We start from the raw sequence: 58,924 nt of genomic DNA, 5'->3' as shown, positions 1-58,924 counted from the left end.
TTTAAAGTCCAGTTAGCGTCTCAGGTGAAAGAGAAGGTATACTTTTTGAGGGCTTTTATTTATTTATTTATTTATTTATTTATTTATTTATTTATTGCCAGTCCTGGGCTTGAGCTCAGGGCCAAAGCACTGTCCTTGTACTTTCTTTAGGCTAGAGCTCTACCCCTTGAGCCTCACCACCACTTCTGGCTTTTTTTTTCTATCTCTGATACTGAGGAATCTAACCTGGGTCTTCATGCATGCTAGGCAAGCACTCGACCACTAGGCCAAACTCCTGGCCCCTTGAGAGCTTTTTTTGAGAATGACACTCTGTATCTCTATATCCTCAGCAGTTAGTAATAATATTTGATTGTTTTTTTTAAAGAAAGTGAGAAGGAGATAAAGAGAAAATGTTCACCCATAAAAGAAGATGAGAAAAAAATTCACCCATATATTTAGGTCTTAATTTTCTCTTTTTAATGTTGATTCTGATTTTTCATCCATTGTCCTTTTTGGGCAAAAATACTTCAACTTAACATTTTTTGTAGGTCTATTGGTTAGAGATGCTTTCTTCCTATTTTCTCAGAATCTATTAATTTATATATAATTTAAAAAGTTATTTTAGTTGTAATACAATTCCAACACCGTTAATATTTTACTTCAATGTCTCCACTTTGCATTTTTAGAATGATTATTTTTGTTTGTTTTACTCCAGAGTCTTTTCAACTTTGTTTTATTTTCCGGAGACTACCATTATATCATTTTCTCCCTAAGTGAAATTGCTTACACTGTATGGGTGACTCCCTGAAAAAACAAAAAACAAACAGCAACTTTCTCTTATTATATAGTGCCAGTCCTAATCCTTGAAATTGGGGCTGGGGCATTGTCCCTTATCTATTTTGAACAAAACTGTCCATCTACCATTTGAGCCACAGCTACCCTTTTGCTTTTTTCTTGTTAATTGGAGATAAGAGTCTTACCTGCCAGGGCTGGGTTTGAACTCTGATCCTCAGATCTCAGGCTTCTGAAGACCTGTGAAAACAGATGTAAGCCACTGGTGCCCCAATTTAAAAAATAAAGCATTAATATTTTACTGAAAACAACTGTCTTCATGATCTTCCCTTATATTCATTGACAAAAAAATAAACCATTTTTTCCAGGTAGACTAGTAATGACGGTCCTGCTAGTCAAGTTAAGGACCAAAAGTTCTAGACAGTATTCATTCACAGTCAATCCCCACTGCACTACTCTATGTTAAAAATTCAGGTGGGATCTCAGGCAGTTAAATTTCTATCTATTGAAGTCTTCCTGGCTGTGTCCCTTATGTATTTGATACTCACCACGAATTTGGCCATCTCATATTTCTAAAGGTTAAGAGCATAGGATTTCCCTGAAGAAGCATATCATTCTCATTTCTTATCTTGTAGGAGCACCATGCCTCTCTTGAGGGAAGTGAGCAGACCCAGTTGCTTCAGCTGTGAGGCCTGAAAATAGGAAATTCACCACAGGAGCCTTGATTCAAGCTTAAGGTGAAAGTTTGTTACAATTTTGAGTGGAAAAAATCTATTTTTTCAGCCACTTTTAATTGGTTTTCATTTTGTGAACACCTCATTTACCTCCTTTACGCAGTTTGTGAAAAGGAGAATAACTTCACCCTTCAACTTCTTGTCACTGCACTTATCAGACAGTGTCTAGCCCAAGGCCATCTTCTTCAGCTTATTTTGGTCAATGAAGATCTAGCTGTGATTGAAGCATTTTGGGTATCTCTAAACTTGCTGTTAATCATGTGGTCCACAGAGAAAATCAGGTGTTTAGTTATGTCCACACATTTCCAAAGCTCTTTATCAGAATCTCTTTCAGTTCTAATCTGACTGTTTTATAACTTTCTTGTCTCACTTAGATTTTCAGCTATAATTCTTTAGTGTTATTTCCACCTGTATAAGCATCATAATTTTGAGTGGATGTCTTTAAAATACTTTGCTTTACTTCATAGTTCTCAGCAATGTGATTATGTGCCTAGGTGTAATTTGTCATTCCCAAGTAATCTTTTGCTCAACAATGTATACTTACTTTTATCCAGGTAAAGTATACAGTACTCAGGCACATACTTGAGGAGACTCCAAAAATCACAGTTCAAATTCTCCTTTCTTCTCTGGACATTTTTCTCCTTGTACCATAATTTCCACCAGCATGAGTTAGATTCATCTTTTAATTCTTCATACTGTTTTTGAGATTCTACTTCTCTTGTCACAGTCCAAACATTTTGTCTAGGTTCATGGTAGTGTGGGTCATATCTGAGCAACTTCATTTTTTTGTTTTTTCAGGTATCACAATAAAAGTATGTCTGTTTTCCAAGACCTGAGTTCATTTCATATTTTCTAGATAGCGCAATTTTATAGCAAAATTAGGTTATTATCAGTAGTATAAGTAGTCACCAGAACTTTTGTAAATAATGAAGTTAATTTTTCAACAGCTAGTAGTATTTTCTCATGTATCTTGTCATTATTTCAAAAACACTTATTTTTCACAGAAATGTTCTATATTTATATCTTCATAAGTTTTCAGTTTTGAAATTAGACATATAAGATATTGGAAAACATACAGAGGGTTGAAATTCTGTTCTTACAACTTCTTTTTATGACAAAACCTTGAAAACAGTAATATTTTATAAGTTTCCAGGAACAACATTGACATGATGCATCTAACCCAGGTATAGACCTTACTTACATTTCACTAGTATTACATTCACATTTATGTGTTCATAAACTTCTATAATATTTTGTTCAATATTATATGTCCAATACCACAGTCAAATCACACAACTATGCCCCCACACTGAAGGAACTGCCTTCCCCTGGTAGAAGTAACCTTCATTAACCCCTTGAATTCATTAATGTGTTTTCTGTGTCTATAACTTTTGCATTTTGAACAGTACAATCATAATGGAATAGGAAATCAGTAAAAGCTGTGAACTCACTACCAGAAATTGCTTCCTCTCTAGAAATATCAACTAAACCAACTATCCATGCATAAAACTCCATTGACAGGAACTAAGGAAACAAGGTAAGACATTAATTACAGCACTTGACTGTAGCACAGAAATAAGAAAGGATGCAGTTTAGATGGTAGAGGGACTCTTTTTCATTACTTACATGATTCATTTCTCAAACCCATGAAGCATAGCAGGGAGACAAACCTTTTAATATGGAGAAAGAAGATAGAATTAAAAATTGTCAAACACTTTTGCCAATTTCACCCCCAGTAAAATTCAATGCCACAGTGGTCCCCTATGACCCCAGATGCCATCCAGTTCCTTCAGACTGAGCCTCCAATGATTCTATAGCACTGTATTTTAAGTTCCCTAAAGGACAAGGTTCACTGTAGACTTTGACTTCATCTCTCACAGAGTTGCACCTATTGATAAAGCTTCTTAGTAAACAGGATACAAAGTTCACACCCACTTGCCCACTTAACACTAAGTCAGCATCTGATTCCTCTGGCTAAACTGTTGCCACATAACCAAATTAGGACTTATATAGTCATTAGACCCAGTACTACTTATGGTTAGGCCATTGCCCATGGCTCCCCCTTGCTGGTCAGCACTGGTAGTTCTCATTCCAATAGAATTCAGGGCTGTCACAATAGATTTCACTAACCTGGCCCTTACAGACTTAGGCTTTGGAAACATCATTTTATACACAGGTCCCACAATGTCTGTTTGAAATTCACCTTCACCTTCAGTGTGTTTATAGTCCAATTTGCCACGTTCATAATCCTACAGATTACATGTTAAGCTGCTTTGAACGTTCATGTTCAGTTTCTTTTTCTTTTTTGCCAGTCCTGGGCCTTGAACTCAGAGCCTGAACACTGTCCTTGGGCTTTTTCAAGGCTAGAAGAGCTCTATCACTTGAGCAACAGCGCCATTTCTGGCTTTTTTATGTATATGTGGTACCAAGGATTCAAACCCAGGTCTTTGTACATGCTAGGCAAGCACTCTGCCACTAGGCCAAACTCCTGGTCCCTCAGTTTCTTTTTTAATGAACCTAAATTTTCATCTCTCTAGAACAGATAAATGTTCGCAAACATAATAACTGCATCATAGAAAAAAATTAGTTCAATGTTAACAGTTTTATTATTGATTTTCCCCAGAAATATGTCCATTTATGTTTTGGCACATATTTTCCCATAAATAAGCCAATATGTAAATATGGCTGAAATTATACTTGCATATATATATTCTTATAAAATATTATATTGAATTTGCTTTTTCAATGGGATGCTATTTCTGAGATATACTAGTAACAAAGAATGCAGAACTGATCATTAATTTTCATACAAAGAGAGGTCTTCTGCTAAGACAACAAATAAAAGGTCTGCCCTTACTGGCAATATTTAATCTATGTGTTTTAGATGATCAAGGCAAGATTTAATTATTCATTAATTTTGAAACGACCATAAATAAAAAAAATCATGCTTCTGTATTAAAAGATGATATTTAATATTTTGGAAAAAATGTTACATGAGAAAATCATACAATATAGTGATAATATTTCTGTAATTACAGGTTGGAGAACACATTCATCAATATCTTAAGGAACAGCTGTGTCAAAAAGTTTGGAGATGAGATTATGAAAGGAATCAATATCATGCTTAGTATTGATCTATATAGAAAATCAAATTATGCATCTTGAGGTGTATCAGTGTAATTAAAATAGAGTGAAGTCTGCAGAAAAATTATTGATGTCTGCATTATAGATTACAAACTAGAAATCTGTCTTCCATTTTAGTCATGCTGGAACCACAGAACTAAATACACTTTCAAGGACAAAAAGGAAATGAGAGCTAATGTAATGGTAAAATGTTTCACTTATTTTATCTTTTTTATAGTTGGATATGTGGCTTGGACTCTGGGCCTGGGTGCTGTCCATGAGCTCTTCAGCTCAAGTTTATCTTCCTACCCCTTGAGCCACAGTGCCAATTCCACTTTTTTAGTGGATAATTGCAGATAAGAGTCTCTCACAATCTTTAGTGCCTGGACAGGCTTTGAACCACGATGATCCTTAGATCTCAGCCTCCTAAGTAGCTAGGATTGCAGGCCTGAGCCACAGCGCCTGGCTTTATTCTATCTTGACTAAGGACAATTTCTCAAAGTCCTAGAGAATAATGCAAAACAGGAATTTTGAATACAGGAATTGAATCTGAAGCTGGGAAAATTTTCTCAATAAAATTAGTGTAAACTCATTCAACCATTAAATTGGTTGAAAGACTAAACATAGAGCTCCCATATGACCCAGCAATTCCACTCCCTGGCATTTTTCCAATGTCCAGAAACAAGGGCATACTAAAGCCACTATCACAATGATGATCAATGCAGCATTATTTACCAGAGCTAAGATATGGAACTAACCCAAACGACCCTTTGTAGATAAATGGATCAAGAAAATGTGGTACTTATACAAAATGGAATTCTATGCTGCTATCAGAAAGAATGATATCATTCCATTTGTAAGGAAATGGAATGTCTTGGAAAAATCATATTAATGAAGTTATAGAAACAAGAGGTTTTTTGTGATTGTTTTCCTTAATGTACTATGTAAAGCTATTTCTTTTTTCTTTTTTCCACTTATGAATCTCATGTGGTTACTGTATTTGATTTTGTTATCTGGTATATTGTATATATACTTATGAGTTTATTTGCAATAGGGAAGGGAAGGGGCAAAACAGGATAATTGGGAGGGGTGAGGAGAGAGAAAGAGAGACAAAACATGAGAAAGGGTGTCAAGTTTAGAGAAGTAATGTAACCATTACCCGATGAATGTAACTGTAACTCCTCGATACATTATCCCAACAGAAGCCAAAATTGACAAAGTAGCAGGGTATAAAATAAAACCACAAAAATCATTAGATTTTCTGTATTACAATAATGTGAAACATAAGACCAAAATCTAAAAAGCAACTCCTTTTCTAATCGCCTCAAACAAAACAAAACAAGTAGGACTTAAGCAAAGATGCATATATCAGTAGATATGTATCACCGTGTATCAGGAGATACTGAATCAACACAAATTCCCTAAGAGTTTGTATTTGGGAAGGTAAGGGGGTAACAAAAAAAGGTGAAACTAAGGATGAACAAACACAACAGTGGTATTCACTAGGTACTATGTGGAAAATGAACTGTATATTTTATGGGTGGGGATGGGAGGGAAAGATGGAAGAGAGCAGGGAAAGGGAGATGTGATTAAAAAAGAATTATACACATAACCTGATTCATGAGTCTATAGGACCCCTGTATTTGAGCTCTACAATGACAAAATAATGAAAGCTTTTTTTTAAGTCCTGGGATTTCAAGAATTTCGTATCATACCCACTTCAATTCTTGCATTGATTTTGAATTCAGGGCCTTTGTCCAGCATGTGCATTCCAATATTTTCCTATTCTTTAGTTTATTTCTTGTATTAATGCCATTTGATAGTTATTAACTTCATTTTGGCTAACTTGTATGATTAATTATTTGTGACTTATTAATCTTCTCATCATAATCTATGTGCTTGCTTATATATGGTTGTAATCCTAGTTATTCAGAAATCTGAGATCTAGAGATCAGTGTTTAAAGTCAGCCCAGGCAGGAAAGTCTGTGAGAATTTATCTCCAATATATTTTCAAAAAGCCAGAATTGGCCTAGTGGTTAAAGTGCTTGCCTAGCATGCACGAAGACCAGGGTTCAATTCCTCAGTACGACATACACAGAAAAAAGCTGGAAGTGGTGCTGAGGCTCAAGTGGTAGAGCTCTAGCCTTGAGAAAGTCCAAGGACAGTGCTTAGGCCCTGAGCATAAACCCAGGACTTGTAAAAAATAAAAATCCAGAAATTGAGCTGTGGCTCAAAGTAGTAGAGTACAAGCCTTGAGTATAAGAGATTAGGTATAACACCAACACCCTGTATTTCAACCCCAGGACTTGCAGGGCTTGCACCACACACACACACACACACACACACACACACACACACACATACACACACACACACACACACACAGACACACAGACATCTTTATGTATAGTCAATTGATTCAGTTCTATTTAAAGAAAACATGACCCGTGCTTCAAAATGTGATAGTAGGACCGTCTTTTTGTATAACAACTATTATGTTTCATTAAAATATGCTTATATAAGCAATATCAGAATTTTGATTAAATTTAATTTGTTATCTTGTAGAACAATTATTCACCAGTGATCTTTATGTTTTCCCGCTTATATTTACATCCTCAATTGTCATGTTTACTTTCAAATTATTTTACTAATATCCAAAAAGACATGTACTCAGATAATAATTTAGATTGCAGTTGTAATTATTGAACTATCATATATTGAAAAATTAATGCAATTACAATATTGAATGTTTTTCACTTAATTTTGTTAAATTTCTACAAAATAAAACAACTTCCATATATTCATGGGTTATTCATGGGTTGCAAGCTCCTTGTGAGGAATTAGAACCATGATTTCAACTTGAACATAAATTTAAATTTACTGTCCTTCTCCAATGGATTCCAGTACCATTCTGTTGCTGGACTGCCTTGTATTCTACACTAAGTAATGGTTCTTCAGGAGAAGCAAACCTATACAGATTTAATGTTTAGGCATGGTCTAGTATTAGAGTGGCCCCTGATGACTGTTTCAAATTTTTCCTTCGTTTCCAACTGGCTCATATATACTCAGGATCTAGGACTTATCCAACATAAGAAAATGGATTAGAATACTAGTTGCTACCTAAGATACTCAACAGATGAAGAATATGCTTTTTCTTGTGCTTTGCTGATAATTGAAATCAGGGCCAGGGTATTCTTCCTGAGATTTTTGTATTTTTCCCTCAAGGCTTGTACTTAAGTCACTACTCTACTTAGGATTTTAGGTAATTAATTTGAAGTATGATAATTTGTTTTGCTCTGGCTGGCTTCAAACTATCATCCTCAAAAATCAACCTCCTGAATAGCAAAGAATTCAGGTGTGAGCCACTGGCATCTGATTGAATATGCATCATTAATCAGTCATTTGCCTGACTGACTATGCATTATTAATGAGAAATTTACCAATGACAAATCATGTGTTGAAACACAAAATAAGTCTTCACAAATTTAAGAAATCTGAAAATATATTAGGTAATTCTGCCACTAGAAATCAATAATAGGGGTAAATTATTAATTTACAAGATTACTGGAATTAAGATATTTCTGAACAACAAATGGGCAAAGTAGGTATTTTAAAAGACAACAAAAATATATCAAAATTAATGAAAATAAAAACAATATGATAACAGTTAAGATGTGCAGTCAAAGCAGTCCTTGGAGAGGACACTATAGGGGTATATGGTAAGGAAATAAATATGCTGAACAATCAAAGCTGTAGATTCAGCTATTTTGTGTTCTCATTGATTTGTTGATTTGTTTTTCAGTGAAAACAAACTAAACTTTACTTGAGATCAAGAGAAATCCTATATCTTCACCCACATTCAAGAATACCCGAAACTTTTGTCTTTACCTACATATATTTTTATTCACATCTGCTACTATTCTCCATGTGTATATCTGAAAGCATTCAATATAATGAAATCTCTATGCTACAGATAATACTGAAACATAAAAATAGCAGTGATTAGCAGGATACTGGTGGTTCATGACTATAATCCTAGCTATTCTGGAGTCTGAGATCTGAAGATCTTAGTTCAAAGCTATCCAATCAAAAAGTCCATCATATTCTTTTTCAGTTAACCACAAGAAAACCAGAAGTAGAGCTTTGGTTCAAGTGGTAGACTCCTTGAGTATTATATACCCCTTGAGTATATAATTTCTGGGACAGTGTTTAAGATCTCAATTCAAGCCCCAGGACTGACACAAAACAAACAAAAACAAAAATATTGATGTGGTAAGTATTGAGAAATCCCAAACAAGACTATGAAATATCTTCATTTAAAGAGTGTCCATAAAAATGTAGACAGTAAATATTTATTATTGGGACAAAAACAATGGATGAAGAGAGTGAATAGGGAGCCAATTGAAAATGGAATAATTAGAATCATTTTCTAAGCAAATTATAGACTAGAATCTTCCTTTCATAGACACTTGAAATTTGTGAAGTGTGGAAATCATTCTTTTGGATAGTTTTATTTGCATATTTTCCTTGTTTGGAAGAAAAGTGTTATTTGGAAGAAAGAATGTTATCAATGTCAGGGCGATGACCTCTATTAATAATAATGATGTTTAACGGTAAAACTAATTATAAAAATTATGCTTTAACAGGATTTTTTTCTCTGCAATATATTATCCCATCAAACACAGGAAAAATAACTAAAATTTTATAATAAACAAAATGAATCTACAACACTTTTAATTAACAATCTGCATTTTACTTACAAAGCAACTGAAGGGCCTTCTCAGAAATAAATAACATAAAAAAGATGGAAAAGAAAACAAAAATGATCATTGAAAAGCTACACCATTCGTAGATTTAGGTATCATTCAGCTGTTTTCTTCTTAATACAGTGACAGAGAAGGTAATCACTAGAACCAGAAACATACTTAAGCTAATGACACTCAATGTATGATAGGTGAATACATGACACTCAATGTATGCTACGTGAATATATTGAGTTATCACAATAAAATATTCCATTAAATATCATATAAATATCCCATATAGTCTGGGCACCAATGGCTTATGCCTGTAATCCTAGCTATGAGGGAGGCTTAGATCTGAGTATTGCAATTGAAAGCCAGCCCAGACACATGAGAGTCATGTCCCGTTAATCACAAGTAAACTGAAAGTGGTGCTATTGCTCAAAGTGATAAGGCACTAGCCTTGAGCTGAAGAGTTTAGGGTCAGTGCCCAGGCCCAGAGTTCATGCTCCATGACCAAGGACTATAACAGTACCCTATTTATATGTCCTATAAATAAAGAAATCATAAATAATAATCATGATGAAATGCACTCTGTCCATCAAAGAAAACTGCAAAACCTAATGGCTTCAATGGTAAGTTCTACCAAATATTTAAAGAAAAAAATGACACCAATCATTTTCAAATACTTTTTAAAAAATTGAAGAAGAGGGAGAATTTTTTCATATATTTTTATTGTAATTAATAGAAGGGTTACATTATACAAGCCAGATAAAGGTGCATTAATTCACATACATTGATACCTTTCTCATGTGTTGGTCCCAATTTCCCTCCCCACCACCGCCACTCCTCATCTTGTTTTCCCCCCTTCCCTATCCAATTTCAAATAACCAAATACAAATATATCAAATATATCAGATAACAAAGTGAAATACTCTAACAATATGAGATAACCAAGTGACAGCAAAAAAGATGAGAGATAACATAGTACATTAAGGACAACAATCACTCATTATATGGCTTTTGTTTCTATATCCTAGAGGTCCATTCATTTAGTGACATTCTATATGGCCTTATGTATCTAGGTTTTGCTCTATTTCAAATGTTTGCTAGGAGAGCCCAAGGTTTCTAATGATTATGACATATGAGGGAAACCATTGAGTCTATGTTCCTTTGAGTCTGGCTTACTTCACTTAATATGAATTTTTTCTAAGTCTTTCCATTTCCTTACAAATGGGGTGATGTCATTCTTTCTGACTCATCAACTGAGTGACATCTGGGTTGGTTCCATATCATTGTTATGGTAAATAGTGCTGCAATAAACATCATTGTCCTTGTTTCTGGACAATTGGGTAAATGCCAAGTAGTGGAATTGCTGGGTCATAGGGAAGCTCTATGTTTAATCTTTTGAGGAACTACCGTACTGCTTTCCATACTGGTTGAAAGAGTTTTCACTCCCTCAACAGTGTAGTAGTGATCCCTCCTGGCCACATCCACTCCAGCATCTGTTGTTGTTAATTTTCTTGATCCTGACCATTCTAACTGGAGTAAGGTGGAATCTTAGTGTTGTTTTGATTTGCATTTCTTTTATGACCAGAGATGCTGAGGATTTCTTCATGTGTCCATAGGCTATTTTTATTTCTTCTTCAGAGAAGACTCTCTTTTAAGTCTTTGGCCCTTCTTTTAATGGGATGGTTGTTTCTTTGGAGATTAGTTTTGGAGTGATTCAATTTTTTGAGCTGTTGATATATTTTAGATATGAGGGAAAATTTAAAACTAATTGAACAACACAAGAATTATCCTTATTGTAAAGACAGACAAGGAAAAATGGGAGAATATTATAGATAGATATTCCAAACAAACACAGACATGCAACACAGCATATTAATGGGTTGGGAATGTGGCTTACTGGCAGAGTGCTCTCCTAGCATGCAGTAAGCCCTGGGTTTGATTCCTCAGTAACATACACAGAAAAAGCCAGAAGTGGTTCAAGTGCTAGTATGCTATAGTTGGGCCAAAGAAGCTCAGGGACAGTGACCAGACCCTGATTTCAAGCCCCAGGACTGCAAAAAAGCATATGAAACTGAAAGCAGCATGAGCAAAAACTGGATAACTCATTATAATGAAGTGCAATTTAATCCCTTATATGCAAGGAATAAGGGAATTAATAACCATCAGCAATGATAATCGTTGTATGATAGTCTCAATAGACACTCCAAATAATTTTACAAAATTCTACATCTTTTCTTGTTAAAAGCTCAATAAATAAGGCAAATTAGAAATAACTTGTATACTTAAATTTTTCAAAGAACAGCTCAGGAGGTATTTCAATACCAAACTTTAGACTCTATTACAGAGCTATAGTGACCAAAACAATTTGGTAATGGCACAAGAATAGGCCTGAAAACCAATGGAATAGAACTGAGGGCCCAGATATTAACCCACAGACATATGGTCACCTAATCTTTGATAAGGGAGCCAAAAAAGTAGAATGGAAGAAAGACAGTCTCTTCAACAAGTGGTGCTGGATCGTTCTTTGTCACCCTGCACCAGGATTAACTTCAAAAAAATCAAAGACCTCAAGGTAAAAGTAGATACACTGAAAACTTTACAAGAAGGAATGGGAGATACACTAGGTCTCCTTGGCACAGATTGAAACTTTCTTTTTTGTATTTTTTTCATATATTTTTATTGTAATTAATACAAGGGTTACATTATATTTGCCAAATAGAAGGTACATTAATTCACGTACATTGATACCCTTTCTCATGTCTTGCTCCCCATTTCCCTCCCCCCACCCCACCCCTCATCTTGTTCTCCCTCCTTCCCTATCGAAGTTCAAATAACCAAATACAAATATATCCAATATATCAGATAACAAAGTAAGATTTTTTAACAATATGAGATAAACAAGGGATAGCAAAAGAGATGGGAGATATCATAATACATTAAGGACAACAATCACTCATTATATGGCTTTTGTTTCTATATCCTAGAAGTCCTTTCATTTAGCGTCATACTATATGGCCTTATGTATCAAGGTTTTGCTCTATTGCGAATCTCTGCTAGGAGAGCCAAAGGTTTCTACTGAGATTGAAACTTTCTTAATAAGGACCAAGAAAAAAAACAAATCAGAGAATGTCTGGATAAGTGGGACTGCATTAAACTGCAGACATATAGCTAGCAAATTAACTAGAATGCTTACAGAGTGGGAGAGGATCTTTACTAATGATACAACAGACAAGGGCCTCATATCTAAAATATATCAACAGCTAAAAAAAATTAAATCACTCCAAAACTAATCTCCAAAGAAACAACCATCCCATTAAAAGACCAAAGACTTTAAGAAATAAGAATGGCCTATTGACACATGAAGAAATGCTCGACATCTCCGGCCATAAAAGAAATACAAATCAAAACAACTCTGAGATTCTACCTCACTCCAGGTAGAATGGCCAGGATCAAGAATTCTAATAACAACAGAAGCTGGAGTGTATCCCAGGGAATGAAATATCAATGAGACATGGGTGCCAGAGTTTAAGTGATCCATTCCCAGTCATAATTCCAACAACAAAAAAGGAAGTAAGTGCCTTCTGTATGTCCTAAAAGGATTTTTTAAAGGAGATATATATGAAAGAAGAAAAAAATGCATTTCAGTGCAAGGGCCAACCACTGACTAGACACAGAATATAGAGTCCTCAAATTATGAAACTGGAGAAACAGAGAAGTGAAAATAGGTCAGGCAAAGGAACATAGGCATAGTAAGATGACAGATAACACAGGGACATATTCTCAACATAGACACTCTCCAGTTTATAATGGTTCAAGTTTCCAATATTACAGTGATGAAAACCATATTCTGTAAAAACCCTGTTTCCCTTTAAATTTTTATATTGTCCCAGGTAGACATGGTTCAGTATAATTCTTTCTTCTAATGCCAACTTTGGGTTATTAATCCCAGTCAGACATAGGATCATAAAATTAGTTAACAAAATCTATTTTAGGAAAAGTTTATATAACACACAAATACAGAAGAGGAATGATATGAAAACAGTCATGTAAAATGCTAAATAGATAAACCATTTACACACAAAATACCATGAGAGAAAAAAAGTGATTTTAAAAAGAAGAAAGAATATATTATGTTGGATTAGAAGAAACTCAAGGCTGAAAATGATATAAGGCAATAAAATCAGGCAGAAAACTGTGAGAATAAAACAGGATGCCTTTAGACATAACAATATTGTATACTAACAATAAAGTGCTGTGGTCTGTGATGATCATTGTTAAATTACATTACTAGTCTTGAGGCCTCAGTGAAACTTAGTTGGGTCTAGCTAATCTTAGCAAGGCTTTACTCATAGGAATGGGTATCAGCTGGTTGTTAATGCTCTAAAAACTTTTTGGCAGAAATGACTGTGATCGCCCAGATGTGCTCTATGTGTGTCATCCTCTATTATCCTATCCTAGGCACTCTATCCTCATAGACAATCTACAACAATTAAGTCTTATGTCAATTCCAAACCTCTGTTTGCGGAAAAATTTCAAATATCTCATTACATAGAGCAATTTATGTGTAATCACAGAGTAAAAATGGAAAGATGAGAGGCTCCTAAAGTAGGTTATTGTATATTTTGTCTGTGTAGATTGCTGTTAAGGAAATTTATGACCTTGGAAAATGACTTTCCTGCTTTGTAGTCTTATTCTCTTTTGACAGAAATATATTTTTTCAATATTAAATTTTGTAAAATGTGTGTGTGTGCGTTGATAACTTAGTGGTTTCAGGAAGAGAGAATAAATACTGTTGTACGGTGAAAAAGTAGAAAAGCAACATTTTGAGAGGTCAAATTGGGAGTTTTTATTAAAAGGCTGGCAACTGTATAGTAGCCTCCTGTCTCAAAAACCAGCAAATACACAACGTAATTACAAAACAGAGCCATGAAGGCCAAAGAAGAAAGAAAAAAAAACAATACCAACAAACCAATTCATATCTAATGGAGAACTGAAGTGGAATCCCATGGTGATGGGAGAAGAGCCAGGAGACAGGACACAAACACAGAGACATGTGGTATGAATAATGGTGTTTAAACTTGTCTGGGCCTAACTAGGGTCAAGTCAGGGGCTGGGTCACAAGGAAATCAAGGCCCAGGCACAGGATTTATATGTTTAGTAACCTATTATACAGCCCCCTGCCTCTACCTACAGGGATACAGGAAAGTCCATCATCTCGGAGGCTGGAACTTCTTTCACCATAAAGACAAGATGACAGACTCTACCATCAACCATGTAGCAAAGATGGCTTTGGCAAGACCAGATCTCTTTAATTCAATGCAAGATTATTTTATGAAGAAAAGGCATTTTTATGAATAATTTAATATAAGATCTTACAACTGTTCACAAATGTGTGACTAAAAATATTTGAAGTTCTACAATAAGATTGTTGAAGTTAGTATGATTTAGAAAGTTAAACAACTCAAAAAATAATATCAAAATAAGAAGCAACAAAGGCAAGTTCTGTCTCCAGGATTAAGGAGTGATGTTCCATCTATTGGATACTGGCATAAAAAAAGAGCTATGAACACTACATAAAACTTCATAAAGTTCTGAGTATGGTAGTATAGAGGCACATAAATTATGTACATGTAGATCAGGTGGTTGTCATATATTTTCATTGTGTGTATCTCTGTCATACATATACACCCAAATTTGTACATTGTCCTAAGTGTAAGTATAATGAAGCAAACTTCAAATTAATATAATATACACATATATATATATATTGTTGTATATTTGTATGTATGAAAGCAAAGCATTAGGATCCTAAGAAAGCTTTGTTGTTGGATAAAGAGTTAAGTGCAAGAAATGATGATGATTTTGTGTTCAAACTCAAGTATATGGACTAACTCTGAAACACACACACAAATTCATGTTAAATGAATTTCAGCTACCTATTAATTATAAAATATCAAAGATATTTGGACTAATAACAAAAACAAAAATGATCAAAATAAAGAGAATATCCAAAATCAATGGGTAAATTAAAATCAATAAACTGATCTTAAAATGATCAAACAAGGACCTGGAAGGCATTCCCATAATTGTTCTCAGTGAATTAAAAAAATTATAATGAAAGTGCAGTAAATATGACTGGAATAAGAAGTAGAATCAAGGAAATGATGCTGTGGCTTAAGAGATAGGGCTGTAGACTAGAGCTGAAGTGCTCAGGGACACCGTCCAGGCTCAGAGTTTAAGTCTCATGACCAAGAATAAAAACAACAATAAACCAAACAAACAAACAAAAAGAAGTAGAACCAAGTAAAATAAGTAAAAATGGTGTGTGAAATCTAAAATTTCTAAATTTGTTTCATGGCAATAAAGTAGAGAAGAAAAGGTCAGAGAACTTGAATGATATATGAATTGAAATAATTTAATCAGAAAAAGTATACAGAACCTTGAAGAAGTTCAGAAAAAATAACATGTACTATGAGAAATTGAAGTCACAAATAGAAAACAAATGTTTACATTTGAAGAAATAACAGTGAAACAGAAGAAAATGTTAAAACTTAAGTTCAATTTATTACTAATCATATAAATTTATAAAATTCTATGCCTAGACCCAGAAACAAAACAAGTAAAGAAAGTTTGGATAAATGGGACTTCATTAATCTGCAGAGTTTCTGTATGGCAAAGGACATAGCTAGCAAGTTAAATAGAAAGCTCATAGAGTGGGAGAAGATCTTCACTAACCATACAACAGACAAAGGCCTTATATCTAAAATAAATCTGCAGATTAAAAAAATTGAATCTCTCCAAAACAAATCTTCAAAGAAACAACTATCCCATTAAAAGATGGGCTAAAGACTTAAATAGAGACTTCTCTGAATAGGAAATAAGAATGGCCTATGGCCACATGAAGAAATGCTTAACATCTCTGCCATAAATGAAATGCAAATCAAAACAACTCTAAGATTCCACCTCACTTCAGTTAGAATGGCCATTATGAAGACATCTAATAATAACAGATGCTGGTGGAGATGTGGCCAGGAGGGATCACTGCTACACTGTTGGTGGGAGTGTAAACTGATTCAACCACTATGGAAATCAGTATGGCAATTCCTCCCCTATGACTCTGCAATTCCACTCCTTGGCATTTACTCAATCATTCAGAAACAAGGGCATACTAAAGCCACTAGCACAATGATGTTCATTGCAGCATTATTTACCATAGTGAAGATATGGAACCAACCCAGATGCCTCTCAGTAGATGATTGGCTCAAGAAGATGTGGTACTTATACACAATGGAATTCTATACTGCCATCAGAAAGAATGACATCACCCTATTTGTAAAGAAATACAAAGTGAAGCAAGCCAGACCCAGAGGAACATAGGCTCAATGGTTTCCCTCATTTGTAATAATTAGTACATGTTTACGACTCTCCTGACAGAGGATTAGCTAAGGCCATATATGATGAGGCTAAATGAAAGGATCTACAGGATATGGAAATAAGAACTTTATCTTGAGTGATTGTTTTTCTTAATGTAGTATGTTATTTCTCTTCTCTTCTGTTGCCCTTTGGTTAATTTCATATTTTTACAGTGTCTGACTTTGTTACCTGGAATATTATATATACATTTATTTGATTATTTGAAATAGGACAGGGAAGGGGGGAAAACAAGATGAGGGGAGGGAGTGGAGGGAGGGAAATGGGGACAAAAACATGAGAAGGGGTATCAATGTGTGAGAAGTAACTCACCTTCTATCTGGAAAATGTAATTGTGACCCCTCTATTAATTACAATAAAAACAGTAAAAAAGATTTCCATATAATAAAGAAAAAATTAAAACAAAGAAAATTATGTGCCTAAGCATCATGAGCAAATGGAAGAAAAGTACCAAAATAAATCTGACTAGAGATAGAAAATAAGTTATATTCAAGAAAGCAGAGATTTCAGTTGGGTATTACTTGGCATGTAGCCAACCTGGTCAGAAAAGTTGACAATGTCTCTTCTCAACCCACATCAGTGTGTAATGATATGTACATGTCATCATCACAAGCTATATGGGAGGCTGAAACTTTGAGGATTGTCGTTCCAGGCAGAAAATTCTGTGAGATTAAAATTCAATGTAAATACTTGGTGTGCTGACCCACATCTGTCATCCTAACTATGACAGGAATCAAAAAATCAAAAACAATGCCAAAAAACAAAAACAAAAAGCAAACAAAAAAACCAAAACAACAACAAAAAAATAAACCAGGAGAATCCAGCCAGGAAATTACCAGAGCAGCAAACAAGATTCTATCACAAAGGAAATCAGCACAAGAAAGGTCTAGAAAGTATTGCTCAGTGGTAGAGCACTTGCATCTCAAACAAGACACACTGAGCTCAAAATACTAGTAGCACCGAAAGAAATAAAGATAGAATGAAAGAGAAAGAATACTTGACCCTCTACAGCAAAACCATAGCATTGCCTTTTGAAATCTATTATATTGGTAATTTTATTAAGTATAGCTACTATATTATGATACAGAAATTAAAGATACATAAGAGTTTTTACAACACTATCAGATAATTTAACATATACCCAGAATATATTTAATTTTTGAATATTTCAAACATGAATTAATTTAAAGCCATTCCACTTCTATGTCTTTACTCAGGCTTATGAATACAAAGTCTAGTATATGAAGATGGATAGCAGCTCTAATTTGTAATGGCATTGTTCTTTCTAAAAATCACAAATTAATTAAGATCGATGCCAATCAATTTCTGAGTTGATAAATAAATTAAAACAAATCTATATAATGGAATACTGGAGCAAGAGGCTTTTCTCTTCCATTACAAAGCAGTAGAATTAGATGTCATTGTGATCGTTCATAGGAATTCAGCTGAATCTACATCTTTGCTAGACTTGATTCTTTATCTAAACTTATTTCCCTCATTTACCCCTAAAAAAAAAACAAAAAAAACAACTAAAAATACTTCCTCATTGAGTCCTTTGGCATTAATACCTTAATGTGCTCTTTCAGAAACTCGTGAAATAAAGACACTGGAGCTAATTAAGGACAGTTTGGCTTTTTTTAAAAAAAAACCAGTCCTGGGAATTGAAATAAAGATCTGAGCACTGTCCTTTCTCTCGGCTGGCAAATGTCATAAGTTGATGATCCCCAGAGAAGTCATGCTTTTCCTACCTAATGGGCTGATGGCCCCTGATTGTTCCCCTGGATAATTGGTTTTGCTTATGTTATGATACATTTTTTTAGGAATAAATATCCCCTTCTAGTTTGCTCTGCCTATGTACGACACTTTTGTTAAGGCTGTTGAGGCTTGCTATTCTCCCCAAGCATGTAGGTTTTGTCTTTAAAAGCTATGTACTTGTGAAAGGGTATCAATGTACGTGAATTAATGCACCTTCTATCTGGCAAATATCATGTAACCCTTTTTACTAATTACAATAAAAAATGCAAAAAAAAAAAGAAAAGAAAAAAATAAATACTGCAGTTATTAAAAAAAAAAAAAAAGCTATGTACTGGGGCCGGGAGTTTGGCCTAGTGGTAGAGTGCTTGCCTAGCATGCACGAAGACCCGGGTTTGATTCCTCGGTACCACATACATAGAAAAACAGCCAGAAGTGGTGTTGTGACAGCTCAAGTGGCAGAGCTCTAGCCTTGAGAAAGTCCAAGGACAGTGCTCCAGCCCTGAGCTCAAGCCCAGGACTGGCAAATAAATAAATAAATAAATAAATAAATAAATAAATAAATAAATAAATAAATAAATAAAGCTATGTACTAGCTGTGTTCTGTGCTGATGGTCTTTGAGACAGGAGTCTAACATGCAATCACTGACCTTTTAATAAAACTCCCTATTCAACCTCCCAAAATGTGGTTTCTCTATTTTCTTGATGCATATCAGTAAGAAGAAAGTCAGTATTATGATTTTTCTTAAAAAGGTAATTCTAAAAATGGAAATATGGAGTTTGGTCTTTCATAGTTTTTGATAAATTACTTGCACTAGGCTGAGAACTAATGTTCCTTAGAATGTTTTAATGGTATACTTGTTACTCACCTTTGCTGAAGTGAAACGTTTTCTTCATGGTAGGAAATATATCGCTTGATATATTATCTATAAAAACTAAGAGAGAGGGACATATGAAAACAATTAGGATTGGTGGCCATTGTTGAGAAGAAGTGATAATTTATAGGAAAGACAATCAGATCAATTAATCACTGATTTATAGAGAATTACAAATTAAAAGAAATCTTTAGCAACAGAAACCTTAAAAAAAAACCTCTCATCTCTTGCTTGCCTAGTATGCATGAAGTCCTGAGTTCAATTCCTTGGTACCATATTCACAGCAAATGCCAGTTGTGGTGCTGTGGTTCAGGGGATATAGTGCAAATCTTGAGAAAGCTCAAGGACAAGGCCCAGTTCCTGAGTTCAAGTCCTAGGACTGGAAGATAAAGTAAAATACAGTAAAATAAAACAAAAAATATGCTCTCAGCTGGGCACAGTGGCTCATACCTACAATCTTAGATACTCAGGAGTCTGAGATCTGAGGATCACAGTTCAACATCCTCACAGACACCAATGTCCATGAGACTGTTATTTCCAATTAGCCACCAGAAAACCAGAGGTGGCAATGTGGCTTAAGGGGTAGGGCGGTAGCCTTCAGCTGAAGAGCTAAAGGACAGTGCCCAGTCCCAGAGTTCATGGCCCATGACCAAAAAGAAACAAACAAAAGAAAAAGCCCAACTCTCTTGTCATATGTTAACCAATCAGGTCCATGACCTAATGTATAGAAGAATTGCAAAAACTTTGAATGAACTCTTATCTATAGTAGATGCTCCATGTCAAAGGCAGGACACTAAAAATGGAATAATTGATGCTGAAACATGACACTTTGATATCTGGGTGGACACACACACTTGGAAATATTTGAGCCCCTTACTTTTATAATTCCACTGACTCTACTCTATGTAAGCACCCCACCACTACTTGAAAGAAGAGTCTATCAGCCTTTGAAAAATATGATGCAGAAGACTATGACACTCTATGCCCAACAGAACAATAAGTGTGATCAAAAGAGTTTGCATTATAAGGGCACCGGATATAGTGTCCAAATTAAAGATCAATGCAATGACTATACACTGCCAAAACAACTGTAAGATGAAAAATTACATGTATTATGTATAGTAACTACAAAACATAAGAAAAGGTATTTCTCAGAAAAAAGATATACTTTTTTTCTGTGCTGAAAACTGAAAAATCAGATGAGAGATGATTAAAGACAAATAACCTGAGCAGAGTGCTAGTGGCTTATGCCTGTCATGAGATCTGAAGATTGCTGTTCATAGTCAACCTGGGCAGGAAAATCCATGAAACTCTTATCTCTAACCTCCAAAATCCCAGAAATGGTCTATGGGATCAGGTGATAGGGGCTAGCCTTGAGCAAAAACACTAAGGAACAGCATGAATGCCCTGAGTTTGAGCATCATGACAGGCACCAAAAAAGATAAAAGAAAATAAAGGAAACCTGAAGAAAAATGACTTAATGCTTTCATGAGTTAGATGACTCAAAATAGCAAACATGCTCTCTGCCCTCAAATGGATGTGTAGGTTAACTATACATTTCAACTAGAAATCCCAATAGGATTTGTATAGATGTAGATCTACTGATTCTAAAATTTATATGAAAAGGTAAAGTGAACAAGATAAACAATTTGAATATATTAAAAATAAAATTGGAGTAGATGTGACAAGGTAGGCCAGTGATAATAGGTGCCTAGGAGGTAAAGGCAGGATGATGAGTTGAGGACCAACCTGGGAAAAGTTAGGGAGAGTCCCCATCTCAAGAACAACAAACATGAATTCTGGGGTGTACCTCAAGTGGTATAGTACACGTACGTGGCTCTGAGGTTAATCTACAGTTCTGTAAAACAAAAATTATAGTTCAGGTGGAACAATCACAGAACAAACCGAAGAAATGAAATATAAAGTTAAAAGTATTTTCTGTTTTCCCACATTAACAAATTAGAGAAGAAAAATGTGAGTTATTTCTATTATCTACTTATTTATTATTATTATAATTTTATATCATATAGTTTTAAATACTGGACTCTGCACACACAATAGCAATAGTTAACTCAGGACTATTCAATTCATTTCCACTTAGAAAAATTATTTGCCACCCCTAACAATGATCATTTTAATATGAACAACAGACTGAAATACAATAATAAGCCTCAGAGAAAAAAATGCATAGTAATATGATAGTGGTAGGTATTTGTGTGCGTGTGTGTGTGTGTGTGTGTGTGTGTGTGTGTGTGTGTGTGTGTGAAGCTACATGTCTGTGGAGATGTAAAATATATTTTGTAGTTCCAATGATGGTTATGAAAAGTGGAAACACTACAACACCTGAAACCTGGAAAAATCAAGACTTCCCAAATTCATTCAGCTTAGCTACTTCTATTGAGAAAATAAATATTTTATAACAAAATATTTCTAAAGTCTAAGTCTAGCTGTGAAGGCCCATTGATTTCTCTAATTTTTAACCAACCTGTCTCACATATAGCATATGTCCAAGGAAATAGTTCTTTCCAGGGAGCCACCATGAAGATAGGGAGATTCAACTACCCTAGACTATTGTAAAGCCCACAGAATCCTCACTTCAGCTGTGATATAAGCCTTAGTAAACTTCTAGCAGGACTATCAAGATAGACAACATCTTCCAATGAAACACACACTTTTCCAATTTGGGGAACTCAAGATAATGAGATCTTAGTTTAAATGAAGTGAATTCAAGACTGCAGTGTGAGAGCGGAGAAATTTCCAGAAGCCAAAGTGGGGACTTCCAGCAAATTAAATGGAGTTACTATAATGGAAAACAGAAGAGTACTAATTCAATGCTGAACCTGTATTTTTATTTGATTTTCAAGCTTTGAAGACATCTAGACACAGATATGGAATGTGATATTTCTTAAGTAGGATTTTTGGAATGTAAATGAGGTAAGGGTTAATTACAAGTGACCATCCTCAAGTGGATAGGGATTCTATCTCCTCCTGATAGTCAAGGTGAGGATTCCGAGGAAATCCTCAAACTTAATTTGAGGGGAACTTTATATACAATTTTCCATCTATTTGCCCTGAGAAGCCGCAAGCATAGCCAACTGGGTCTTCTTTTAGCTTACCTATTGTGGGAGAAGTGTCTAAAGGAGATGCTGGCTTTGCATTGCATGATGCATCCTCAAAAGAAAGGTCAAGAATAATTGTGATAGCATTAAGAAAGATTGAGGAGGGCCGGGAGTATGGCCTAGTGGTAGCATGTTGGCCTAGAATGGAGTAAGCTCTAGTTCGATTCCCCAGAACCACATATACAGAAACACCAGTGGTGCTGTGGGTCAAGTGGCAGAGCACTGGTCTTGAGAAAAAGTGTCCAAGCACAGTGTCTAGGCAATGAGTTCAAGCCCCAGGACTGGACTGGCCACAACATGTAAGAATCCTTCAGAAATTGTGTGCCGAAGGGTAATGCTGTAAGGTTTAAAAGTCTCTGATTTCTTGACTGGTGGTATCAGAAAAGTGAGAATTTTGATCTGAAGGAATTAGTTGCAGGTTAACAAATAAGATGAAGCCCTGTTAGGCATTAAATTTGAGGAATTTGGGAAAGGACTGGCCTAGGCTCTGAAGGCATCTAGAGGTGAGCTCAGACTATCCTGACCCTGTGGTTCAGCCCTATGAAATCCCAGGCAGGTTCTGTGGATGCGATTTACCTAACATCTTAACTTGTGATTTTAGGTGTTTGAAAGAAGTAATCTTCCTCAGAAGAGTGTTGATCAGATCTACAAAGAACAACTGCAGGTTCTCTTAAATATCAATGTCAAGACCCTGAGGAAACAAAAAAAAATTTTCAGTACTAACAGGTGTGTATGAGAGTGGAAGCTGGGGGGAGAAGTGACACACTGATACCTGGATTTTGCTGTGAGTTCTAAGAAGCCAAAGGCTAAGTTATAGTGCTGAGGCATAGGTCCATTCTACTATAACCTTTGACAGCCCCATAATACCTATAGACTGGAACTCCAGCAACCCTCTGTGAAACTCTTTGTCTGAGGCAAGGTCCTGAGGTGTTAGAGCAGAGGAGACCTAGATAATGTCACAAGTCAATGTGGGTGCAATTATTAACCCATACCAAATCACAGAGAATCCCCCAAACCTACCTCTTGAATTTCAATTCTGGAATCCTCAATTGTGTTGCCTGCATCCAGAGGACCCCCACCCAATACTGACTTTAGATTGCTAGGGATTAATCTTAACAGAAGAACTAAGAGGACCTGTGAGGCTGTAGAGGATTACCCAACCATTAACTTTCTTAACAGGAAGACCTGTGAAATGGACTGTGATGGAAATTTTCTTGGCAGTTTTCCTCTCTTAGGTCAGTTGGCTCCATTACTCTTCTACCTGCATGACTACCAGCTAGCTCTGAGATAAGTCATGATGCCTAAAACTCAGAAGGATTGTAAGCGCCAATTTGGCCTTCAGGCCCAAACAGAAGGCTCAGGCATGGGAGATGCACAAGTTTCTACATCTGAGGCACGGGGTGCCACAGCTGCCTCCTCTTCTGCTGTGATCCCAGAAACTGTAGAGGAAGTTCTTGCTGCTGTTGGAATCCCAAGAGTTTCTGAGAGTCTTAAGAAAATATATTGCACCTTCATTGTCCTCAAAACTACTCAATCAGGCCAACCAAAGGAAGGTTCTAGTGTTCAAGCAGTGGAGAATCCAGGTAATTCCAAAACAAGACCAGGTGTTGAGTGGCTGTTCATTATTGTAAAGAAGACGGCGGCTGACTTCGTGGAATTTCTATGTGATAAGTACACAAAAAAGGAAACAGTTAGAAAGAAAGAAATGCTGAAGCATGTTACCAAAGAGCTCAAGAGTTATTTTCCCCAAATCTTCAGGACTGTTTGTGAATGCATGGAAGGAGTCTTTGGCATTGAGGTGAAGGAAATAGATTCTACTCCTCACTCCTATAAATTCATGAACATTCTAGATCTTACCTATGATGGGATGGAGAGCAATGACATTGGCCTTCCCAAGACGGGACTTCTCAAACTTGTACTATGTGTTATCTTCATGGAGCGTAATCGTGTCCCTGAAAAGAGGTTATTGGAGGTACTAAGTGTAATTGGAGTGTGTCCTGGAAAAGAAAATTTTATTTTTGGAGATCCCAGGAAGCTGATTACTGATGATTTTGTGCAGGAGGAGTACCTTGTGTACAAGGTGGTGCCCTACACTTACCCTGCTTATTATGAGTTCAGGTGGGGTCCAAGGACCCATGCTGAAACCAGCAAGATGAAATGCTTGGAGTTTTTTTCCAAGATCAGAGGGAGTACTTGCCGGACCTTTGCTACTTTGTACAATGAAGCTTTCGCTGAGGACGAAGAGAGAATCAAGCTTGTAATGGGCACTCTGCATGAGTCTTAATTGTTTTCTGAAGATTTAGAGCTGAGTTCAGAAGCTCCTGCTACCCTAAATAAGATTCTTCACTCACATTCTTTACTCTGAGCTTGAAGAGGTCAGTGGAACCTTTATGTAATGAAGGGCCGAGTAATGCTGTGGTAGAAACAGAACAATTTTTTGCGCAGTTTTCAAATATAATAAGCCATACTTTGGAATTTAAAGTTATGAGTGGTAGTGTATAAACTTATGTTTGAAACTAGAAGCTGTCCTTTTGTAAAAAGAATTATGAAATCTTCAAATGTTTGGTGATCTGAATTCAATATGATATTGAGAGATCTGAATTCAATATGATATTGACTTTTCCTTGGAAAATTGAAAAAAAATGCCAGCAGAAAAATAAAGTTCAGAAACAGAAGGAAAACTCTAAGGGACAATTATTTCTTGTAATTATTTTTCACGACCACTCTGTAAAATGACATAATACGCTCTATAAAATGAAATAATGTTTATGAATTTTCTGTTGGTCATTTGCTTTCTTTCTATATTATAGAAAAGTAAATTTCAATGATAAATTTCAACAAAGATGCATTTTTATTAGCTCATTTATTCTTCAAACACTGATTCTGAATATGGTGTTTGGAAAGTGCCGGCTGAGTGGTTGAGGATCCTCAAATGTTTTTAGAATCTAGAAACATCAACAGGGAAGATGATGCAATATCCTATAGGAACTAAAGAAGAAGTGAAGGAATGAGTAGATGGGAGCCTCGGTTTGGGAAATTGCAATCCCTTCTAGGTATGTGAATTTTAAATCGGTCCAGACCTACAAGATTCTTATTGAGAAAAATTGTGAAATGGAAAAATGATGCTAATAAGTCCCTTTTGGAATGTAAAATGCCTGTAAAGAATTGCAACCTGGATCAGATGTAATGGTGTCCTGTGCTTTTTGGCTAGATGCAGTTAACTAAATACGCAGGGACTATGTTTATAGACAGCCTTCACCTGATCTCCTGGGAAATAGGCCTGGGCTCCTCTGAAATATTTCAAGAGGCCTAGAAAGCCATTAGACTCATTCTTTCTTTTTCAGAACAAGGAAAAAGACAAACCAGTCTACAAAAGTGATATTATAATTAGGTTACCTTGAGTGCACTTTGGCAAACTCTAAACAAGTAGTAGATTTTTTCATGGAAGTGAAATGCATTAACAGTGTTTCATATAAAAGGAAAGTGAATAGAGAAAAAGAAAGTTTATGTTTGTATTGAATCTAGAGGCTTTTAGTTGAATCCATCTGGGGAAAACAAAACTGCATCTAAATTAGAAGGTAACTTTTTCAATGGAAGCTTAACTGAATTTCACTCAAAATGCCGCATTTTTGGTTGGTTTGTAACCTTGTGTCCTAGACAAGAAAGAATGCTAAATAAAGTCATGGGATTTAAGGGTATGACACTGATTAAGACGAATTGTATTCATAAGCTGCTTTGGTAAATGGCAGATCCTTTGTAAAATTACTTAAAGACAATAAAACATAAAGACCATTTAAAAAAAAAACTACCAACTGCCATTTGCATGGTTTTCAGCTAAACTGGAGAAAACTGAGATAGTAGGAGTAAATTATTCATCCAACTGAAAGAGTTAAATTGACTGTAGTTGTCTGAAAGAGTTAAAACTACACAAGGGCTAAATTCCTAGAGAAGGCCTAATTCCTCTTATATTTCATGAAGAAAAGTACAGATAAATTTAAGGTCAAGTGGATTGGCATAGATATAGAGGTCATCCTCCTAGTAAGAAAGACTGAAAGGCTGCTCGCTATTGGCTCACACCTATAATCCTAGCCAATTGGAAAGCTGAAATGCGAAAGAAGATCGTCCCTGAAAGCCAGGAAAGGCAGGAAAATCCATGACACTCTTCTAATTTACCAAAAATCTGGAAGGGGAGTTTTGTGGCTCAAATGATAGTCTGCTTGCATTAAACAAAAAGTTTCAAGGACAGTGCCAAGGCTCAGAGATTAAGCCTCAAGCTCTGAAGGATTTTTGGATCCTGAGGACAGAGAGGGTGAAAAATGTGGATCAGGTGTCAAAAAGTAGAAAAAGTAGGTAATGTCTCACACCATTCAAAAACACATTTGAAGATCTGTGCCCACAGTCTCAAATAAAGGGATTTAGGAATTGAGTGCTGGAGCTAGGACTGCAACTATAGGAAAATAAGTCCTATAGCCAAAAATTATTTTAGAGACTTCAATACATTGGTTATACCTGGTGGTTACATAGCAGCTTTTCCCTGTAATACCTACTAAGTGAATAAAGCCTATATAATACCTTGTAATCAGGCCTACAACTCATCTTACAGTTTTAACTATGGTGTCTATTAGATTCATTGCAGCCTCACACTGTACTTTGTGCTTCATATGTAAACTGTGGATTCCCGAATTCTATAGAATATAGCTTACCTGACTCACATCATATATGAACAACCTAAAGATCACAGCAGTTTTCAGTTTGACTTAGATCACATAGTTTGTAAATGTCAGGGCTGATGTTAGAATTTCTGGTCTAATGTCCCTGAGAATTAACATTATTTCCATACCTACTAATCTGAGGCTCTATCCTCCTGTCTCTTAAGAATTTCTTGATTCATTAGCTTTTTGGTAGTCCTATGAAGTACGTATGACATTTATCTGTGTCAGAGTCCAAGAAACTTAAAGAAGGGATGTGACAATGGGAACAAAATAAAATTTGCTGATTGTCATAGGGTTTTTACTAACCTGTGGCTTCTTGATTGAATTTATTACATTTACTTTGCTCAGGGGGGTACATTTATGTACACTGTACTGATCTTCCATGGTCATCCCCTTTCTACATTTCTGTTCACCTCTGCAACCTGGCGAGCTGGTCAACCAGTGTTCCTTCCTTTGGAAACTGTGCGGAATGGTTCTGAGTCACCTGATAATCCAAAGAGTTAGAGCATTTCTATGCAGTTCGAAGTGTTCTGAATGGCCCTTCTCAGAAGAACCTGTTTGGCTTAAAGTCCACGATAGCCAATGACATTTAAATGTCTGCCCATTCCACCAAGCCATCCTGAAAACACAGTCAATGTGTTTTCCAAATGGATTGTGAGGAGTCTGATTTGGGCACAATCTGATTTGGGAGACTATAGCCCTAAAACTAAAGAGAGAAATGTTAAGCCACGCTAATATTTCAGAAGCATTTTTAATGTGATGTCAAGTTTGGAATTAGATAGTGAACACATACACAGATGGATGGCATTACTTTTATAAGGAAATAAATGGGAATCACTCAATAAGTAAACAGCTACTGGGAATGAATTTCTAAGGTCTCTTGATTCCATTCCTTATAGGTGAAAATGAGTTCCTTGGTGAAAATGCTAGCTCTGGTTTAACAAGTAAAAGAAATTAATCATTCTTCCACTACATCTGGTCTACACATTTGCCCCAGAGAAAAATTCTGGCTTTCAGTTTGCTTAATAATCCCTGCACAGGTGTTCATGCAAGTTCATGAATATGGAAAATGTAGCAGGGAGTCACAATTTAAAATAGTGATTATTTTTTGACTATCAAGGGAAAATTTCTTGTTCTAATGAGATTCTAGGAAGTATTGCAAAGGGCAGTGCAAAAATTGTTCCCAGCTAATATTTTATGGAATTTGTTGAAAATTAAATGTGATTCTGCCATTGTAATCATCTATCACATAGTAGGCACTTTCAAAAGCTGGACAATTTCAGAGCAAATATAGCCTTTAAAATTTTCCTTTAGAAAATTAAGGTGGTGGTTGTAACAAAATACCAGTCTAATCTCTAAACAGGCAATGGAATTAACAGATGATTTGCCAATGCGAAAATTCAAATGGCAAATAAATACATGGCAAATGTTTTTCTTTTAAATTAAGATGATGAACAGAGTGGTTCCACTTACATGAGTAAGGCAATGAGTACATTTCTAGTAAACATTGTTATCTTCGCTCTCATTTTTATCCCACTACCTCTGCACCCTCTGCTCCCAACCCACAAGATTGAAAAGTTAATTTCTATCTTAAGTGTTCTGTTTATATGGCTCTTGCATTGGTTCCCCCTATGTCCTTGTTTCACTGTTTTCTTATTACCCTGCCCTTCCCCAAATTATGAAAATTTGTATATAAGACATAGGGTGCCAAAATCAAAAACAGTGACCACAGGGCATAAAACTAAAGGGAAAAAAAGAAGGAAGTTCATAAAGTGTATTTAAAAAATCATCAACAACAACAATAAAAACTTTTTTCCACATTTTGAAGTTCATTTTGATTAGCAAGTTTAATTTTATATGGTCCTATGTACATAGCTATTGAACTATTGTGATCCAAGTCTGGGCCACTACAGGGCTCTGGGTTGGTGCTTGCCTTATAATTGTGTTCTATTGTGTAATTGGATTTGCTTTCATTTCCAAATGGGCAGAATAAGCCATAGAAACACAAGAAACCTCAACTCCCACTTAAGATAAACAGGCAACACAGCAGTGGATCAGAAACCTAGGGGAGAGGTCATAAAGTGCTGTACAAATATCACTGGGAAACATGCTGAAGGAAAAGATTAAAAATATTTTAACCTTAGATTTCTGAAAGTGCTAATGGTATTTTAAAATATTTAATTTATTAAAATTTTATATTTCATGTAGTATATCCATATTTATGATTATAAAATACATGTATGTAATTATAACAAATTATACTTCATGTAATGATCTAGTATGTGTATTTTAATATATTATACAATTATAAGATATAGTTTGATTATAAAATGTATCTTATATGTTTTTATAATTGTAAAATATTTTATACTTTAATTTTATAAATATCAGTAACATGATCTATGTAATAACATTGATAAATAACACTGAGAAAGTTGAAAACATATTTTCAACAGTTTGAAAAAGAAAGAAAAAGCTAGCAACAAATTGTGATAAAAATTCTAATTATATATTTGAGGACATTTGTTACCTTTCCTTTGTATTCAAAATAAATGAGAAGCCCTCAAAACTCAACAATAAAAGTATTAAATAGGTGAAAGGCCCAAACAGATATTTCACCAACATTATGAGGATTATGTATAAGTATTTGATAAACACTTCAACATCATTATTTATGAAGAAAATTAATACTGTAAGCTTCAACACCTCATTTGTAGGAACTTGGGTAAAGTGCCCAGAAATGGTCTCTTCTATAGAATGAGATAGTGAGTAGTTAAATCTGCTAGCACAATCATTTTCATTACTGCTTTATTTACCATAGCTTAGATATGGAGGCAATCCAGATGTCCATCAGTAGATGAACAGTTGAAGAAAATGTAGTATACATGCACAATGGAATTCTATGCTGCTGTCAGAAAGAATGGCATCACCCCATTTGTAAGGAAATGGAAAGACCTGGAAAAATTCATATTAAGTGAAGTAAGCCAGAATCAAAGAAACATAGATTGCATTGTTTTCTTCATTTGTAATAGTTAGAATATTTCTAGGATTCTCCTAGCAGAGGATCACAATGATCCAATAGCTCTGTATATATGACCATATAAGATGATGTTAATTGAAATGAACTCCAGGATATGGAGACAAGAGATTGTTGCTTATGAGTGTTGATTTTAATGTAATATGTGAAGCTATTTCTTTTTTCTTTTTGTTTCCCCCTATGGTTTATAAATTATTTTCACTGTATGAAATTTTTGGTACCTGGTATATTGTGTACACATTTATTTGAATTAGGGAAGGAAAGGGAAACAGCAAAATGGTGAGACAAAAGACAAAGGGTGAACCAGTGTAATATCGATACTAACAAGATAATATGTTGGAAATGAACTTTACAATTTGGTAGAGGATTGGGAGGGAGGGAAAATGAGAAAAACATGTGAGATGGTGACAATGTTTGACAAGAAATGTACTCATTGCCTTACCTATGTAACTGCAAACTCTCTGTACATCACCCTGACAATAAAATTGAGTTAAAAACTCCATCAGTCATGACTACAAATTTCTCAAAAGCTTGAATATATAGTGGCGAGGATGCATAGTCTCTATATTTACCACTCATATACATTTACTGGCTTATTTGAAATAGGGAAGACTCTAAGTCTTTGGCCCATCTTTTAAGGGGATGGTTGTTTTTTGAAGATTTCACTGTCTCCTTTCTTATTCATTGTTAACTTTTACTCCTACTGTCAAATTTCCTGAGAAAGAATGTCAGCCATTCAAGTCTTGTTACTAAAGCCAATACATGGCAAATAAACAGATTTTAAATGACATCAGAGGAAAACCCTAACATCTAAATGATTGAATATTCTCTACAGAAATGCCATCCTAAATTGATTATTAATTATTATAACTTATAATAATTTTCATAGTAGAATATATTTCTTTTGATTCACTTTCTAGAAATTATTTTTTATCTATTCTTTTGTCCTGCATCATTTCATTTTTTTTCTTCCTCTTGACACAGCGTAAAATAGTTCTGGCAGTTAGAACAAAAACCCTGTTCACTTTATTATCCTAAATTGATTTTTCAAATTTTTATTTATAGATAGGACAGGTACAGCCTTGTTTGTATTTTAGACTCTATCTCTCACAGTTGCAGCTCTCTATTGACTTTTTCTTTCCATTGTTCCATAGGAAACAATGAACTCAAAGGAGATGTCTGACAACTTTAACCCACTCAAGTCTCATTACCAGTAACTGATTGTTGAAGATAACATTTTGTGCTTGTTAATAATTAGGTATCTTTAAAAATGAGAAGAAAGAAACTTACTGGGATGCTAAGTAATATCAAAAGGACAATGAAGAAAACAATTACTTTTAGGAATTCATTTTATGAAATAATTGCTTTCAGGTAACTGTTGTTGAACATAATTCCATCTTAATAAAGTTACCAAGTTTTAATTCATCCAGTAACATTTTCTTATTTCATACTAATTATCATTCTCAAGGAAATATTATTCAATCACAAAAGAGGAATCCAAGGTAGAAAAATTAGAAACTCAAGAATACCCCAAATCTCGTTTCTCATGGATCTCACAATTGTAATTGATAACATTTCATTGGCAAGAACTTCTTCAACTTTCAGATCCCTCCTCTCACACAATATAGACCTTTCTTATTTCTACAAAATATATTATCATCTGAATTGTTACATTTTATCCACTTACTTAATGTATCTTCATAAGATTAACTCCACAATGCCAAGAATTTTCATCAGTCTTCTTTATTACTCACCCCAACATCCAAGAAATGTTTCTTAAATGTATTCAAAAGGGCTACATGAGTTAGATGGAAAATGAGAGACAAGAGAAATTATTGTGTACGATTAAACGGCTTTTTTTTTTATGGGCCATGTTGCTTGAACTCTGGGCCTGGGCGCTTTCCCTGAGCTCTTCACCTCACCCCTTCAGGCAAGCCCCACCTCCCATTTTCTACAGATTAGTTGGAGATAAGAGTCTCTCAGTCTTCACTGCCTGGACTGGTTTGACCACGATCCTCAGATCTCAGCCTCCAGAGTAGAGCAGCTACCATCTACTTTTTATATATTGGACTTTAATGTGGAAGGATTATTACCCAGTATCCTCATATAAATATGAGGAATAATTTTCATTATTTCATCCTTCAGGCACTTCATTCAAAAAGTTTCCATTATATGGAAAAAGAAGTGCACTATCTCACCATGAATCACACAGCCAAAATAAAGAAGAAAGGAAAAATATCTACTTTCCTTGCTACATGCCAAATAGACTAATATAATGGACATGCTCCCTTTATGAGGGATACACTGATATATAGACTAATGTTAGGGAAAATATGAGGAGGGGAAGTAAGGCAGAATGTACTCTGGACAACTCACTAGACAGAATCCATGCTTCTATGAGAGTTAGGATGTATGATTAATGTACCATCCAAGACAAAGTTTTTCAATGACACATTTGTATAAATAAAATGATTCAGAAAATAAACACAAGAAGCTTTCAAATACAGTAATCCTTTCTTAACACTCCTGGTCCCATTTAACGGCTTTTTATAAAACTTACACAAATATTGCCTTGCACATGGGTCCACGGACATGGGCAAACTGAACCTGAATTTAGCATTGAACATGGCTGCTTAAAGAGCCAGAAGACTTGTTTGAAATACAATTTTGTCAGAAAGAAGTCAAATGAACCCAATACAAATAAATCAGCTTCAACAACAATGCATAAAACAAAAGATTCACACATCATCATACATCTCTCCCAATGGAGAGACAAACAGGCAGAGGAAAAGCAAGCACAAATTTAGAGGTTATTCTTAGTGTAGAAACTGAACTTATTTTTCAGGGGTAGACTAAAAGACAAGTGACTATACAAAAATAGGATAATGTGGGAAAGAAGAAAATTAGCAGTCATGTAAAAATGACTCAATTGATTTCGGACGTGGTTGATGATTTATTTGTTGAATAGGGAAAAGAAAATTGGGTCTAACTTATCTATGTGTTCCTGTTTCCTCATGCTAATATGCAGGAAATAATCTTGCCACCTCTCAGTCCCAAGATGTTTATGAGGTCCCAAAGAGCGTAGTGACTATAGAGATATTTGTAGCAGGTTAATTTCTATTTCACATAAGGATAATGAGCTGTTCATGTTATAGAAGCAACCAAGAAAATATAGAATTTCCAAAAGGAAAAATCATGATTGGCAATTGTACATCCTAATTCTAAAGCAACTTGGATGCAGTAACCCTTAGTATATTTGGAGTATTGAAAATACAATGTAATTCAGAGTGTGGTGGCTAATGACTGTCATTTCAGTTATTTCACAGGCTGAGGTCAGGAGGATCATATTTGGAAGCCAGCCTGGGCAAACATATATGAAATCTTATCTGAAAAGCAAAAGTGATAAAGGTATGACTCAAGTGCTGGAGCACTTGCCTGGCAAGTATTAAACACAAAGTTCAGATTCAGGAAATAAAGAAAAGGAAAAGAGAAAAAATACAATTTAGGACCTGACGGACTTCTCCATTATTTAATGACTGAGTATTTTTTATCAATAAAGGGTGTGTGCCACCCAAAACTTCTTTTAATTGTATCATAAACATAGGATAGGGCTTAGCAAACGAGAAAGTCTGGTGGATAAGTAGTGCAAATAAAATAACCATCTTCTATCTTCTTCTGGAATGAAGTTGTGTTTGAGAAAACATTGATTCCTCTTTTGTTTCTGCAAACAACCAAGTTCAAACTGTCAATGTTGAAACCTGTACTTAACTAGCATAAGAAAAAACAGGAAGTAATGCTTTGTACATAATATCAGTTTCCTGTGGAAGAAGGAGTCATCTAGTAAGAAAGCATTTAAGAGAAAGCAATCAGTTTAAAATAGGTTCCTAAGATTTTTTTACTTCGTGGTATCTTTTTAGAAAGATATTGAGGGCTATTTTTCAGATTAATTATATAAATGACATTTAAACTGTGGAGAACTAATATGTTAGTCCATTTCCTAAACTTTCCAAACTCTCCTATAAGATACATCTCATCACATCTTTTGACTGCTAATATATCGAAGGCATGGATCATACTAAGTATTGACTTATCAGATGATATTGGGGTACTAGTGTAGAAATGGGAAGATAAAGAGACAATCTTTACCTGTTTTAATTTTCATTCTCAGATCTGAAGTATACTCAAAATGTTGGACCCACAAATTATTTTTTCATTTATTTATCCAAGCTATCTTATGGCCAAAAGCAAAAATATTACATGTTAATAAGATGATCATAATGTTTTCTTCCATCACATAAAGCTCTTGGTGATTATCATCACAAATTCTTCTGTTACAAATCAGGTATCAACATACTTTTATCTCTGTGTTTGGCCAAAAAACTTTGAGAATATTTAATAATTTGAAATTAGGTTTTGATTCTATTTATTAAATAGTTGTCAAATCAGCAAAATTGTATTTTTGTCACTCCTGCTAGTAAGGTTTTTATCATGATGGAAATTTAAAATTATGTTTACACATTTAACAAAATTTTTAATATATCATGCAGAAATGAGGTAATTCTTGAGCTAGATTTCAGTCATTAACCAAAGAAGACTTGATCTTAGAGTGAGTGATTTCTATTGGTTTCACCTCATAAATTCATAATGAATATTCATCATAAGTGGAATTAAATTATTTTAATCTTGGAGATATATGGAATATACAATTTAAAATCAGTTTATGAATATGTGTAGTTAGTGGATGATATTCAGGAAGTGCATGATTTAATTTCCTAGCGATTTTCCCTTTTATAGTTTACAAAATAACCTTTAAATTCTGAACATACAAAATTCCAAAATAAGGGTCAGCAAACTGGAAGTGTCATAGCTGTCAAGCACTGTATTAAGAATTATAGCAAAATAAATCAGAATACTTTGATGGAAAGATGAAAGAGGTACTGGAATAAATAGTTTGGGGTTTTCGGGAGACTTAGGGAAATTTCTGAAAAGTCCTTCTGTAAATTTGTAGATCAGAACAAAAGCATGAGACTCAGTAAGAAATGAATCAGAGAGTGATTTCTGACAAGTTTCAAGAAAATTGTAAGTGGCTCCCTTTCTTTTCAAATGTAGAAATTCATGTGTCTTTATAATCACACAATCAACTGCTATTTGATAGTTTCAAAGAAAGGTAAGAGACCAAGTAATGGAAGAACTATCTCTTTGAATGCTTAAATAAAAATGAGCCAGTGAAATTGGTGAACTTTGTTCAGGCAAAGATACTTGAGTACTTTTTCTAAATATAAATTACTCATAAGAAATACCTTAAAAAGGGAGAACTAAATTTACTCTTCTGGGTAAAAAGGAATCCATCAAATTGACCTCATGAAGGGCAATGTATAGGAGAACCCTAGTGGAAAGTAAGTTCCCCTCCCTCAGACTCCTAGAGATACCCAAGAGATATCAGTTATTGCTGAATTGATCCAAATATTTCATCATTAAACAATCTCAGTGAGATAAGAATGCTTTATTTCTTTACTTCAGTTTTTCAGGAGAAAGACTGGCTAGTAAAGGAAAAAATACAAATTGTAGGTGATAAAATCATAAGAAAGCTACTAATCAAACGATTGCTATGTTTTCAAACTAAAATACTATAAAAAGAAAGTGGAAGAGAAGGAAGGAAGGAAGGAAGGAAGGAAGGAAGGAAGGAAGGAAGGAAGGAAGGGAGGGAGGAAGGGAGAGAGGGAGGGAGGGAAGGAGGAAGGAAGGGAGGAAGGAAGGAAGGGAGGAAGGAAGAGATAATGCGGAAAATAAAGAAAGAGGAAGCAAGCAAGGAAGAAAGGAAAGAAGGAAGGAAGGAAGCAAGGGAGCGAGGAAAGAGAGAGAGAGAGAGAGAGAGAGAGAGAGAGAGAGAGAGAGAGAGAGAGAGAGAGAGAGAGAGAGAGATTTAGCAAGAGAAAAAAATGTCGATTATAGTCTGGGTACAGTTTAATTACCCAAGTAAGATTATTTGGTTTTGTTTGAAATGAAAAAAAGATGAAAATTATTGGTAATGTTAAGAATTTTTTTGCCAGTCCTAGGGCCTGAACTCAGGGCTTGGGCCCTGTCCTTGGACACTATTTGCTCAAGGCTAGTGCTTTACTTGTGCTACACCATCACTTCTTGCTTTTGCTGAGTATATGGTATGGAGGAATGGAACCCAGGGCTACATGCATGTTAGGCAAGCACTCTACCAATAGGCCAAACTCCTGGCCCAAGTATGCTTTTTGTTTTTTGGTTTTTGTTGTTGTTGTTGCTGTTGCTTTTTTATTAAAGAATTTATTAACATTGATTTTTACATCATATTTCAAATGATGTGTTTAACAAATGAGTGTTCAGGAAGAGAATCTCTATATACAATCACAGGCACTTAATTTTTAGAAGATAATCAAAATTAGGTTAAGGGTTTATATATAATGGATAAATATTAATGCATGTAATAAAACATTATGTCTATAGAGTCATAGGGTGTTATGTCTGTGTAGTTGTGTTTATATTTCCAATACCATGCCCATAGCATTGGGTATGGAAATATTGAGTCCTCGCTCTTGCACTGTTTGTATCTAATAGCCACATATTAAGGATACAATGTACCTTTCGTTCCTTTGGTCTTGACTTGTCTCACTCAACATGATTCGCTCTAGATTCAGCCACCTCCCTGCAAATGCCACTATTTTATCTTGTCTGTTGGCTATGTAGAATTCCATTGTACATACATATATAATTATCTATATACCATTTTTTCTGTATACATTCATCAGCAGTAAGGTAATCTGGATTGTTTCCATCTCCTAGCTACTGTGAATAGTGCAGAGATAAACATAGCTGAGCAGATGTCCTTATCATATCTAGGGTTATGATGTTCAGGGTAGATGCCCAGAGTGGTATGGGGGGATCGTAGGGAAGGTCTGTTTTCAGTTCTTTAAGAAACCTCCCCCCTGCTTTCCAGAGTGGCTGAACTAGTTTACAATCCCGCCAGCAGTGTATTAGGGTTCCTTTTTCTCCACAACCCTGCCAGCATCTGTCATTGTCTGAGTTCAAAATCTTAGCCATTCTTGTTGGGGTAAGGTGATATCTTAGGGTTGTTTTTATTTGCATTTCTTTTATGACCATGGATGATGAACATTTTCTCATATGCTTTTCTGCCACTTTAATCTCTTCTTTTGATAAGTTTCTCTTCAGTTCCCTTGCCCATTTAGTAAATGCTTTGTTGGGTTTGGGGGGATTAGTTTCTTGAGTTCTGTGTAGATACTGCAGATATTCAGCATTTGTCAGATGTATTATTGGTAAATATCTATTCTCAGTTGGCTGTCTCTCTAATTTTGTGGCTATTCCTTTATTTGTGTAGAAATATTTTATTTTTTAGGTATTCCCATTTATTGAGTCTCTCTCTAACCTGTTGTGACCCTGGGATTCTGTTCAGGAATCTTTTGCCTGTGCCCATGAGTTCCAGTGTCTCTCCTACTCTATCATGTAGCAGTTTCATGGTTTCAATCTGACATTGAAGTCTTTGATCCACTTTGACTTAATGCTTGTGCATGGCGAAAGGCTAGGGTCAATTTTTAATTTTCTGTATGTGGCTGCCCAGTTTTTCCAGCACCAATAATTCAATAGACTGTTTGTTCCACTGTATATCTTTAGCTGCTTTGTCAAATACAAGTTGACTATAGGTATGTGGTTCTATTTCTGGATCTTCTATTCTGTTCCATTTATCGTCTTGTCTGTTTTTGTGCCATACTATGCTGTTTTTGTTATTATGGCTCTATAATAGAGTTTGAAGTCTGGTATTGTAATACCACCTGCATTGCTCTTTGTGCCTAGAATTGTTTTGGCTATTCTAGGTCTTTTCTTGTTCCATATGAACCTTTGGATTGTATCTTCTATTTCTATAAAGAATGTCTGGGATTCTGGTGGGAATTGCATTGAATTTGCATATCAATTTTGGCAGTATAGCCATTTTTACTATGTTGGTTCTCCCTAACCATGAGCATGGGATGCCTTTCAATTTCCTAGTGTCCTCTTTAATTTCTTTGTTAGGCTTTTATAGTTTTAATTAAATAATTCCTTTACATCTTTGGTTAAGTTAATTACTAAGTTTTTTTTTCTTTTGGGGGCTGTTGTGAATGGTATCGTTTTCTTGATTTGGCCTTCTGTTTGTATATTGTTGGTGTACAAGAAGGCTACTGACTTCTGAAGGTTAATTTTGTATCCTGCCACTTTGCTAAAGTGGTTTATTAATTCTAGGAGTTTCGAAGTGGAGCATATTGGGTCACTCATGTAGAGGATCATGTCATCTGTGAATAGGGATAGTTTATTTTCTTCTTTCCCTATGTGGATCCCTTTGATATCCTTCTCTTGCCTTATTGCTCTGACTAAGGGTTCCAGCACTGTATTAAAGAGAAGTGGAGACAGTGGGTATCCCTGTCTAGTTTCAGATTTTAAGGTAAATTGTCTTTCACTGTTTAGTGTAATACTGGCTGTAGGTTTGTCATATATGTTTTTAATTATTGTTTTATTTTATTTTATTTTTTTGCCAGTCCTGGGCTTGAGCTCAGGGCCTGAGCACTGTCCTTGGACTTTCTCAAGGCTTAGCACTCTACTGCCGGAGCCAGCCGGCAGCAAACCAGGGTTCGCAGATTGGGATTCCTGAAATAGTGGGCAGGGACTAGGAAGAAATAGAAGAGAGACAAACAGATGGGGTTCAGGAGGACTACAGTCCATGTCAGCAGTCCAAGAAGGCTGTGAGCTCAAGACTGCCGTCTAAGACTGTAGCCCAGTTTATTTCAAGTTCCGACCTTAAATACTCTTCTTAGAACTAGGGAACTGCCAGAGGCTACATTCATACAAAATAGTAATCAAGTCACAAATAGGATAAATGAGAAGGGATTAACATTGCCCAAAGTCATCTTGATAAGATGTGATTGACATTGCTTAAAGTCATCTTGATAAGAACTGATTGACATTACTTAAAGTTATCAAGATACGAACTGATTGACATTGCTTAAAGTTATCATGATAAGAACTACTTGCTTGTGTACACACTTGTGTGGGTCCAAGGTCACTAACCCCACAATCGGTCCCCAACACTCTACCACTTGAGCCTCAGCACCACTTCCAGCTTTTTTCTATGAATGTGGTATCGAGGAATCGAACCGGGGTCTTCGTGCATGCTAGGCAAGCACTCTACCACTAGGCCAAACTCCCGGCCCTAAAATTTTCTTTAACTGTTTTTTTTTTGTCTATTGTGGGACTTGAACTCTGGGCCTGGGCATTGTCTCTGAGCTTTTCTGTTCAAGGCTACTCCCATAACCCTTGAGCCATATTGTCACTGGCTTTAATTATTTCAAGGAATGTACCTTTCATTCCTATTTTTTCTAGTTCTTTCAACATGAATGGATGTTGTATTTTGTCACATGCCTTCTCCACGTCCAGAGAAATTATCATATGAACCTTATCCTTAGTTCTATTCATGGAATGTATTACATTGATTGATTTGTGAATGTTAAACAAGCCTTGCATCTTTGGAATGAAGCCTACTTGATCATAGGGTACATTTTTTTTTTAAATTTGCTTCTGGATTCTGTTGGCTAGTATTTTATTGAGGAGTTTTGCGTCTATGTTCATTAGAGAGATAGTTTTCTTTTTTTGTTGGGTTTTCCCCTGGTTTGGGGATGAGATTAATATTAGCTTCATAAAATGAGTTTGGTATTACTCCTTCTCCTTCTATTTCTTGGAAGAGTTTCAAGCATATAGGTGTTACTTCATCTTAAAATGTCTTGTAGAATTCTGCAGTGAAACCATCTGGACCTGGGCTCTTTTTGGTTTGCATTTCCCTGATTGCTTCCACAATTTCATTGCATGAAATTGGATTGTTCAATTTGTTTACCTCTTCATTGTTTCATGTGGGCAGCCTATATTTATTTAAAAATTATCCATTTCTACTAGATTTTCTTGTTTCTTTGAATATAGGCCCTGGTAGTACTTATTCCTAAATACTGGACTGAATTTCTTGGATATCGGTTGATTGTTCCTGTGGGGTCTCTATTCTTGTTTATTTGAGTCTCCCCTCTCCTTTTTTTGATTAATCTTGCCAGGGGTCTGTCTATTTTGTTGACTCAAAGAACTAACATTTTGATTTATTAATTTGTGTATAGTCGATTTTATTTCAATCGCCGATATTTCTGATTTTATTTTTGTTATTTCTGTCCTTCTAGTTGTTTATGAATTAACTTTTTCTTGCTCCTCTAGGTGTTTCAATTTCTTTTTTATGTTATCACGGGAACGGGGAGGGACACACAGGGCCAGCCTGTAGTCCCCCGGGAGCCGAGGGAGATGGTAAGTGTCTATGACCCAGCCCTCCCCCAATTACCGGGGAAGAAAAAACCAAGCTGAGTCAGAAGCTGTGTTAACCATGAAAGTGCATCAGATCTCTCTGCTGATCTCTGCTGATCTGATCTGCTGTTCTCTCATGTTCTCTGATGCTCTCCTGCCTTTATTGCGTCAGACAATTAGTTATATACTGTTGGGGTAGGAGAAGGTGGGAACTGGGAAGCTAGCCAATAGGAAGAGGGTCTCTGTGCTACCACTAAGGGTCTGGGTGGGGCTTTCAGGTAGTGGGCAGGACAGGTGCAGGAAAGCGAGTGAGACCTGAGCTGCTGTGAGACCCGCAAAGCTGCGGGGGGTTCAATTGAGTCACGTACACAGAGATGCCTTAAGAGAGGTATGCAAAGGACCGAATGCCTGATCAAAGCCCTTTAATTGCTGCTGAGCCAGAATCAGGCCTCAGAGATGGAGGCCAGGCCCCAACAGGTTATTTATATGCTCTTCTTCCCAAGAATGTTTTTAAAAGATATCCTAGAGATCTAATATGGAATAGACAAACCCTCAACAGCCACAAAACCACAGAGATTTAAAGTGGTAGTAGAAGAAAAAAAGGAGTTTATAAATATGTCATACAAGTTTAAGTTTCTCATTATAATAGTAAAAATAAATCCTACATATTCTACATATTGGAGAGATGTTGTTGAAATAATAAAAAATATGGATGATTCTAAATACTAACTAGTCTTTGGACAAGAAATTCTAATTTTTAAAAATGAGTACAAATGTGTTCAAATTTGATAACAAACATCATTTTAATAGCATGGGAATTACCATGGTTTCTTTGAACAACATAAGGAAATATATATTCTGAATATTTTACTTCATTATCAATTAGCCAATTTACATTTTTTCCAAAGAATAAAGATCCCTAACTTAAATTCTATGTGTGGTTGTGAGGAAAATAAAAAAATAACAGCAAGATTAAAATCATTTCTGCATTACCAAATACCAGCTTTCTATAATTTAGAAAATATTTGAATACTTCTAAGAGGAAGCATGTATAACTCTTTTTAGTGCAAACCTTGACAAATGTCTCAGAGTTCTCTGTGTGTAAAAGTGCAAAATGATTTAGAATATAACTTAACGACAGGAAATAACATTGAAGCTTTGTGTAATTTTTGCTTTGGGCTACTGAGTAAAAGTATGGGTCTTCATCAATTTAAGAAATGGGGAAAAGTCACTCAAGATGCTCTCAGGTTCTTAACAAATAAAATAATAAACAAAATAGTATAGCAGTCATTGCAGCACTTAATACTCCTATACCAAGATTCTTAAGTATATATTGTTAAAAGAAGCATTATCTCTATTAATTATAGTAATGAGAAACGTAGGATTCTGATATAACTATCAATGCTCAATTGAAAGTTTGAAACCTTGCTTTTGCAATCTCTCTAAAGCTTGGAGGATCTGTCTTCACCCTTATGTTAAGTGTTTATGATTTTTCTCTGAGAATTAGTAGTACATTTAATACTGAAAATACTAGAAATTATTGAGATCCCTGTGCTTACTAGGCAAGTGATGTAATATTTGTGTGGTATCTCCAAGCATCTAAATTCTTATTTTTGACTAGGCAAAACATACATAAATCAATCAATAAAAGCTAGATTACATATGTAGGCACATTTACGTATATAGAAATCAGGAATATTTAGTGTTAAAAAAGCTAGTAAGCTATTAGAGGGTATTTTTCTCAGCATCCTCACTTCAAATAATCCTCACTCATGTGTCTTGTGACTGGTGTCAGGCATTTAAGATTTTTTTCTTTAAGTATTTCTTTTCAATATTAGTATTTTCTAACACACACACACAACACACACACACACACACACACACACACACACACACACACACACACACACACACACTCCACGCTTCTAGGGCAATACTGTTAGAACATGCCCAAGAAACAAGGCCAGCAAAGGAATCACTATCATATCTATCCGTTCATGATTTCTTTCCTACTAAACAACTTCATGATGTCTCCATTTATTTGAGTTAACCAAAGTTCTTAAATTGTTGAATGAGGCTTCCTTTCACCAGATGAAACCTGTATTGTTTAACTGGGCATAACTCCAATTATGATCTGCATGATTAACAATCATAGTGACACTAGTAAAGTATGCTTTAATTGCATTGATTAAATTTTTCAGTGTTAAAAATCAAAGTAAACAAAATCAAGGTTTTTGGATATTATCTGGTCTTTTTTCTTATATTGGTGAATATTAATTGTACATTATGGTGTTTCAGTGTAACATTTCTACATATACCTACAATATACTTTGATCAAATTCACCCTTCTATTTCTTATTTTCTCCTTCACATGCCTCCTTTCCATCTCCCTCACATCATTCTAGTAGTTCTCCATATATATATATATATATATATATATATATATATATATATATAAAAAATCTTGTTTTATCTAGGCAAATATTCAGCAGTTCATTGTTCATCTATTGGTAAACAGATTGTCATCCTTAGTCCTTTGCAGAAGATTTACATTACAGACCTTTCCTTTGTGTTATTTATAGGAAATGAAGCATCAAAGTTCAAGTTTCTGTATGTATTTTATATATAAATACTTAACCTAGCATGTTGTACTTGATATCCAAGTGGAGTCATCAATTTTCTTTTATAATATAGTTGCTTAACAAAAAAAATATTTCCTGAGTACATGCACAATTTCAGAATAAAAATAACCACCTCCTAATCAATGACTGGTTAGCTTCTTGATGTACTTGAATTTAAAGTTTCACTGTTTTTCCTACTCTGTGGAAAATAATGTTCTCAGGAAATGACAAATTTAGTTTAGCAATATAATGTAGGTTTAAAGCAAAAAGTTCTAGCACTATATACAATATTCTGATTAGTCATATGCTTCCAGAGAATAATGCAGTCTGGACATAATAAGCATTGTAATTATTGTATTGTCAATCTTCATAATGCAAAAGAAGTTGTATAGCTTCTAAATTTAAACATGAATTTTCATGTTACATCATTAACATAGGTACAACATGGTCTTTGAGATTATTATGGATCCTTTTATTAATAACAAAATTTAGAATTTGTATGGAAAGTATTTACTTTTATATTGCTCTTTAGATTAAGTTAATCATTTCCTTTATCATGAAAATTGACTGTTATCTTTTTTATACACAGAAAATAAAACTGATCTTGTAAAAATGATCTTGTTACATAGAATCCAAGTTTTATTATTCAAAGTGATATGCGATCACATTAGTATAAAGCCAAATCAGCCAAGATTGACATAGGAAGAAGGTCATTGTTTTAGCAGTGACAAGATCCCAAGTATTTGCAACCAGAATATTTTTAGTCGCAAAACCAGCCATATTTCTTTTAAAAACCAAATCACATTGATGATGCTTACAATAAATATGAAATGTTGAGTTTTTGGTAAAAAAAAAAGAATGTCTTCGTATTCAACCAAAGTGCTTCCTACCACTAATTCACCACCATTTCAATCTGCTCATATGGAAGTATTAGAATAAAGTACTGAGACTGATTATGTCCACCGTTATGTAATTGGTTATAATGCTTATCCAACCCTTGAAATAATAAAACAGATTGGAAAGTAATAATGTAGACAGCCATCCATAAATGGACTGTGTTTTAAAAAAATGCAATGGTAAAAGCCGGGCGAGATGGCTCATGTCTTTAATCCTAGCTACTCAGGAGGCTGAGATCTGAGGATCATGGTTCAAAGCCATCTCACCATGAAACTGGAAATGGTGTTGTGGCTCCAGGGGTAGGGTGGTAGACTTGAGCTGAAGAGCACCCAGGCCCAGAGTTCAAGCCCCAGGTCCAATAAAAACAACAGCAACAACAACAACAAAAAAAAACATTGACTAGTATAACTGATATATATTTAGAAAATGCCAGTGTTTTGTAATTTTTACAACTGTTCATGAAATGTAGTTATTTTTAAAATAAGTAGACAGATAGATAATCATCTTAAATTTATAAATCCACTAGAGGTTATCTTGGAATCTTCTGGACTTTTACGTTGTTATCTATAAGTCAGTGTATTTAAATATGATTAAAATGTGATCTTTGAAATTATTCGGACTCAACAAGAAATGTTCTAAATATATTTTAAACAATGTAATGCTCACTTATTGATGTAGAATGACTATTAAGTGTAATACTTGATCCAAAATAAATCTACATTTAATTGCTCATGTAAAAATGTCAGATGAAATCAAATATGTAGTGCTTCAGGACACCTTTACTGATATCCTGTCCTAGAATTTAAAATAAAATGTTATCTGAGATGGAGGCGGAAAAGGACCTCCAGGATATTGAAACAAAAGCCATATAATGAATGATTGTTGTCCTTAAGGTACTATGTTATCTCTCATCTCTTTTGCTGTCCCTTGGTTATATCATATTGTTACAGTATCTCACTTTGTTATCTTATATATTGAATATATTTGTATTTGGTTATTTGAAATTGGATGGGGATGGGGGGGAGGGTAATGGGGACCAAGACATGTGAAAGGGTATCAATGTATGTGAATGCACCTTCTATCTGGCAAATATCATGTAACCCTTTTATTAATTACAATAAAAAAATGTAAATTATACGTGACCATTACTTCCACTATAAAGTATTTAGCAGGTTACTTAAAATACAGATATGTTAGAGTGCATTTGTATATGTTACAATTTGCTTCATTAATATCATATTTAAGGAAATTTATAGAAAACAACTATCACAATATTAGGATGCTGACATCTCAATGAACTAGCTGGATGAAGCATCTGTGTATGGTCTCTTGAGTGTTATTATAGACCACAGGTTTTAGATCAATTTGAATAATATTCTAAGCATTAATTTTGTTTAATATCCAGGATTTTTTGTCCAACAACCAAGGATTTCTCAGAAACTCTTCACTCAGGAGTTTATTTTTGTTCTTTTTTGTTTTCTCCAATCAGTACAGGCAATGTGGTGATGTTGTATGCCTAAACATTCAAACATGTCACTATTAATATTCTTGGAGCCAGAAGCTGAAGTTTCTCTTCCATTATTTTGTTGATAGCACCATTCTAAATGATATTACAATATTTCTTTGATAATAAAATGATTTCTCAAAACATAATCTACATTCTCAAATTTTATGGAATTTCAAAAGACCCTTAATAGCCACACCAATTATATTCAATTTTGTCTATTTTAGCTTATATTTTAAATTATATTCAACAAAATATATTTTAACATGTTTTCCATTTTGTCCAACACAATTTGTTTTAAAGACTATTATTTTCTAATGATTTGTATCTCAACTAATTTAACAAAGAATTGACTACATATCAGTTGAATAGCTTGATAAATTCTCATACTTTAGGATTCTTCATGTTTTCTATATCAGAGCATCATTATCTTGATCGCAGCAGGTTTATGTTAATTCTAAAACAAGGGCAGTTTGTAGAAGAAAATTGCCTCCATAAACATATGTTTCTTTGTATGCTTTTAAGCAATCCATTTAAATGATTTATTGCTTTAGCTGTACTTCTGTATGCATATTCTTAAGTAGTTGTTCTTGGAAATACTATATGCATATTTTCCCACTCCACTTAGACTCAACTTTTTATCAAATGAGCTGAAATGTAAAAACTATGTCATTATATATCTAAATTTGCATTTCCCACATTAGATTTTATTTTTTTAATTTTATAGTTATTTTAAGTAATTGTACAAAAGAGATGCAATTCATGGGTCGGGAGTTGGCCTAGAGGTAGAGTGCTTGCCTAGCATGCCAGATGGATTATAATTAAATAAGTAAAGTGATGAATACATTTCTTTTTGAGTAGTATTCCTCCTTCTCTTGCCTAGCCTCTCCCTTCCTCCTCTTCTCCCCCCAAGCTGTAAAGTTCATTTCCAACCTAGTGTCTAGTGAACATCAGTGTTGTATTGGTTTCCCACAGTTTCTGTAATAACCCTTCCTCTCCCCAAATCAGATAAACTTATATACAAGACAAGGGTACCTAAATCAGAAACAGTGATCACGAAGAATAAACGAGAAGAGGGAAAAGAAAAGAAGTATCTCTAAACATTATAGTATAAAACAAATAAAAAAGCAAAAGCAAAAAAAAAAAACCCCAAAACACCCTCTTGTTTCCATACTGCAGAGATCATTTCATTAGCATCATTTTATGTGGCCATAGAATATATTGAATCTTGCTCAGTGCTATCCCTTTCATCTTAATCCCCATCCCTCTTAATCTTACCCTTTTTCTCAATTTTCTTAATTTTGTAAAATATGCATTGAAATTTATAAATGCATTCTTCCATTCCAATCTTTATTTATCACAGTGTACATTGAAAATACCAACATCTGTTCTAATAAATATCAATTTTTAAAGAACTCAAGTGGAAAATTGTAATATTTAGGCAAATATTTACCCTTTCTATTGCTGTTTCTGTATTTGTGGTATGTTTCCTTTTGACATCATTTTTCTGTGTTCTCAACATTCCAATTTAGAAATTATAACACAGTCTCCTGGAAATGTATTCTGTTATTTTACTTCATTCGATATTATCCTGATTTCCCTTTTTTTTTGCCAGTCCTGGGCTTGAGCTCAGGGCCTGAGCACTGTCCTTGGACTTTCTCAAGTCTAGAGCTGTACCACTTGAGCCTCAGCACCACTTCCGGCTTTTTTCTATGTATGTGGTACCGAGGAATCGAACCCGGGTCTTTATGCATGCTAGGCAAGCACTTTAACCACAAGGCCAAACTCCAGGCCTCTCCCTTTCTTTTCTAAAATGAATAATTACATTTGCTATAAGATTCCAGATTGATCATTTCTTTCTTTCAACATTTTAAAAGTCACACACCATTTCCCTCTTAGGAGAAATTTGATTCATTTTAATTATTGTTTCACTAATAAAAATTCATTTTGATATTCTCTGGTTTTTATCTAGTTGTTACTGTTATCAGTTTGATTTGGTGTTTATAGCTATGAACTTGTCTGGATGTATATTGTTTGGTGTGTACCAAGCATCTAAAATGTGAAAACCTACTCCTTTCACAATTTGGGATAATTGTGAAGAGTTATTTCTGTAAATATGTTTGCTGCATGGCTTATGACTCATTCAAAATGTCCAATGATACACATTTGACCTTTTATTATGTCCCAAGGTCTTTGAGGCTGTTAACTTATTTTATTATTTTTCTTGTTTTAATAAAGGAATTGAATAGTTACCGTATTTACTTGCTCTTTGTTGTAACATTGATATTCTGCTCTTAGATCATCCAGTCATGTTTAATTTCAGCTACTACATTTTTAAAAATACTTTTATTGTAATTAATAGATGGGTTACATTATATTCGCCAGATAGAAGATGCATTAATTCACATACATTGATACCTTTTCTCATGTCTTGGTCCCCATTTCCCTCCCCCCCACCCCCACCCCTCATCTTGTTTTCACCCCTTCCCTATCCAATTTCAAAAAACCAAATACAAATATATCAAATATATCAGATAACAAAGTGAGATACTGTAACGATATGAGATAACCAAGGGACAGCAAAAGAAATGAGAGATAACATAGTAATTAAGGACAACAATCACTCATTATATGGCTTTTGTTTCTATATCCTAGAGGTCCTTTCATTTAGTGTCATACTGTATTGCCTTATGTATCTATGTTTTGCTCTATTGCAAATCTCTGCTAGGAGAGCCCAAGGTTTCTACTGATTATGACAAATGAGGGAAACCATTGAGCCTATGTCCTTTTGAGTCTGGCTTACTTCACTTAATATAATTTTTTTTAAGTCCATTTCCTAACAAATGGGGCGATGTCATTCTTTCTGACAGCAGTATAGAATTACATTGTGTACAAATACCACATCTTGTTGATCCACTCATCAACTGAGGGACATCTGGGTTGGTTCCATATCTTTGCTATGGTAAATAGTGCGAAGTCAAAATTCTATTTATTTTGAGCTTTTATTCCTTGTATTCAATCCTATGTATTTACATATGAAAGAACTAAGGCCATTTCCACTTGTATAATCAACAGGAATTGATATGTGAATATTATTGTGGCAGAAGTTAGAATTTCCTCTCCTTAAAAACAGAATAATGTGGTATCTACCCCAAGTACATATCAAATATACTCAAGTGAAAGAAGCCACAGGATCCTCAGAAATATTAATGCCATTTACAACATATTCCAGGAAATTTTTAATTCACCATATATCCGATTTTGAACTTGGATTGGGTACAATGGCAAAGAAAGTTCTCTTTTGTTAACATCCATTTAACATGAGCTAACCACTCTTAGTTTACTAAAGATAAAATTTAATTTTTAAGAAGTGGAACTGTAGCTCCAAGTGTTTTAGCACCTTGAGCTGAAGAGCTCAAAGACAGCACTCTGGCTCAGAGTTCAAGCCCCATGACTGGCCCCAAAATTTAATTTTTAAGCTTATATTAGGAGCAAAATATGCCAGAGACAGCGCCTTTCAAAACATTCACTGAAAATTATTTCCACAATAATGGCTTTAATTATAACTGACTAGCTCTTTATGTATTTATAAGCTAGGAAAATGCATAAAACAAGTATATTGTAAATTGAAAAGATTTAGTGACCATTACTAAATGAGAACATCAGTGAAAACCCTTAGATTTTCACCTAAAAGCAGATTTATGACTGGAGCAGAGATCCAAAGCAGAGCTCAGCAGTGTTGCTGAAGTGAAGAGAAAAACATCAGAGTTAAAGGAGAATGTAGTCAAAAGAATTTGTGAGGCTGAGGATAAAGAGGAATTTTCATGTGATTAAAGTGTCAATTCAAAGAGAAGACACAATAATCCTTAACATATATAAACTTTAAACAGAGCTTGAAAGTACAGGAGATAAAAATCTGATCTAAGAGCTAATGTAAGTGAAAAAGAACAGTAGAAACAACCTTGAGAAATAAGAGCAAAGTTCCTACACTTCAATATTCTAAACTTTTTATAAAAATGGGATGGATAATCAAAACAGTGTAATAGTAGAAGGTAATGGATGAAAATTGGAATTTCATAAGTAAACTATTTGTATAGTCAACTGATTTTCAAAGGAAGAAGGACTAATCTTATCCAATAATATTAAGATCCCTAAGCGTCCACATGCAAAACAATGAAGTTGTACCCTTGCTTTATATCACATATAAGCATTAACTCAAGATGGACCAAAACACTAAATATTAAAGGCAATAATCTAAGGTCTTTGGAAGAATATATAAGAGTTAAACATCGGCTCTTGAAAGTAGTAATATCTTATTAGTTACATCGAAATAAGAAAACAAAAGGGAAGAAAAAATAAATTGGTGAAAATCAAAATGAAAATGTTTGTGTGTCAGTGGAGATGAGAACAGAAAGATATAACACACAGAATTAGGTAGAGTATTTATAACCACATATTGGCAATGAAGTTAAACACAAAGTATGAAGCAGAATTCTCAGTGGTGATGAAGTTCAGTCATACAGCTGTTGCCTAGCATGAAACACTGGGCTGGATTCTCCAAGCTACCAACACAGCATTATGAAAACACAAATACTCAAATAAAAATATACATGGTATTTGAACAGATATTTTCAATGATAAGAAAAATGTATTAAAAGATATCCAACTTATATAGTTGTCAGGGAAATTAAATTAAACACACAAGACTATTCAACTTGAAAGTACTAGAATGAATAAAATATAAAAGTTAGTGTCTACAAGAAGATGGTAAAACTAAAGAGTATATATGCACTCTAGTTGGGAATGTAAAATCGCATAGCTGGGTTAGAAATTAGTCTCTCATTTCCTCCAGTGGCTATACATAAAGTTATCACATGGGCCAGGAATTTGGGTCTCTGTTATGTATGCCCAAATAAATAAAATCATGTCCATCCATGTTCCTAATATAGAATGATCTTTAAGCTGTTCTGTAAGTACAAAATGGAAAAAAAATCATGTCCATCCAAAGAGCCATAGAAACATTTTTCACAGTAGCCCCAAAATGAAAACACTGACAACTATGTAAAGTATTGCCAGTTACAATGATACAGGACCATGAAGACTGTATACTTTTGTGAATTATATGGCAGAAATAGTTACATACATTTTATGAATATATAAAAGGTTGAATTATCCATCTTTATTAGTTAATTTTGTATATACACACTATGTTTTGATAATCTTTCTAAATTATAAACAAGGTCAATTCATAGGTGGAAAATTTATACATGTAAAAACTAGCTTAATTCAGGTCACAAAAGCTAGCAGAACTGAAAGTGATACTTTGTGGACTGCAATTTTTGTACACACAGGCAAATTACTGTATAATAACAAAACCATGTGAGAAATGATCAAGTTTCTCACTTTAAATATGAATCAAATGGTTTGATTCAAATTCATTCTTGATCATTTGATAAAAGTAAGTAAAATAATTGCCATAAAACAACAAAATAGTGTTTAAAAATAATAATAAGCATTTAAAAAGTCTCTCCTCATAAGTGTTATACATTTCATACATACTCACTGCTGGGCAATGACAGATGCTGGTGGGGTTGTGGAGAAAAAGGAACCCTACTGCACTGTTCATTGGATTGTAAACTAGTTCAGCCACTGTGGAAGGCAGTTTGGAGGTTTCTTAAAGAACTGAAAATTGACCTTCCCTATGATCCCACCATACCACTCCTGGGCATCTACCCTGAACATCATAACTCAAGATATGATAAGGACATCTGCTTAGCTATGTTTACCTCTGTACTATTCACAGTAGCCAGGCGATGGAAAAAATCCAGATGCCCTACTGCAGATGAATGGATACAGAAAAAGTGGTATGTGTTTGTATATATGTATATATTGATTTTTACATCATATTTAAAATTACATGTTTAACAAATGAGTGTTCAAGAAGGGAATCTCTATATACAATCATTGGCACTTAGTTTTTAGAACATAATCAAAATTAAGCTAAGGGTCTGTATATCATAGATACATATTAATGTATGTAACATAAAGTTATGTCTATAAAGTCAAAGGAGGAGGAAAAATTCAAAAAAAAATGAATGAGGAATGGAACCAATTGAATATATCAATAACAGAAGCTCATGTAAATTAACTCCACATACTAAACCACATCATTATGAAGGCAAAGAAGTCCCTGAATTTTACATCTACAGACTGGGAGCCAGGAAATCAGTGATGTATTCTGGGCCAAATGTTTAGACCTGAGAACCAGAAATACCAATGCTATCAAGTCATATCCACATCCAAATATGCAAAGATCGCAAAGGCACTGATGGTGTCGGAGTTTGAGTCTCAAGACCTAAAAGCCAGGAATACACATATGCAAAGAACAAAAAGAACCTGGGTGTTTCAACCCAAATAGAGAGAAAATTTTCCCTTTTTCTTTTATTGAGCAAATCTAGACTGAAGAAAAATAAAAGAATGGCAAAATATAAATAGTCACAAAGCTGAGCATGGTGGCCCAGGCCTGTAATCCTAGCTACTCAGGTGGCTGAGATCTGAGGACTGTGGTTCAAAGCTGGTCCACACACTAAAGGCCATTAGACTCTTACCTTCAATTAACCTTTAGAAATATGGAAGTGGGGCTTGGCTCAACGTTAGGGCAATTAGCCTTAAGCTGAAGGCTCAGGAACAGACAGCCTGCCCCTCCCATGGCCAGCCAAAAAAAGTAGTCACAGAATTTGGTGGGAAGCAATCAAGTTTCCAGTGCATAGTCCATGAATTTATACTAGGTTACAAATTTACCCATTCAGGTATTCCTTACCATGATCTCGATGACATTGTTTAAATCTTACAGCTGTAACTTAGCTTTCCTTCACTAGCACTATCCTAGATTTGTTTCATCAAATTTAAATATATAATTAGCCCAAGGGAAAACAGTTAAGAGAATAAAAAATGAAGGCATATACTGAGAGAAAATATGTGTTTAATGGTATACTTTGAGTACTCATCTACAGATCATATTAAGGTATATTAAATCTCAGCATAACAGAAACATAGAACCCAATTTAAAAATGAGCATATGTGGGCTCAAAAGACTGCAGCCAGCCCAGTGCAACAACAGCTCTGTGATTCAGAATGAGCTCAAACATATTGAACCCACACATGATGCAGTGACCACTGGTGTTTTCTGGCTCTTTCAATATGACCCCAGATTATTTATCATTCTAGCTGTAATTGTCATTCTCCTGTTCTTGTTGCCAGGAAGGAGAGAATTTCTTTGAAGTCTGAAGAAACGATTGCACATCACATTTGGTTCTTAGTGAAGAGAGTATATGTGATAGAGACGGTAAACTAAGCTTTGACAAACTCTCAATAACATTATGGTAGCTGTGTTTTGGTCTTATCCCAAGAAAATTTTATTGACAATTCACTTCTCAGTTTTCTGAGTAGGAACAATGAAATCAACTTGTTTTTTCTTTCCAAACTCCAGGTGTTTGCATGGTATTTCAAATGTGTTGTCTTTCACAAACATCTAGCAAGTGATCGTTTCCTTTATTTATATTCATTGGAAATGGCAGGTTTCAGTGGAAATGGAAAACTTTAGAGGTATGACTAAATTATTCACAGAGACTTCTGGTGTCATTAAAGAGGCTCTGCAGAAGTTTGCAGATGACACGTACAATGTTTATGATGGATTTGCAGTGGTAGATAATTATTCAATACATCCCTTTGAGGAAGAAACAAATAACTTTAAGGGAAAACAAAGAAAACCGGTAAGTCTGTTAAAAACCTGCCCATATTTATAATTTTGTGCATTTAGTACTTTTAGTCAATATGATGCATTAAATGATTGTCATCTTGGCCTGGGATATGATTATAAATACTTAACAATTGGAATGTGAATCCTGGATAGGAAAGCACCATTTACAGAATAAAAAACTAGGGGATTCAAGCTCATTGAACTTTACTTAGGCTATATTTAGATAAGGGCTTTGAAAATTGTATATTTTATTAAATCTATGTTTCAGAATGGTTTAAAGGACGTGTGAATGGTAATAAAATGCAAATAAATAGAAGAAGCACTGAGTTTCCACCTCACTCTAGTTAGAATAGCCATTATCAAGAAATCTAATAACAACAGATGTTGGCAGGGATGTGGTGGGAATAAAAACTTGGTCAACCACTCTGGAGATGTGTGGATGCTCCTCAAAAGACTAAACATAGAGCTACCTTGTGACCCAACAATCTGGAGATGTGTGGACACTCCTCAAAAGATTAAACATAGAGCTATCTACTGATCCAACAATGGCACTCCTTAGCATTTTCCCAAATGACCCCAAAACGAGGGGATACTAAAGCTGCTAGCACAAGGATGTTCATTGCAGCATTATTTACCATAGCTAAGATATGGAACCAATCCAGACACCTCTCAGTATATGAAATGACCAAGAAAATATGGTATATATACACATGCAATCACTAACAATGGCATCATCACATTTGGAATCAGAAAAATTTGTAAAAACAAAACAAAAAAAACCATATTAAGTGAAGTAAGCCAGACCAAAAGAAACATAGCCTCCAGGGTTTGACTCATTTGTAATAATTGGTATGTGTCTAGGATATTCCTAGAAAAGGTCCACAACAGCCAAACCGTTACATATATATAAACATAAATAATGATGCTAATTGAAGTGATCTCTCGTATATGGAAACAAGAAATTTTGGTTTTTGCCGTTGTTCTTTGTTTTTTTTTCTGTTTTTAGTATCATGTTTTCAGTTATTTCTTTTGTGTTTTGCTTTCTTTTTATCCTGTGGGGGTGAGAAGAGTGTGCAGAGGGAGGGAAAGCAGGAGGAAACAGGAGGAGGCAACACTATTTGAAAGCAATGTCTTAATTTCCTTCCTTATGTAACTGTAACCTCTCTGTACATCACCTTCCTGATACAACAAAACTTTAAAAAAATAAAGGAGATCTTCTCCCACTCTATAGGCTTCCTAATTAATTTACTAGCTATGTCCTTTGCCATACAAAAGCTCTGCAGTTTAATGCAGTCCCACTTATCCAGCCTTTCTCTGATTTGTTGTGATTCTTGGTCCTTATTAAGAAAGCTTCGACCTGTGCCAAGGAGGCCTAGTGTATCTCCTATTCCTTCTTGTAAAGTTTTCAGTGTGTTGGCTTTTACCTCCAGGTCTTTGATCCATTTGGAATTAATTCTAGTGCAGGGTGACAAAGAAGGATCCAACTTTAGTTTTCTGCAGGTGCTTAACCAGTTCTTCCAGCACAACTTGTTGAAGAGGCTGTCTTTCTTCCATTCTATTTTTTTGGCTCCCTTGTCAAAGATTAGGTGGCCATAGGTCTGTGATTTAATATCTGGGTCCTCAGTTCTATTCCATTGGTCTTCAGGACTGTTCTTGTGCCAGTACCAAGCTGTTTTGATAATTATAGCTCTGTAATAGAGTCTAAAGTTTGGAATTGAAATTCCTCCAGTGCTTTTCTTTCTGCTAAGAAGTGTTTTTGCTATACAGGGTCTTTTATTATTCCGTATGAAATTTTGAATTCCCTCTTCTATTTCTTTAAAGAATGCCATTGGGATATCGATGGGTATTGCGTTGAATTTGTAGATAGCCCTTGGCAAGATTGTCATTTTCACAATGTTGATTCTTCCAATCCAGGAGCATGGGAGGTTTTTCCATTTCCTTAGTTCTGCTTTAATTTCCTTTTTTAGGGTTTTAAAGTTTTCATCAAAAAGGTCCTTTACATTCTTAGTTAAGCTAATTCCTAGGTACTTTATTTTCTTTGAGGCTATTGGGAAAGGAGTTGCTTTCATGATTGTTGCCTCAGTCCTCTCACTGTTGGCGTAAAGGAAGGCATTTGATTTTTGAGGGTTAATTTTATAGCCTGCTACTCTTCCAAAGTTTTGAATCAGCTTAAGGAGCTTGGGAGTAGAGTCTATAGGATTCTTTAAATACAGAATCATGTCATCTGCAAAGAGGGATAGTTTTACTTCCTCTTTCCCTACTTGGATCCCCTTTATGCTTGCTTCTTGCCTTATTGCACTGGCTAGGAATTCCAGTACTATGTTAAAGAGTAGTGGAGAGAATGGGCATCCTTGTCTCATTCCTGATTTCAGAGGGAATGGCTTTAGATTTTCACCATTAAGTATAACACCAGCAGTGGGTTTCTCATACGCAGCCTTTATTATATTGAGGAATGTTCCATGGATTCAATATATCAACAACTCAAAAAATTGAATCACTCCAAAACTAATCTCCAAAGTAACAACCATCCCATTAAAAAATGGGCCAAAGACTTAAAGATAGTCTTCTCTGAAGAAGAGACAAAAATGGCCTATAGACACATGAAGAAATGCTCAACATCTCTGGTCATAAAAGAAATGCAAATCAAAACAACTCTAAGATTCCACCTCACTCCAGTTAGAATGGCCAGGATCAGGAAAACGAATAATAACAGATGCTGGAGGGGATGTGGCCAGGAGGGTTCACTACTACACTGTTGGTGGGAGTACAAACTCGTTCAACCACTATGGAAAGCAGTGTGGCAGTGCCTCAAAAGAGTAAACATAGAACTCCTCTATGACCCAGCAATTCCACTTCTTGGCATTTACCCAACCATCCAGAATCTAGGGCATACTAAATCCACTAGCACAACAATGTTCATTGCAGCATTATTCACCATAGCAAAGATATGGAACCAACCCAGATGTCCCTCAGTTGATGAGTGGATCAACAAGTTGTGGTATTTGTACACAATGGAATTCTATGCTGCTGTCAGAAAAAATGACATCGACCCATTTGTTAGGAAATGGAAAGACTTAGAAAAAATCATACTAAGTGAAGTAAGCCAGACTCAAAGGAACATAGGCTCAATGGTTTCCCTCATTTGTCATAATCAGTAGAAACCTTGGGCTCTACTAGCAGAGATCTGCAATAGAGCAAAACCTTGATACATAAGGCCATATCGTATGAAGCTAATTAAAAGGACCTCCAGGATATTGAAACAAAAGCCATAAAACGAATGATTGTTGTCCTTAATGTACTATGTTGTCTCTCATCTCCTTTGCTGTCCCTTTGGTATCTCATATTGTTACAGTATCTCACTTTGTAATATGATAAATTGAATTTATTTGCATTTGGTTATTTGAAATTTGATAGGGAAGGGGGGAAAACCAAGACAGGGGGTCAGTAGTGGGTGGGGGGGGGGTAATGGGTACCAAGACATGTGAAAGGGTATCAGTGTATGTGAATTAATGCACCTTCTATCTGGCAAATATCATGTAACCTTCTTATTAATTACAATAAAAAATAAAAAAGATAACAATAAAAAATAAAGGAGATAAAATACATTAAAATTATATAAAAAGAGCAACATTACATACTTTTACACTTATATTTTTACATTCTTCATTTTGTATCTCTATGTTTTGTACATAAATTGTGCTAGAATGAATCAAATTCTATGAGGTTGAATCCATGTTTAACTGTTAATATACAACCTATTTTTCTTTTTTTAATTTAATTTTTATTGTAATGTATAGTGCGGTTTCAGTTAAATTAGCCAGATAGTCGGTGCATTAATGGTCACACATTGATACCCCTTTTGATGTTTTTGTCCCCATTTCCCTCCCCCGACCCCCTCCAAATCATCTTGTTTCACCCCTTCCCTTTCCAATTTCAATAATCAAATAAACATATTCTGTGAAAGAGATGTGAAACATTGAGAATGGCTTATGGTATTTGTTTGCAAAATAGAGTAAATTTATAAAGATTTATCTTCATTACATAGAATAGATAAAAATATATTTGGATTCAAATACTCTGAACCATTTGTAAATAAATAAATTTGAGGTAAATGTCTCTGAAACAAGAAACAAGAAGTTTTTTTGTGTTTTTTTGTGTTTTTTTTGTTTGCCAGTCCTAGGCTTAAGCTCAGGGCCTGAGCACTGTCCCTGGATTTTTCTCAAGGCTAGATCTCTACCATTTAAGCCTCAGCACCACTTCTGGCTTTTTCTAAGTATGTGGTACCGAGGAATCGAACCCGGGTCTTCGTGCATGGTAGGCAAGCACTCTACCACTAGGCCAAACTCCCGGCCCCTGAAACAAGAAGTTTTTAACTGAAAGGTTAACTTTTCTTTTTTTACTGAATGTGCTTATATAATCGTTTAGATTTACAACTGTAATTGACAGGTTAGCTGTTTTTTAAACTCAACAAGTCTTGTGAGTTGTGTGATATGATGAGGATTATAAGTATACTACATTAATTTAAGAGAAAAATAGTTGTTTATTGTTGATTAGAATTCATAAACAGCACAGCCATTTTTATTTAAAACATCTTTGCATTTCTAGTAGTATATGTTTATTGGAAATCTGCTGTTTTCATAACTCAATATTGGTCTCATGGCCATGCCTATCCATTTCTTCCCCAGGGGCCTTCCTGGAATTCTCCTCTCCACAATTTTATCAATTAATCACGTTGAAGCCACTGCTCTGCACTTATCTGAAAGTGAGAAACACTCCTGGACAGAAGAACATCCTTAAGCCCAAGTAGGACAGTCTGCTTCAACCACATTCCAAGAAATTCATTTACAAGTATAGTTAAACATTAAAATCCCTACATTCAGCTGGGTGCGGGGCTCTCACCTGTAATCCTAGCTACTCAGGAGGCTGAGATCTGAGGATCAAGGTTCAGAGCCAGCCAGACCACAAAAGGACGTGAGAGTCCAATGAACCTCTAGAAAACAGTAGGTGGGGCGTGGCTCAAGGGTAGGTCAGTAGCCTTGAGCTGAAGAGATCAGAGACAGTGCCCAGGCCAAGGTCATGCCCCATGCCTCACGAAAAAAATTCCCTACCTTCTCCACTCCTTTGCTCAGAATTTCTTGGTGTCCTTCTGCAACTCTGATTAAATCTTGTTCTTAGTGTTAGGTTTTCTTGATTCTTTATTTTTCTTGTATGCATAAACATTCCTAACAATGATCATAGTATCTGATCTAGGAATTCTACCATTACTTATTTACCCAAATAAATTTGAAACTCACATTTACAAAAAAAACATATAAATAGCTGTTTCTTTCAGATCTATTCACAATTATTACACACAGAAACAAGAACCTATTCAGAGAGAGCACTCAAATGATCATTCTTCTTTGTCCTTAGGTTTATAAGCAATAACCACTACTGACAGTTCATGGAGTGAATTTATAATTCTCCATTTATTCCACAGTTTGTTAAT

General features: G+C 35.0%; 1 pseudogene; it reads left to right on the top strand.

The window, feature by feature from the left end:
* The first annotated feature begins 23,856 nt into the window (after positions 1-23,856).
* LOC150041642 (putative MAGE domain-containing protein MAGEA13P pseudogene) lies at positions 23,857-24,843 on the top strand (annotated as a pseudogene).
* The last annotated feature ends 34,081 nt before the right edge of the window (positions 24,844-58,924 follow it).

The sequence above is a fragment of the Megascapheus bottae genome, chromosome X, assembly GCF_031878675.1.
Source record: "Megascapheus bottae isolate mThoBot1 chromosome X, mThoBot2.hap1, whole genome shotgun sequence".
NCBI lineage: Eukaryota > Metazoa > Chordata > Mammalia > Rodentia > Geomyidae > Megascapheus > Megascapheus bottae.
This window is presented reverse-complemented; position numbering and strand designations above follow the sequence as displayed.